The sequence below is a fragment of the Lutra lutra genome, chromosome 6, assembly GCF_902655055.1.
Source record: "Lutra lutra chromosome 6, mLutLut1.2, whole genome shotgun sequence".
Lineage (NCBI taxonomy): Eukaryota > Metazoa > Chordata > Mammalia > Carnivora > Mustelidae > Lutra > Lutra lutra.
Window position 1 is genome coordinate 137,200,948 of NC_062283.1, and position 60,948 is coordinate 137,261,895.

The 60,948-nt window shown below is 42.1% G+C and overlaps 2 protein-coding genes and 1 long non-coding RNA gene across 3 annotated transcripts; 1 reads left to right on the top strand and 2 right to left on the bottom strand.

Moving 5' to 3' along the window:
• Window positions 1–17,804: 17,804 nt before the first annotated feature.
• On the bottom strand, window positions 17,805–20,280 carry LOC125102892 (uncharacterized). The gene is made up of 3 exons (XR_007128223.1): window positions 18,632–20,280; window positions 18,405–18,551; window positions 17,805–18,217 (listed from the first exon to the last, which is right to left on the bottom strand). It is a non-coding gene; the product is annotated as an uncharacterized LOC125102892 (long non-coding RNA).
• Window positions 20,281–25,801: 5,521 nt separating this feature from the next.
• TRAPPC3L (trafficking protein particle complex subunit 3L) lies at window positions 25,802–60,577 on the bottom strand. Its single transcript, XM_047732024.1, is given in 6 exon segments — window positions 25,802–25,921; window positions 29,122–29,255; window positions 29,258–29,306; window positions 56,936–57,035; window positions 59,648–59,745; window positions 60,572–60,577. Coding segments are annotated over 6 exon segments (507 nt in total).
• CALHM5 (calcium homeostasis modulator family member 5) lies at window positions 30,196–38,037 on the top strand. The gene is made up of 2 exons (XM_047734496.1): window positions 30,196–30,827; window positions 34,333–38,037. The coding sequence occupies exons 1-2, from the start codon at window positions 30,288–30,290 to the stop codon at window positions 34,720–34,722; spliced, it is 930 nt and encodes a 309-aa protein (XP_047590452.1). The 5' UTR covers window positions 30,196–30,287; the 3' UTR covers window positions 34,723–38,037.
• Window positions 60,578–60,948: the final 371 nt, after the last annotated feature.

Here is a 60,948-nt window from a genome sequence, read left to right on the forward strand (position 1 = left end):
GGGTCTGATTCCACGACCCTGAGGTCATGACCTGAGCTGAAACCGAGAGTCGAATGCTTAACTGACTGAGCCACCAAGGCACTCCTCTCATTGTGTTTTTAATTGGCATCATCCTAACCATTAAAGCTTTTTGATATCTTTTCCTAGATTTCCCAGTCATTTGGATATCCTCTTACACAAAATGCCTATTTAGGGCTTTTGCCCATTTTTTCCCCTTTTTTGGATTGTCTGTCTTTTTCCCATTGATTTATGTGATTTCATTGTTACTTATACAGTTAGACTACCAAATATTTATTGAGTGCTTGCTTTGTTCTGGGCATGTTCTTGATACTTGGGATATATCAGTGGACCAAGAGCAAAGACTCTGACTTTGTGAAGCTTACATTCTAAGGGAAGAGAGAGATAATGCACAGTAAGGATAATAAATAAGCAAATAATTGAATGTACTGAAGAGAAAGAAGACTGTAGGGAAAAAAAAAACCCCACAGAAAAAGAATACTCTAAGAGCCATTAGAAATGCTGGCGTTCTGAGAGCTGCTGTCCTCACTGAGCAGTCACTTTTGAGCCGAGCCTTGAAGGGTGAGGAGTTAGTCGGCCTAAGTATTGAGCTAGGGGACAGAAGAAGACCACGAGGTCAGAGAGTTGAGGGGGTGGGGGCAGGTCACAAAAAGGTCACTTTGGGGTGTGAGGACTTTGGTTTTCATTCTGAATGAACTGAATAGCCACCTCACACGTTCCCTATAAAGCCTAAATCAACTGATAACTGAGTTAGACCAGTGGATACACGGGGTAATCAACCGAAGGCAAAAACATGCCAACTTAAAAAAGAGGAAGTGATACTCCCTTTTAGACTACAGATGGCCATAGTCCTGGCATTTGGGAAATGATGCCCAAGACCTAATGGAATATGTTACTGTGGAATTAAAGTCAGATGAAAAGTATACGTATATGTGTGCATGGGTGTGTGTGTGCATGTGTGTGTACATGAGTTCTTTTATGGTGACTTAAGCACATTTTTGAAAGTTTTTTCTCTTTCTTCTTTTCTTTTTGCTAGGAGAATATTAGCCTCAGAAAACTTGGTTTGGTAAGATTATTGATAATGGAGATAAATGAGCTTGTATATTCAAAAGAACTTGTATAATCACAAATTGCTTTTAAAACTCTGTGGGTCACCACTTTTTTATACCATACACAAAAGTAAATTCAAAATGGATGAAAGACCTAAATGCGAGGCAGGATACCATTAAAATTCCAGAGGAGAAAACAGACAGCAACCTCTTTGACTTCAACTGCAGCAACTTCTTACTAGACACACCTCAGGAGGCAAGGGAAACAAAAGCAAAAATGAACTATTGGGGGATCATCAAGAAATGCCCGTTTCTGACAGGCACTAAGGAGGGCACATGATGTGATGAGCGCTGAGTGTTATATGCCCCTGATGAATTACTGAACTCTACATCTGAAACTAATGATGCACTCTATGTTGGCTAATTTAAATTATAAAAAACAAGATAAAAGTCTTCTGCACAATGAAGAAAACAATCAACAGAACTAAAAGGCAACCTACAGAATGGGAGAAGATATTTGCAAACAACATACCTGAAAAAGGCCTAGTATCCAGAATCTATAAAGAACTCATCAAAATCAACACCCCAAAAATAAGTAATCCAGTGAAAAAATGGGCAGAAGACATGAGCAGACATTTCTCCAAAGAAGACATACAAATGGCCAACAGACACATGAAAAAAACCCCAACATCACTCATTTACCAGGGGAATATAAGTTAAAACCGTGATGAGATACCAGCTCACACCAGTCAGAATAGCAAAACTTGACTCAGGAAACAACAGGTGTTGGCGAGGATGCAGAGAATGGGGAACCCTCTTATACTGTTGGTGAGAATGCAAGCTTGTGTAGCCACTCTGGAAAACAGTGTGGAGGTTCCTCAGGAAGTTAAAAATAGAACCACCCTATGACCCAGCAATTGCACTAGTAGGTATTAATCCAAAGGAAACAAAAATGCTGATATGAAGGGGCAGCCGCACCTTGATGTTTATAGCAACACTATCAGCAAAAGTCAAATTATGGAAAGAGTCCAGATGTCCACCGACGGATGAATGCATATGGTATACCACATCTTCTTTACACACACACACACACATATAATGGATATGGTTACATCTTCTTTATATATATATAAAGAAGATATATGTACATACATATGTACATATATATATATAACTTAGCCATCAAAATGAATGAAATCTTGCCATTTGCAGTGATGTGGATGGAACTAGAGTATATTATGCTAAGCGAAATCAGTCAGAGAAAGACAAATACGATATGATTTCATTCATATGTGGAATTTAAGAAACAAAACAGATGAATAAAGAGGAAGGGAAGGAAAAATAAAATAAGATGAAAACAGAGAGGGAAACAAGCCATGAGAGACTTTTAAACATAGAGAACAAACTGAGAGTTATTGGAGGGGAGGTGGGTGGAGGGAGGGCTAAATGGGTGATGAACATTAAAGAGGCCAGTTGTTGGGATGAGCGTTGGGTGTTATATGTAAGTGATGTATCACTAAATTCTGCACCTGAAACCAATACTACACTGTATGTAAATTAACTTGAATTTATAGAGCCAGTAACACAATAGTGGTGATAATTTTTGGATTTCATTGATTTTCAATTTAGGTTAAATAAGTTTTGAATTTGTCATATTTTAAAGACTGTATTTATTTACTCCAGGAATGATTTTTTTGCAATAGATTTTATGGTATGACTTCTATTTACCCTTATATGTGTGTGTGTGTGTGTGTGTGTGTGTGTAGTTTTGTTTCTAATCCAAATGATTACATAGGTGTGATTTTGAAAGCCTTGGAAAAAAATTTAAAAAATAAAACTCTTGAGTTATTTTTATTATTTTATTTTATTTTTTTTAAAGATTTTATTTATTTATTTGACAGAGAGAGATCACAAGCAGGCAGAGAGGCAGGCAGAGAGAGAGGAAGGGAAGCAGGCTTCCTGCTGAGCAGCGAGCCCAATGCGGGACTCGATCCCAGGACTCTGGGATCACGACCTGAGCAGAAGGCAGTGGCTCAACCCACTGAGCCACCCAGGCGCCCCTGTGAGTTATTTTTAAATGATCCTCCTTGTCAAGTTTTGGGCTCCACTCAGCCAATGTCCTTATATTCACCCTCAACTTCTTAGTATATTCATTTTCAGTCATTCGAGAAACATCCAAACATATATTGAGAATACCTACCACACGTGGGAGTCTTTACAATACTGTGATTAACAGCTCAGTCACTGGAGACAAAGTAGTGTAGACTGGGTGGCTTATGGCCAACAGAAACATCTCTGACAGTTCTGGAGGCTGAGAAGTCCAAGATTAAGACACCATCAAGCTCAGTGTCTGGTGGGTGTTCCTTTCCTGGTTCAGAGATAGCTGTCTTCTCACCTGGTAGAAAGAGCAAGGGAGCTCTCTGGGTCTCTTTTATAAGAGCATTAACCCTTTTCATGAGGGCTCTGTCCTTATGACCTAATCGCCTCTAAATTCCATCACACCGAATGGATTGTATTATTTGAGAGAACACAGAACTTGCGACAGCAACATTTTTTAAAAAGATTTATTTACTTTAGAGAGAGAAAGAGAGCAGTGGGGAGGGGCTTAGGAAAAGGGAAAGAGAGAATCTCAAGCAGACCCTGCTCTGAGCGTGGAGCCTATCGGGAGGCTTGATCCCACGACCTGGAGATCACCACCTGAGCTGGAATCAAGAGTTGGACCCTTAACCAACTGAGCCACCTGAGCGCTGGGGCAACATCATTTTATCGCAAGTAGTGATCACACATGCTCCTTGTCTGAGAAGGACATTATTTCATCTCTCAATATTGCTTGCTGCAAACACACCCTGAGAAATGGCCCAGGTAAAAAAGAGTCAGAGCCTTGCATTCCTGGCATACTAGTGAGACATGTGAGAGCACGAACAGTACTTTCTGTCTTTCAAGCCCCCTTTCAAATCAACTTCCTACTCAAAGCATTCCCCAACGTCATCAGTCCACACTAACTTCTTTCTCTGAACTCTTATGACTGCACCTCTCAAACTCGCTGTAGCATTCATCCTGTATCTCTTTGCGTTACAGTAACTGTGTTTTCTCTTTTCAGCAGGATTTTATGCCTTCTGAACTTAAAAAAAATCTTACAAATCCCACAAACAGCAACAAAACTGATAAAAACAATTAAGATTAAATATTTTTAAAAATTTTATTAAGATGAAAAATTTTTAGGGGTGCCTGGGTGGCTCAGTGGGTTAAAGCCTCTGCCTTCGGCTCAGGTCATGATCCCAGGGTCCTGGGATCGAGCCCCTCATGGGGCTCTCTGGTCAGCAGGGAGTCTGCTTCCCTCTCTCTCTACTGCCTCTCTGCCTACTTGTGTTCTGTCAAATAAATAAATGAAATCTTAAAAAAATGAAAAAAAATTAAATATGACAAATGCTTCTTGAAATTTTAAGATATAAGATACATACCCATATATAGTAAATCTGCACTTTGATAAATACATTATCATTGCTGTACTGGAAAATATGTTCCCAGATGAGGTGATCTCATATTATTTGCTGATCTTTTGTGTAGGACACTGCATTTCTTAAAGGCAAATTATAGAATAAGAAAAGCAATTATATAAATATGTCTAATATTTTACTTAAACATAGTAAAGGAATAAAATTTAAAAGACAGAAGTTGGTTTTTTTTTTTTTTTTTTTTTTTTCATGGTGTACTCACCAGCAATTTCGGTTTCTGATGTTCCACAGAACACTGTTTGGGAAACATTACCTCAGATAATCAGAGGCAGATGGAAAATCAACCGTTGTTTGGCTTACTTCATAATATTCTTAAATTGCACAGTCTATCCAAAAATAGCAACCTGAATAAACTTAAGTCTGAGACACGGTCAAGCTGTGGGGCAACTTTTTTCGATGGCCAAGCAAGTAGATGGATTACATTCCAGATTCATTAAACCATACTTTATTTCACAGAGACCAGATCATCATGTGTCTAGGCATCTTTAAAGATCCCTAAAAGCTCTTGGAGAGAGGGCAGTACATAAAATAAAAAACAGATGTTTTTCCTCTCAAAAATCAAAACAATCCTAACCTCTTTCTCAGCTCCCAGCTCTGCTGAAGATTTCCTGATGAGATGATTGTTCCTATTCAATTCATATGTAATCTAAGACTAGCTTAAAATGAGTCCATATTCTTTAACGTTAAATTTGTTTGCCACTGTTCATACCAACAGAATTCCACAATTTTACAGGGTCATAAGCACATTTATCCCAGCTAACAACTGCCTACCTCTCTCTGCGGATGCATAATGAAGCTTTCTATAAAAGTCTTTTATTTTCTTAAAATCCAAAACTTCATTCCAGTTCCTCTATGTTCCCACTTCAACTGGAGATGGAATAATTCACACCTATTAAAATTCATGTTGGTAAGTATGGCTATTGGCAATGAAAGACAACTGAAAGAGGTACTCTGGTTAAAGCTGTTGGTTTGAAAGTACATGTTCAACCACAATGAAACAAAGCAAAGGACCTTTTTTGCCTTAGAAAGCAAGTAGAGAACGGAGAAGAGAAAGGGACACAATTTGTAGAAGTTGGAAAGCAGATGGTAAATGGTAATTTTCCTAATGGAACGGAGAAATCTAAATCCCAAGCCAGAAGTAGAGAGAGATAAGAAATGAAATGATTTGTACATGGGACTCTTTGAAAAAGCCCAGGAATTAGTAGCATCTGTCACCCCTGGAAATGGGGCTAGTGATGGGGCTAAAAACAGCTTTCAGCCAATCTCAGATCTCTGTCCCCATTCCAAGTGGCTGGGCAACCACTTCTCTTTACCCTAGGAAAAGATGGGAATTTTAAGCTCTAGATACGGTTTTTCAAAAAGATTTCTGAACTGAAGGACACTGGGCTAGTTGAAGGCAGGGACATTATATTGAACACATGGGAATTAAGTCAAAATGTAGATACCGAATTTTTATTTTCCCAGCCTTCTTACCCAAACTGGCTCCCGGAATGTTGGCATTCAGGTCTTTATTCTCCGTAGTAGATCAGAGGAGCCAGATCTAGCGAATCTGGCTGCCCAAGAAAAGAGATTTCCATAAAACAACACATTTTGAGATTCACATTTAAATTCCCCAGCTTATTATCCTATGTTGAAGTCCATAATCTACAAACTCTATCAAAGTTCATATTTTATCCAGTTTGAGTGGATAACCAAGGATCTCCAGAGATTTGAAAGAAATAACAAAGACAGAAGTCAAAATAAAGAGAAAAGTCTACTTGGAGAAAACAGAAATTACACACTTTAAAAAAATTATTTATTTTAGAGAGAAAGAGAGTGAGAGAGTATATGCGTAGGTGTGAGCCAGCCAGTGGGGGGGCGGGGGGCGGACAAGGAGACTCCGTGCTGAGCTCAGAATCTGATGTGGGGCTGATCCCATGACCCCAATATCATGACCTGAGCCAAAACCAAGAGTAGGACACGCAACCGACTGAGCCACCCAGGTGCCCCGAAATTATACACTTTTAAGAAAACTTTTTAAAAAACCACCATAATGGGGCGCCTGGGTGGCTCAGTGGGTTAAGCCTCTGCCTCCAGCTCTGGTCATGAACTTAGGGTCCTGAGATTGAGCCTCACATCAGGCTCTGCTCATCAGGGAGCCTGTTTCCCCCTGTCTCTCTGCCTGCTTCTCTGCCTCCTTGTGATCTCTCTCTCTCCCTGTCAAATAAATAAATAAAATCTCTAAAAAAAAGGAGGGGTGGCACCTGGGTGGCTTAGTGAGTTAAGGCTCTGCCTTCAGCTCAGGCAATGATCTCAGGGTCCTAGGATGGAGCCCCATATTGAGCTCTCTGCTCGGCGGGAAGCCTGCTTCCTTCTCTCTCTCTCTGCCTGCCTCTCTGCCTACTTGTGATCTCTGTCTGTCAAATAAATAAATAAAATCTTAAAAAAAAAGAGAAAAATCCACCATAATGATTTTAGAGATATGAGGAGATATTACATGTATGAAATGAGTATAGAATGGTATTAAAAAGCATTTGGAGAAAAAAAGAGTTCTTGGAGATTAACATGATACCAGAAATTAAAAATTCAGAAAGATTGGAAGATATATTTGTAGGAAATCTTCCAGGAAGTAAAGGATTACAATAAAGAGATGGGAATGAGAGAAAAGTAAATTAGTAGACTAGTCCAGAGGTCTATCATCCTACTAATAAGATTCCAGGAGAAAACAGAGGAAATAAGTAGAATAGAATAAGAAATCATCAAAGAAATAATTCAATGTTTCCCCAGATGGAAGAACATGGATTTCTTCCCCCCCCTAAAGATTTTATTTATTTAAGACTAAATCTGAGCATGCAAGAGAGAACACAAGCAGGGAAGGGCAGAAGGAGAAGCAGACTCCCCGCTGAGCAGGGAGCCCAGCATGGGTTCCATTCTGGAACTCCAGGACCTTGACCTGAGCTGAAGGCAGACACTTAGCTGACTGAGCCACCCAGATACCCAGAAAGAGATGGATTTCTACGTGAAGATTCTATCAAGAAACTAGAAGTGGAAAGATACAAACCCACAATGAGGTGCACTATGGTGCAATTTTGGAACATTGGGGATAAGAAGACCCCAAAGTTTCCCAGAGAGAAATTACAGACCAAGAACTGAAAATCAAGTGGTACTGAACTTCTGAAAACCAACTGGAAGCTGGATGATATTTTCACAACTTTATCTCCTATCCACTTTTTATTAGGAAGCTGCTAGAGCATACACTCTTCCAGAAGAGGGACCGCATCAAGAACCAACGGCCATAGGATCAGGGAAACGAGATCCCATAGAAGATAGACGAGAAGGGATTCCTAAAATGATGGCAAAAGGAAAAGATAAAAATGATGGCAATTTAGGGTGCCTGGCTGGCTCAGTTGATAGGGTAGCTGATTCTTGATCTCAATGTTGAGTTCAAGCCCCATGTTGGGTGTGGAGATTACTTTAAAAAAAAAATGGTGGTAGGGGCACCTGGGTGGCTCAGTGGGTTAAAGCCTCTGCCTTTGGCTCAGGTCATGATCCCAGGGTCCTGGGATCGAGCCCTGAATCGGGCTTTCTGCTCAGCAGGGAGTCTGCTTCCCTTCCTCTCTCTCTGCCTGCCTCTCTGCCTACTTGTGATCTCTGCCTGTCAAATAAAAGAATAAAATCTTTAAAAAATATATGTGTATATATATATGTATATGTGTATATATATGTACATATACATATATATGTATATATGTGTGTGTATGTATGTGGGTATGTGTATATATATGTGTGTATATGGCTTGAGACTTATTTAAGAAGGTAAATTGAGGGGCGCCTGGGTGGCTCAGTGGGTTAAAGCCTCTGCCTTTGGCTCAGGTCATGATCTCAGGGTCCTGGGATCGAGCCCCGCATAGGGCTCTCTGCTCTGTGGAGAGCCTGCTTCCTCATCTCTCTCTCTCTCTGCCTGCCTCTCTGCCTACTTGTAATCTCTGTCTGTCAAATACCTAAATAAAATCTTTAAAAAAAAAAGAAGGTAAATTGATAGAAAACGTAATGGATTTGAAAACATTGAGGGAACATGTATGTAAGTCACGAATTTGAGGATTAGTGATTAGCAGAGAGAAAGCTAAGAAAATATGAAAATGTTCTATTGTGAACTCCAGGGAAAACCAAAAGTTGTGGAGGAAAGGAAATCTCCTCTTAGGATGCTGCATGGTCCAGTGGTCTATAGTATTTACACAGTCATGGCAGTGGAACCACTGAATATCGTTCTCAGTCCAGTTCCCATATAATAGGAGGGATGAGGGTCAGGAAATTGGCCTATATGCATGGTTAGGATGAAGGCTGGTGTGTGAGAAAGCCTTATATTTCTATGTGGAAATAAAAAATGATGCCTCCAGCTGAGAAATCAGGAAGAGCTATGTAAGATTATGACATAAAAAAATAGAAGGTAGGTGCCAGAAGAATCGGTTGACAGGAGTAGAAAGGAGGTGCTGATGTGACTCAGGAAATAGTGGGAGGCAGGACTGGGGGGAGGTCAAGGAGAGGAGGTAGGAAATGGTTTATATTCTTATCGGACCTTGAAGTGTGTGAACACATTTTTAAAAAGTAAACTTACAAAGAAAAGAGAAACAAGAGAATTACTAAAATGATCAATTAGAATGTACGGCAAGAATCCGCAAATGTTACCAACGTTCCTAATTGGCGCTTTCCACCTTCAACAATCCCCAAGTCGCTTTCAGGGCTCCTCCAAATAAGGTTCTTAATCTACCGAGAGGAATATCTACATGACATTAGCTTCCACTTAAGATCTTCCTGTATTTTCTGAAGTGATTAAAAATAATTTTGTGACTGGAGCCATAATGATCTGCTGTAGAGAAGAATTTTGTTTGTTTCCTGAGATGACACAAAATCTTTAATGACCTCTTTAATTAGTTCTGGTGACTGTTTTGTTTTCTCTGTTGATTTAGAGTATGAAAAAAAACATTCTGGTTATTGAATAGGTTTTTTCATTTTAGCCTTTCCTTCTCTTTGCAATGTCACTCAGAAGTTTTTGAAGCAGGAGTCAGGTTGATTTAATAAATATTTATCATGCACCCATGGTATGATCATAACCTAGTGAGGGGGGCAGGCCCATAATCAAAAAATTATAATGTAGTGAAATTTGTGTGAAGATTAATGTCTGTGCACATCAGAGAAATGGGAGAGTGATAATTTGCCTGAGAGCTGCCTCAGATATTTAAGGAGTTGAGAGAGGTAAGAAGGGAAGGTTTTAGAGAACATGAGCCCTGATGAGATTTTTGGAAGATGAGTTGCTCCCCAGGTGTATGAGGAGGGGGAGAACATTGCAGGAACAAGGAAGACCACATGAAAAGGCAGAGGCACCAACAGCACTATGTACTTAGGGACCAAATTACTTTAGCATTGCCCTAAGGGCAAGGGCTGGGAAGCAGAGCAGAGGGGCAAGTCAGGAGGGCCTCAGGTGTCATCACAGGGAACTTACGCTTGGCCCTGCAGACAGTGGAGAGGTAGTAAGGAAAGTGGTGATACCATTGGGTAGAGATGATCATCCTGGTGAAGGATTTTTTTAAACTTGGTATTATGAAAATTTTATAAACACAGAGGAAAAGAGAATAGTATAATGAATCACTATAAACATAGATTTCAGAACTGTAAACATTTTTAAAAAGTGTCTATTACGCCAAAATTTCACAAAAATAAACATAAATAGAGAAAATAATGTGTGGAAGCCTCTTGTACCCCTAAGTCAGTTTCAACAATTATCAACTCATAACCATCTTATCTACACTCCAACACACTTCCCTGCCGCTTCCAGTCGGCGAACCGGAGAAGAATTAGGCACAACCAAGTCAGCTGCAAGAGATTGGGAGCAGGGGACAACAGTCGAAAAGACTGCGGCCCCGAGCAACTCCACAGTCTCGCTTTTATAGATAGAAACAGTAACCCACAGAAGAGTCGATGAAGGTCAAACATTAGTCATATGCCTTGTAGATAAGAAGGAGGGCAGAATATATCTGTGCAAGCAGTATAAAGTTTATAGTTGAACAAGCACATTCAAATGACTTATCTAAGTAGCCACAGGTGCTCTCCGGGGGGAAAGGGGAGATAACGGGAAAATGAAGCAGGCGGCGTTCCACCCTGAGCAAGCCGGGCATCCCCAGCTGCTCGGCTTCAAGGCCATATATCGTCCTCTCCCCCAGAGGCCTGTTGCAGTATCTGTTTTTCTTAAGGCTGTATCTTAATGTGCTTGGTAACTAGTAAAATTTCCCGGGGGTTATATTTTAAGTAATACATTGTTCTGAGGGGTAGTTGCATTTCCCTCCATTCTCAGATTGTTCTGAGGCACATCCCGAATGTCATACAATTCCACCGGTAAATATATGAGTATATGTCTTAGAAAAGAGTACTTAAAACACCCACAGGATGTATACCACTGGGTGTGAACGGTGTGAACTGCAGACTCTGGGAAATTGTGATGGGTCAGTAGAAGTTCATGAGTCTTACAAACGTACCACTCTGGTGGAGAAGTTAGTAACGGGGCGGGGGTGCTGTGCATGTGTGTGTGTTGGGGGGGGCTGGTAAATGGGAAAGCTCTGTACCTTCCCCTCAGTTTTGCTGTGAGCCTAAAACTGCTTTTAAAAAGTCTTTTAAAAAAATATTTTATTTATTTATTTGAGAAAGAGAGAGAGAAAGAGAGAGCATGCAGGGGGAGGAGCAGAGGGATAAGCAGACTCCATGCTGAGCGGGGAACCCAATGCAGGGCTCTATCCCAGGACCCTGGATCATGACCTGAGCCAAAGGTAGACGCTCAACTGACTGAGCCACCCAGACACCCCTAAAAAATAAATTCTTAATTAAAACAAAAACTAGAACAAAAACCACCCCATAAAGCAAACAAAGAAAATCCATAATACCATTATCATATCTAAAAAACAATAATTCCTTAATATCATTAAATATTCAGTCTGTATTTAAGTTCCCACAACCCTTATAAAGGTATTACTTCATTCTTTTTTTTTTTTTAAGTTTGTTTGTGCTCTAGTAATTTCTACACCCAACAGAGGGCTCACACTCATGACCCTGAGATCAAAAGTCACACACTCTTCTGGCTGAGCCAGCCAAGTGCTCCTAAGATATTATTTGTTTAAATTGGGATTCAAATAAGGTCCATATACCACATTGGCTTGTTCCTTAAATGTCTTTTTAAAATATCAGTTATTTTTTTAAGCTTTTATTCATTTACTTGACAGAGAGAGAGCACAAGCAGGAGGAGCGGCAGGCAGAGAGAGAGGGAGAAGCAGGCTCCCTGCTGAGCAAGGAGCCCAACTCGGGGCGGGGGGCTCCATCCTAGGTCCCTGAGATCATGGCTGAAGGTGCTTAACTGACTGAGCCACTCAGGCACCCCCCAAATATCAATTCTTTATTGTAGTCATTTGATTCAATATTTTAAAAATTGTTAATTGTCATGAAATACATATCATGTAAAATTTACCACCTTAATCATTTTTAAGTGTACACTTCAGTAGTACTAAGTATTTCACATTGTTGTGCAATCATCACCACTATCCATCTCCACCTGCCTCTTGCAAAACTGAAACTCCATACTCATTAAATGATGACTTCCCTACCCCCTTTCCCTGAGCCACTGGTAACCTCCGTTCTATTTTCTGTTTCTACGCGTTTGACTACTCTAGGAATCTCATGGGAGTGGAATCGCGTGCTATCCATCTTTTTGTGACTGGCTTCTTTCAGTTAGTGTAATGTATTCAAGGTTCATTCACGTTGTAGCTTCTGTCAGGACTTCATTCCTTTTCAAGGCTGAATAATATGCCATCATAAGTATATACCACATTTTGTGTATTCATTTAGCCTTTGATGGACACTTGGGCTGTTTCAACTTTTTGGTTATTGTGAATAATGCTGCTATAAACATGGGGGTACAGACATCTCTTGGAGACTCTGTTTTTGATTCTTTTGGGTATATACCCAGAATTGGAATTGCTGAATCATATTTTTAGTCCAATTTTTAACTTTTTGAGGAATGATCACACTGTTTTCCATGGAGGCTGCACCATTTCCCATTCCCACTAACACTACACAAGGATTCCAGTTTCTCCATATCCTCAACATACTGGTTAAAAAAAAAAAAATCGGGCGCCTGGGTGGCTCAGTGGGTTAAGCCGCTGCCTTCGGCTCAGGTCATGATCTCAGAGTCCTGGGATCGAGCCCCGAATTGGGCTCTCTGCTCAGCGGGGAGCCTGCTTCCTCCTCTCTCTCTGCCTGCCTCTCTGCCTGCTTGTGATCTCTCTGTCAAATAAATAAAAATAAAATCTTTAAAAAAAAATCTGTTTTGTTTGTTTCTTGGTAATAGCCATCCTAATAGGCATGAGATAGTTACCTCATTGTGGTTTTAATTTGCGTTACCCTGATGATCAAACCATTCAAGGTATTTGCCCATTTTTTTTTCACTGAGTTGTTTATTTTTTATTGTTGAATGGTAGGAATTTTTTTTTAAAGATTTTTTTTATTTGTTAGAGAGAGAGAGAGAGAGAGCGCGAGCACAGGCAGAGTGGCAGGCAGAGGCAGAGGGAGAAGCAGGCTCCCTGCCGAGCAAGAAACCCGATGTGGGACTCGATCCCGGGACACTGGGATCATGACCTGAGCTGAAGGCAACCACCCAGGCATCCCTGAACGGGAGGAATTCTTTACATATTCTGGATGTTAGCCCGTTATCAGATATATTATCTGAAAATATTTTCTACTACTTCACAGGGTACCTTTTCACCACTGTGTCCTTTGATGCACAGAATTTTTTAAAAAATATTTTATTTATTTATTTGAGAGAAAGAATGATAGAGAGAGAGCATGATAGGGGGAAGGGCAGAGGGAGAAAAGCAGACCCCCTGCTGAGCAGGGACTTCCCCCCCCAACCCCAATGCGGGTCTCCATCTGGGAACTCCAGGATCATGACCTGAGCTGAAGGCAGTTGCTCAACCAACTGAACCACCCAGGCGCCCTGATGCACAGAATTTTTAATACAATTTGCCTATTTTTTTCCTATTTTTGCCTGTGTTTTTGGTATCATAGCTGGATTTTTTAAGATTAAGATACATTATATTGATAGTTTCCAAATCAAATTCTGGACTAAAAGGTTTTTTTTTTTTTTTAAAGAATTTATTTATTTGTCAGAGAGAAAGAGTACAAGCAGGGGAAGTGGCATACAATAAATAAGATATTACTCATTTTTGATAGCAGTATAGTACTCCAATAAACTGTAGTTTATTTGATCAGCCCTCTCCAGGCAGACTTTTTTTTTTTTTTTTTAGTTAATACAAATGAATCACCTTGTGCAAACATCTATAATGTTGTGCCATGTTTGATTAATATTTTTTGTGACTTAAAGAAAAATACAAATATGCTGTCTTTTCCCAAAGTTGTTTAACATCTATCTGTAAAGAGATGACAATATCCTTAATGACTACCATACCACTCTCACACACAACATAAGGAAGAAAACAGTGGTGGCTTTTCAGGAGAGAGCAGGACGAGAGGATCACTGCTGTGGCGATAAGGATGACAACTAAGGCAGTGGTAGTGTGTAGGGAAAAGAGGAACCTGATTCCAGAGATGTTTAGAGAAGGCGGGGTATTATTTAGCAAGACTAGGTGATATAATGACCATTCTTACTTGGGTTTTTAAAGATTACTTCAATTTACCTATGAGGGTCAATAAAATCTCTTTGAGAATGTATGCACTTTCATTTTATTATAGCCCCTATGTTTCTTAATTTTAGAACATGTGCCTTGAGGAAAATGAACCCTTGAGGGAGCCAAAGGACAAGTAGAATAAGGAACATTCACCCTATTTGTCGTGGAGCCTCTGGTCATGCCAGAAAATTCAGGGACAGAGCAAATCTGCAGTGAAGTTGGTTCTGCCTAATCAGCTCCTTCTTGAGCAAAGCAGAGTCCCTAGCGATCGGTGTAGGCACCCTAGCGATCCTCATGGCCGGAGGAGTCTGTAACTTCACAGACACATTCCATGTGCTTTATACTGGTATTTCGGGAAGGCTTTCCCTAAAATCTTGACCTTAGCAATAGGATGCCACACAAAGAAGACAAAATGTATAACAATCTTCCAAAGTGGGCCAGTGAGACCTGGAAGTTAACATCTCATTCACTCACTCATTCACTCAGGACATCTTCCACTCAAAAAATCCCAGTAAGTGTTGGTTGTCAGGGACTGCGTCAGGTGCTGCAAGACCAAGATAGATAAGATGTGCTCTTTGCCAAAGGAGAACTCACAGACTAACTGGGGAAAAAAGCCACATGAGAAAATACTCAGCATATAGGGTAGAGATATGTAGAAGGTACTAAAGAGACCAGAAATTAGTGGGCAACTCACTCAGTTCGGGGATGGGGCAGGGAGATGGGCCACTTAGGATAGTCTTTACCGAGTAGTGGACATACGTAGGAGGGGGAACTGGACTTCAACTGACGGGTAAGGACTACAGTATGGTCTAGAAGCTGTATCCCATAGACAGGAAAACAGAGGTTTGCAGTGTGGCTGCAGCGGTATCAGATTTGTATATGATAGAAATCACTTGATTCTGGAGTGGAGAGAAATAGACATGAAAAATCACACCAGGAAGCAGCTTAAAGAGTACGGATGAGGTCCTGAACTAAGAAGAAAAGGAAGATCAGGGGGAGTTTAGGATGTAGGATTAACAGGGCTTGGTGACAAATTAGATGTAAGTGTAAGAGGGAAGGAGGAATCAGAAATTAACACGAGGCTTGTAGCTTTAACAATGGGATGCTTATCTAGGACATAGGGTGTTGGAGGGAAAAGAGGTTTTGCAGGGAGGGAGAGGACATGATACGCTGACTTTGGGATGCACCAAACATTTGCCTCTGGGACATGTAGGCAGAGTAGGGAATAGGAGCAGTTGGATGAAGAGGGTAGAGAGGAGAGGTTTTCTGGGCCAGGTGGTATTACCCAGGGACAACGTCTACTTTGAGCAAAGTGCCAAACACTGAGCCTGCATATAGCAAAATTTGGGCAAGGAAGAGGAACTGAAGAAGAATGAGAAAGACTTAGAATCAACAGTCAGCTGAAATACAAGAGAGGAGTCAGGATCGAGAAATTTAAGGTAAGCACCGGTAAGCATTTTAACACAGAATTAGACACTTTCGAAGCCGGCTCTCTTCGGCAATTGGGGCTGCTGTATCTGATCTCCACAGACTTGGTGGCTTACACAACAGCAGACATTTATTTATTTCTCACAGTTCTGGAGGCTGGGATGGTCAAGATCAAGATGCTAGCAGATTCAGTGTCTGGTGAGGACCCTCTCCTTGGTTTACCGGTGGCTGTCCTGTTGTATCATCACACGGAGTGGGGAGAGAGAGATCTTTTGTCTCTTTCTCTTTTTCGAAGCATTAGTCCCATGATGAGGGCCCCACCCTCATGTCCTAATCTAACCCCAATCACATCCCAAAGGTCCCACCTCCAAAAACCATCACATTGGGAATTAGGGCTTCGACATATGAAGTGTGGTAGGAGGCAAACATTCAGGCCATAGAACATTTTCTTACTACATCATAGTTTCTTAAGTTTTGCCAGTAGAAGAAGGGAAACAGTGTTAAGAGAATGTTTTTTTTTTTTTCCTAGGATGGTAGAGTCTTGAGTTTATTTTTAGGCTATGAGAAGGAGCCCAATGGAGGACGAAAGTGGATCAGTGACAGAGTAAAGTCCCCAGTGAGGTAGTGGGAACTCGAATATGCCTGGGTCTGTGTCAGAATAAGCAATTCCACAGGTTAGTATTTATTTATTCAATTTGCTGTTTTCTGGGGTCTTTCTCATGACACCATTATCACCTTTCAGATCTCAGTAACCTTGTTAATGTAAACAAGTAGTCCACTTTAGATCTCTCCAAGACCATGTTTGGTCCTAAACTTCTCTTTTTATAGCTTTTTTCTGTAAAGTGCACCATCCCAGAACTGAAAAGCTCTTTCTGAGTTATTGTACGTCTCTTTCCTTGCTTCTGGGCCAAATCTGCTGCAGATGTTTCTGCCTCTAGAAGGTAGCTACCAGACACAGCATCAAGACTTAGTTCAACTCTGTTCAACTCTATTTAACTTTAGATCATGGAATATAAATCTTTGCCAAGAGACAGTTGGCCCCGTCTATGCACAGAAACACCATCTTAATCAACTGCTGGACTGCTGGGCCTGAAGTAGTTGAATTCTTGGCAAAGAATTGCCTTTTGAGTTGTCAAAACCCAAGCGACTGGTTTGGAGGCTCCTTTCCTCTCATTCATTCTTTGCATCTGACATCCTTGTGAGGGACTCCACCCAGCAGGTGTTCAGAAAAACTTAAAAAGCCAGTTTTTCACATCACGAGGAGGTTGAAAAATATATTGTTTATACCCGGAGCTTTCCCTGGCCACCAGAAATGCCCTGGACGGCAGGAAGACAGTCACAGGTCACACTTGACAGGAACTACTGATGGTGGGGGAGGGGATTTGCTTCTTCCTGTCAGTTTTAAGCGTCTGCAGCAGTAAAAATTATGTCTATGGACACTTTTACTTATTAACTCCGGCTTTTGTGTGGCTTTCCCTGGAATGGTTTTATTCCCCCCCCAATAGTGGCATTTGCTAGCTTTTCACAAAATTCTCTATGAACCCTTGGAAAATCTTTCCCAAAGGGAAACAATGTCATTTATTTTACATCTTCGGGAAAATCGCCTGACAAGCCTTGGTAGTCCGGTTTTGGGGGTTTCTGTGGCTTTCCTTGCTGCTTCCTGACGGCTCATGGGAGAAGAATGAGGCACAAACAAGTCAGCTGCAAGAGAAAGGGAGTGGGGGACAACAGCAGAAAAGACTGTTGGCCTGAACAACGCCTCAGTCCCGTTTTTATTAGACATAGACAGTAATCAACAGAAGAGCCGAAGAAGGCTAAACGATCATAGGCCTTGCAGATAAACAAGAAGGAAGGCAAAATATGTCTGGTCAAGCAGTATGAAGTTTATAGTTGAGCAAGCACGTTCAAAGGACTTATCTAATTAGCCATAGGTGCGGGGGGGGGGGCGGGCGGGGAGATAACGGGAAAATGAAGCAGGCGGTGTTCAGCCCTGATGGGGTCGGGCATCCCCAGCTGCTGGGCTTCAAGGCCGTATATATACCATCCTCTCCTCCAGAGGCCCGTTGCCAGTATGCGTTTTTCTTGAGGCTGTATCTAAACATGCTTGGTAACTAGTAAAATTTCCCAGGGGTTATATTTTAAGTAATACATTGTTCTGAGGGACAGTCACATTCCCGAAGGATCGTTTCTCCGTGCACCAGCAGCGGTTTCAGAGCGCAGGAGAAGCTGGGGCAACTTGGAAGCCGCAAATCCGTTTGCTGCGTGGGAGAGCTCTCCAAGAGGGCCTACGACCAAATGCGTCTCTTTCCTTGGAGACAGAGGAGACCCTGCTTGTGATCCAGGTGGAGTCTCAGGTAAGCACCTCCCGTCAGGATGTCGTTCCCTTTGCGTTGGGGTGCGGGTGGAGAGTGGCTCATTGGAGCACAGAAGTGTAGGTGACCGAGGTTTTCTCCCCCGGCATGTGCATGAGCACTCCACCTGATGCCTGGGCTCTTTTCTACTTCTGGGTGTGTGTGGGAGAGTGTGAGCCACGGCCTGCTGCAGAAGGTAACCTCCTCTGGCTTCCCTCCACAGCCATCTCCACATCTCCATCTCTGCTTCACAGGGAAGATCAAGGCCACAGACTATGAGCTCTGTCGAGGTCTTCCTCTAACATCTCCCATCCCATTCCCAGCCATGCCCCCTCTCACCTTCTTCGCTCTTCTCTCAGGGGATGGCATCGCCTTTGTGTTATTCAGAATCGAACTGTTCTGATCTGGATCCTGACCCCTTCCACCTCCCCGGAGCCTTGCTTCCTTGGTCATTCCCTCTCTCCCGGATCTTCAAATGCCTGCATTCTTTAAAAAAAAATAAAATAAATAAAAGAGCAAACAGGCACCCAGCTTTACCCAGGTATTCTCCATCTCTTTCTACTCACAATCAAGTTCCAAGAACCATCTAGAATAATCACGTGGTACCTCTCTTCCTGCTGACTCCTCAATCCACTACAGCGGGTCTGCTGCCTCCATCTTGCCCTGAGATTGCTCTGAGGCAGAGGCCCTCTCCTTATCAAACCCAATGTCCTTTCTCTGGCCTTTCTTGGCTTTTCTGAGGCATCTGCTGCCTCTGGCCACTCTGCTCTCCTTGAGACTCTCCCAGCTTTCATGTCACCAGGTTCTCCCATGTCCTTCTGTGATGGAAAGGTCAGCCTCACCTGTGTTCTTCTTTCTCGGCTGCCTCTTGATTGGTGGTATTTGTTGAGATTCTTTCTTCCTTGCATTTCTTGAAGTCCATGCTCTCCCCAGTTGTTGCCATCCACATCTGCTGCTTTTATTATTATCCACGCACCGATGACTCCAAAGCCCATCTCCAGTGCAGTCCTCTCTTCTGAGCTTCTGAGGTTGTCTGAATGTTTCAAAGTTACCTCAGACTCAGAATAGTCACAGCTTATTAGCTTCTTTCCTAAGCTGTCTCCTCTTCTTGTGGTCCCTCATTCACCCTCTCAAGGGAGACAGAGACTCGCAGGACCCTCCCTCCACTCACCAGCCTGGTCTTAATGTGCTTCAAGCACCAGCAAATTTAGCTCCTTTGTCATTTCGTATCCAACTCCTTGTCTTTGTTACCCACCTCTTGTCTCATAGGTTGTTAGGAAAATTAAGTGATACACCACATAATGGATGTGCCTGGCACCAGATAAAAATCTTAATTGAATCCAAAACCAAGAAAGCAGCATTTCCAGGTGCTTCTCTTGTTTGGTATATACAGACCACAGGGAATTAGCACTTCCTCTTTTAAGCCATTAAAATCCATATGATTCACACACTGCTTGGAAACACCAAGTCACTAAGTAGTCTGTTGGCTTGAAAGATTTAGGCCACTGGGAGGTTCCAGAAATCAGGATTGTTCTGGCTTTGGAATCCTTAGGTGACTCCTGATGGGATATAAGTTTCCAGGAAAAATAGTCAAAGTACCAGAAACATATGAATTTTGTTTGTTTCTAAAGAGCTACCACTGATTCAAAATGTCTTCTCCCTATGGTGTCTACCTTTCCTGTGACTTGTGTGCTGGACAGATGTACATTATCTTGCATGGTTTCTAGGTCTCTCTTGTGACCCTTTCCTTTCTGTGAGGAGGAGCGCGATTGTAAAGCCAAATTTATTTAAATGAGCATTCAACTTGTGAAAAATGTAATAAGGTTTATTTGCTTTCGTATTCTCCAGTATGTTGCAAATTATCTAGACCTTTCACCTGTTTATCACACAGTGAACTTCGTGGCATACAGTGAACTTCGTGGCATTACTGTAACAGAAACACAAACACAACACTACTTGCTCAAAGAATGCAGTAAATTTAGTAGCTCATTGTAACAGGCAGAATTTTCTTCTTTCAGTCTATTCATCCTTGCCCTCTGCCCTATGTCAGCAGCAATGATTGTGGTCTGGGGAACACCATGTCCTGACTGCCTTAGCTCTGATTGGCTAAGCGTTAACTTTCAACTGGGAAAGAGCCACTGTGCCCAGGGGATGGCAGTGGAGCAGGGGATAACAGTGACTTTTCCTGAAGGATGGGTTGCCTAATAAAATGGTGGGCAGCCGAAAAGGAAAGACATCATTCTATTAGTGGAGATATAGGCAGCCAACAAATATCCATTACATGAAGCAGAATGAAAGCAAAGGAAGTAGAAGGGGAATAAAGGATGAAGTAAAGGAGTTGCAAGAAGAATCTTTGGGGAAAAAAGGAAAAGAAGCAGAGATAGTGGCAACAGAGATCCTAGAAGGAAAAAAATAGAAGACAAAAGAAAAGAAAAACAAAGAAAGGTTTAATTGGGAAAGACAGAGTTTGAGCTTGAGGGGGGACAAGAAATTATCCTAGGGCATTTATTTCTTATCTGTTTTTAGTGAAGGATTTCCAACTTTTGATGTGTTTTGTTTAGCTCCTCCTTTCATAGTGAAACACTTGAAAAAGAAAGTTTTGCTAATGATTGCTGTGGCTTTGCCTTATTCTCAGTTGTAGGGTGACTATTGCTGGTTGAATGAGAACTGGGTGTCTCCTCAGATTATAGACTGTGTATTATTCTGCCACATTCCCTTTCCTTCTGTCTGCTTATTTGCCCTAGCCACTGCTGGTCAACCACTGTGAACGTCCAGCTTAAGTTCTGGAAGGTTCACCAGAATGAAGAACTACAGCAACTGGGCAGATTTTTTTCTTTCTTTTAATAGTCAACTAAGCAGCATAAACAAACTTTGCTCTCCTTTTTTTTTTTTTTTTAAGATTTTATTTATTTGAGAGAGTGAGTGAGAGAGAACGAGTGGTGCGAGAGGCAGAAGGAGAGGGAGAGGCAGGTTTCTTGCTGAGCAGGGAGCCCAACACAGGACACAATCCCAGGACCCTGAGATCATGATCTGAGCCCAAGGCAGATGCCCAACTGACAGCCACCCAGTGCCCCACTTGGCTCTCTTTTTAAAGAAGCAAGTGTTTGACCTACCAAGTTTCTAGGGTTGGGTCAGTACCTGTCATGGACTTCAGTGTTACCAAGGAAGGAGGAATTAGCCTCCATAGCTGAAGGAGGAGGCTGTGAAACGTAACAACCACTCAGAGTCTAGCGTCCCAACTGACTCACCCTTAACAATGACTAATACTATCTCTTTGAACATTTATTGTTTTCGTTAACATTTAGCACAACTTGATTAAAATGGTCTCTTGGGTTCTAAGAGTTTTAATGTCATTCTCTCACTTCATGCATCTGGTTTTCCATATTTCTACATTGGTCCTTCATAAACAGAGAGAAAAGGGAACTTTCCACTTACTCATAATAGTCTATTCCAACTGCTAAAGAGATCCAGGCTTCTAATAACTAACGGATGAACTGAAGAGATTTGAGGAGACAATAAACGAGTGTGCGGGCTGCTGAGGGAAGGAGTTCTGATTCCTGGCAGTGCTGAGTAGTGAACAGGCCACCACAGCAGGTCTCGCCAGGGAACAGTGCAGGCAGCCACCTGGTGATGTCGTTTGAAAAGCAATAAACTCTCTCTCTGCCCCAAATTTTCTTCCCTTTTGGCTTTGCTGAGATGATAAAAATCTTTTTTTTTTTTTAAAGATTTATTTATTTATTTATTTGACAGAGAGAGATCACAAGTAGGCAGAGAGGCAAGCAGAGAGAGAGGAAGGGAAGCAGGCTTCCTGCTGAGCAGCGAGCCCGATGCGGGACTCGATCCCAGGACTCTGGGATCATGACCTGAGCCGAAGGCAGCGGCTTAACCCACTGAGCCACCCAGGCGCCCCCTGAGATGATAAAAATCTTGCATTGATCAAGATTTGGGGTTCAGAGTGAAGACTTATGTAATACAAATATCATATAACTCTGTAGTTATGTTGCACAACTTCCACAACGCCTTTATCGGAAAGGTTCCGCTTCACACGAAGCGGGTGAAAATACACTTGGAATCCAGAGGATGGTGTGCAGCCTTTCTTTAGTATGAAACCTTTACACAGAAATGTTTCTATTTTCAGGGGTCACCTCTCAGCTTTTCATTGATCTCTGATGGTCTTTCTTACCTTTTCCTTTCTGTCTCTTTTCTCCCTTTTAACCCAGATACTCCCCATTAATTCTTTGTGTCCAAGGTCAAGGAGACCCAATAGATCTTTGGCTGGGAATTACAGACCTGTGCTGTACATTAGAGTAGCTGCTAGCCACACAGGACTATTGAACACTTGAAGTGTGACTAGTGTGACCAAGGAAATGAATTTTTAATTTAATTTTAGTGCATTTAAATTTTAAAATTGAAACTATTAAACAATGCTAAGCACAGTTTTATTGTTTTGGTAGCACTACATTGTAATGGAGGCTTTGAAAATTTAGCATCAGATTGAGATGTGCTAAAAGTATAAAATACTACATAGTTTATTTATTTATTTTTTTTTAAAGATTTTATTTATTTATTTGACAGAGAGAGATCACAAGTAGACGGAGAGGCAGGCAGAGAGAGAGAGGGAAGCAGGCTTCTTGCTGAGCAGAGAGCCCGATGCGGGACTCGATCCCAGGACCCTGAGATCATGACCTGAGCCGAAGGCAGCGGCTTAACCCACTGAGCCACCCAGGCGCCCAATACTACATAGTTTAAAGACATTTAGAAAGAGGATGTGATGTAAATGGTCTCAATAATTTTTATATTGACCAAATGTTGAAATAGTAATATTTTGGATAGTCTATTTTTAAAAATTTTGGATAATTAATCTAAATTAAGTATATTATTAAAATTAATGCTCCCTGCTCCTTTTTACTTTTTAAAGTTTTTATTTATTTATTTGAGGTGTGGGGGGAGAGGCAGAGGGAGAGAAAGAGAATCTTCAGAAGGCTCTGCACTGAGCACAGAGCCTGATGCAGGGTTCGATCCTGCGACCCCAGGTTCATGACCTGAGCTGAAATCAAGAGTCGGACACTCAACTGACTGAGCCACCAGGTGCCCCTCCTTTTGACTTTTTGAATGGGCCTACTAGAAAATTCATATATGTGGTTCTACTTCTAATAAACAACACTTTTAAGATTCTCTCTTTCTTCAGGATAGAGCACTTACTGAATACAGTAGTCTCTGTTTACCTGCAGTTTTGCTTTCCATAGTCAACCACAATCCGAAAGCTGATTATCCTCCCTCTGACTTCTGGTCAGAAGATCCACAGTAACCGAACTCTCCATCACGATGCCTACATCAGTGACTTCACTTCATCTCATCACATAGGCATTTTTTCATCTCCCATCATCACAGAAAGGTGAACATAGTACAGTAAGATAGTTTGATAAAGAAATGCCCACATTTCTATAACTTTTATTATGTTATATTGTTGTAATAGTTTTGTTTTATTGTTATTGTTATAAATCTCTTACTGTGCCTAATTTAAAAATTAAACTTTATCACATATAGGAAAAACATAGTACATATAGGGTTTAGTACTATCTGTGGCTTTAGGCGTCCACTGGGGGTCTCACAGCATACCCCTTGTGGATAATGGGGGACTACCACTCAGTTTTCTCTCTTGGTTAAGTAGGTCACTTGCCCATACCACAAGTTCAATCCAAAGATTGGTCTCCCTCTCTAAGGTGAGGGGGGAAAAAAAGGATGGAGAATGAGACTTATCCTGAAGCCATCACTGTTCTAACATTCCACATCATTGAGAATATCAGATTTAGTCATCTTTAGGTGGGCAGGCAGTGAAGACAGAGGGCCAAGGCAGTTGGATGGCTGGGTTGGAACAGAAAGGAGAGCAAGGTGTGGCCAGGTAACTGAATACTCCAGAGCATTTTCAAGAGGGCTAGATGGGTACTGATTTAAGAGGGAGGCCCTTAGACATGAGTATTTGGGGTTCCTGGAGGGGTGAATGTAGGGAAAGAGGAAACAGAACAGAAGATGGAAACATCCCAAAAAGAAGCTTTGGGATGGATGGTGGCAAACATTCTTCTGGAGGCATCAGTTTAAAATACATGGCATTGTGATATCCCTTCTGATGTCAGGTAATATTCATCTTCTTGATTTGACTCCTGGTCTTCTGTGGAACTGGCTTGAAGTTCCTTCCATGGTTGCCACAGCTGCCTCAGTGACCCTAGTCAGTCCTTAGAACTGACCTTGGTGTCCCTTGAACAGACAGCCACATGGGTAGAAAACAAACCATTTCCTCAGAGTCTTCAAAATCCAAAAATGCAGAATTTCAGTCGTTTTTGGTGCAATTTAAACTCATTTATATAATTTAAGATACTTGTCATATTCAATTATGCCATTTTTTATACATGAGAGAGGCCATTAGTTAGGATCAGCTAAATCCACTAGAAACAGACCTGGGACTGTGTCTTCAGGGTCCTGAGTCCTAGCTGAGGTCTACCACAATCACATCACTTACACCAGTTCTAACTGAAGGGTCCACACCACTTGTAACTTGGAATTTCAGTTCTCTGCAGAGCACAGTAGATTCTGGACCGCATAGAGGTCACCTGTGTGTGCTGATGATTTGGTAAAGATTATCGTTTATTTAATCCAGTACATTTTGAAATTTAAGTATGTTCTGGTCACAGACAAAGCTTGCTTTGTAAGGTTTTTTTTTGGAGAATAAAAATGACAGCAAAAATTCTAACTGAATAAGCTTTGGGGTAAGAAAGTATTTTCAAAAAACATTATTTACCTCTCATTTTGGAGGTTTCCTTAGCCTGACCATTGGCAATGTTTCATGAGAATAGGAAGACATTTGGTTGATACTATCTAAAAATTACATGAATTAAAACTAAATGCTATTTATGGGGCTCCTGGGTGGCTCAGTGGGTTGAGCCTCTGCCTTCAGCTCAGGTCATGATCTCAGGATCCTGGGATCGAGTCCCGCATTGGGCTCTCTGCTCAGCAGGAGCCTGTTTCCCCCGCTCTCTCTGCCTGCCTCTCTGCCTACTTGTGATGTCTGTCTGTCAAATAAATAAGATCTTTAAAAAAACAAAAACAAAAAACTAAATACTATTTAAAAATATTTCAGAATTAGCATGCAAATAAACAGCCTTGCCTTGGTAAATTACAAATTATCAAGAGAGAGTAGTTTCAGGAGGCTGAAGTGATAAACCAAGCCAATATATGAGAGAAATCATATCCATAGTTATTAAAAAATATGGGAAAGTGTTATAAATGGCACTTTTTCTATAGAGAATGCAATATTCAGTATCTAGAAATCATCTATAGTGATCTCTATGTTGTATCATTTCATCTATTTTTTCCAATGAGAATAGATAAATACACCAACTGTGTAGTTGGTATGCTTTTTTTCCTATTACCATAAGTAAAAGAAATCAGGGGACTCTGTGAGGATGGACTATATGATGTGTGAATTCATGTATCTATCTTATAAGGAGTTATTTGTATATGAAATTTTATGGACATAAGATTGAAAATGTATACTTTATCAGCAAAGAAAAAAAAAACAGCTTTAAACCCTAGTGCCCTGTACTTCAAATTTCTGGCTGATATATAAGCCTTTTACAACCCATGCTATTATTAAATGACTGGGAATTTCTATGGCTCTGTATGTTTAGATAATATTAACTCCTTAGCTGGTCATCCTGAGGCATTTTCCACACAATGCTTCATTTTTTCCGTCTGTATTTTTTCTCCTCTAGCTTTTTCAGAAATGTTACTCCTATTTCTGTCACATGGTCGCCTTTCAGTCTGTCTTGCAAGAATGTAACATCAGCAGCCAAATGAACCTAAGAAAGGGGAAAAAAACCAGGCCTGTGTCATTTAGGTTTAAGGAAAAAACTCTCTAAATTTTTCTCTATTTTCAGCTTTATTCACCCAGTAAGGGGCTGACTTTCCTTATGCAATGACAGAAAAGAGCTGGCTGTGTGGATGAAGGGCCCTTTCCTGCGTGTCCTCCAGGGATGATCGGGCCGTGTGTCATCTCTGTGGAGTGAGTCTGCAAAGAGAAGAGTGGGCCAGGCCAGGCCCAACCCAGATGATTCTGGGGCCAGCCCAGAGATACGGGCCCACTCCAGCACAGCTGAATTATGGGTCCATCTTCTCAAGAAGAACACAAATTCCTAACTCAAAGATAGGCTTGACCCAATGTGCCTTGTCAAGCAGAACTTCAAGGATAAATGGATTCTTAAACAATTTCTTTGCAACTGACTTGCATTCAGTCATTCTGTCATCAGCTAAATAACAGAGTCACGTGTCCTAACAACACCGAGCAATCACTTAGGGCTTTGAGAGCTTTGAAAAAACCTCAACTAAATAATTACAAACATAAAATTAAAGATTGAAATTACAGAGATGAATATTTGATGGCCAGCCCTTCTTTTCAATTGTAAAGCATTTCCCACTTCCCATACATGGAAGTAATCCCACAGGGCTTACTTCTCTATTTATTAAAATGTATTCACATAAGAGCAGCATATGGCTGACCTACTACCCTCAGCAGAGTGTCCATTCAGCTATTTTAAGTCATTGGGATAAATAAGATAACCGAGCAAAAGTATCTGGTTGGTAAAAGAAGATAATAAGTGATAAAACCTGAGTCTAGTAGGCATTTGAAATATAGAAGCTATATTCATCCTCATTCCCCCCACCCCATGAGATCTTTTTTGTCTTTGTCAAAATTTAACAGAAGGCCCAGTAAGATAAACCAGGAGGCTGCGCTGAAGCTATTTCGATGTGTGTTTGAGGCCACATGAGGTCTCATACCTGTTTGTCATATGGCGTTAGAATCAAGTGCTATCCATGAAACCTGGAGAATTTTTTATCCTATTTTTGCCTTTGTTTTATGGTTCATCCCTTTGCTTATAAACTCTCAGAATATTTCCCTTCCCTTTTCTTAATTACTGGATTATAGGGCAAACCTAAACATTTGGTAAGAGAGAAGCATGGAAGATCCGTGTGAATAAAACATTATTTCAATTGTTTTATTCTTTTGGATTCCCCGTTATTATATCCTTCCTCTAATCACCAATAATTGAAAATTACATGAATGCCTCCTTATTGGGTAGGTCAACACGTGTCTAGTCTTTGGCTACTCTCTGGTCCCACCACTTTCAATAGCTAAACTTGTAGAAAAATGAGATTGTGGACTACTACCTCTTTCTGAACTGCCCTTGGCTCAACAGTCTTGACAGATTGCCTTCTTCTTCCTTCACTTTCCCAAACCAGCTTTTACTGAGGTCCTTCCTGACTTTTCCATCCCTACGTGTTTTGACTATTTGTCAGGTCTTGTTTTACTTCGCATCTCCGCTGTCCTCGCTCTTGTGGATCACTCCCTCTTGAGATCCTCTCCTCCTTTGTTTCCGACTCCGTCCCGTCCTAGTGTTTTCCCACCTCTGATTCTTCCTTCTTGGTATCCTTTGCAGCCTTTGTATTCTCTCTCCAACTTACTTAGTCCATGTTATTGCTTCCTAGGTCTCCACCTGTGACTCCTTTCCCTTCTTCCTCTACACACTGTGACGCATCTTTTGACAGTTCCAATGCCTCTTTGCTCCACATCTCTCTGTGGCTTTCAGAGATGTGTAACAACTGCTTATTGGATATCGTCACTTGCCTGTGTGTGAGACACCTCAACTCCAGAACTCCCAAGCTGAACTCCTCATGTCATCTCTCCTAACCCCCACTGCACCTCTCCTTGGTTTGCTCAGAACCTGGAATAATTCCTGACTTTTTTCTCCCAATCTCGTCTCTTTCAGTTAACTGATAACCTAGTCTTCAGTCTGATTACTAATCTCCTTCTTAATGTTGTTCAAATTGGTCTTTTTCCCTCCACTCCTATTGTCAGGACTTTAATCTGGTTTTTCTTGAGGTTACCATCACAGCTTCCCAACTGCCCTCTTCTTCTCTCCAGCATCGTATCCTCCTGCATGCTTTCAATTTGACGACAAAGGAATGAAATTCCTAAACCACAAATTTCAAAATATCATTCCCTGTTTATCAACCTATAATGGGTCTCTGCTGTGTTCATCACAGAAGTCTAAATTTCCAAGCTTGGGTCATATGAATGCCCCCTACCACTTTTCAAAAATCAGGCCTCTGTAAAGAAGTGAAACTTCCTTTTTCATGACAATATCTCCCTCAATCTACCCATACTGACTGGAGATTCTCTGCTATGTCACCCATACTGAGTCATTCAAGTGCCTTCTTCCTTGAATGAAACTTTCTTCTTGCGCTTTTGGACACGCTCCTCCTTTTACTGGGAATATTATTTTCCCCTCACCCAAAGGCCTTGCTTTCCCTAACTCCTCTTTATCCTTCATGAGCCAGCCCAGAGTTTCTCTAGGAAGTTGTCCCTGCCCCACCACCCAGCCCAACCCAGCTCCTCACATAGCCATTATCCACACTTCTTTACACATCTGACTTCTCTACTGGACAGAAACTCTTGAAGGGCAGTGACTACGTCTAACTCATCCTGTATGCCCAGTGCCTTTGAACAGATGCTGATCACTGCCTTTGTTAAGCCAATGAATAATCCAGGTGTGGAAGCCAGCCTCCCAAAAGACTCCAACAATCTCGCCTCCTGTAACTCACACCCACAGGTAGCGCCCTCCCACACTGCACCAGGGAAGACGCACCTGTTGTGACTGGATCTACCTAGGGGCATATATGGCAAGGAATTTCATGAGGCCTCTAGCCAACAGCCAGCCGGGCACTGAGGCCATGTAAGCATGGAGGTGGGTTCTCTTAGCCTGGATCAAGTCTTCACCACGGCGGCCCTGACCAAGGGCTGGTCTATATGGGGATTAAGCTCTGAAAGGCTCCTAGAGCTATAGGCTCTTAGCAAAACCCTTCCCAGATTTCAGCTTCTTAGACACTGTGTGAGATAATAAGTGTTTGTTGTTTTCAGCAGTTGTATTTTTTTGAGGGGGGGGTCATTTGTTACACAGCACTGGCTAACAAATAAACTTGGCCAATGAAATACGTGCTTTACCATTTCCACGGCACCTCTGATAATCCCACAGAGTAAATTGCAGTAGCACAGAAAGGATCGCCTGGTGGGGAGCTCCTCCACAGACTCCACCAGCGGATTCTTGTCTAGGATCAGGGAAAATTCAGTCCTGCTTAAGTGTTACATGTCACACTTAGTGTAATCCCCAAGTACATCTTAAAGGCAACCTAATAAAGAGGAAAAAAAATTCTACAAAACTTGGTCTAGAACAAATATCTATTAGCCGAGCACCCAAATATTCTGTTCCAGGCAGGACAGCACGATGGTTAAGCATGTGGAGTTTGTAGTTGGGAAGTCTGGGCTCATACTCAGCTTTGAAACACGTCTTAAACCCTTCATTTTTATGGAATATCCTAAGGGACCCGTTTTCTGTTGAAACAATATGCTTTATGAAGCAGAGTTAAGCATTATTTCTCAAAAAATCATTTTCAAAAATAAATATCGTTCAGGAGGGTAAGAAATTAAAATATTAGTCATCGTTAGGGTTGAGGGTAGGGGTGGACGTGAGGTCAAGGGCAGAGATACTAATCCAGAGGTTGCTACGATCTCCTGGGAAAGAAACGATGAGGACCCTTCTCATTTTGTCTTTCATTCAAACTCAAATGTTCCCTAAACTTTTCCATCTAAATTTCACATAGCCCAAATCCTAAAATTTGACTCAAATCTCTGCCACTAGTCAGTTTAAGAGGATGCAAAATGAATCTTCCAGATCTTAAGGCAAAGCAGCAGTGAGGGAAAAGGCATTATGAAACTCCCCTCCTAGAGACGTGCTTTGGCTCCCAGTGAAACCTCGTTCTGCTCATGTTGGTTCCTCTGACTGGAAAATTCCTGGACTATTATTGCTGTGATTGAGAATCCAAGCCACGTGAAAATAATAGAAAATGGAAGCAGTGCCCTTTGAATCTACTCTGAGTCTCTGTGTTTCGGCCCAGGTTCCACAGCGTTAAATCCACCAGTAGGAGGCATTATCTGGACACAGTTGGGAAACAGTCATTCCTGGGGAATGACATTGTTTCCTTATCTGGCTGAATTCAGTCTGAGAAGGAGGAATGTTTGTTTCTAAGGAAGAAAGAGCTCCACCCCTGGCCACTGCCACAGCTGCTCCCCAGATAAATAAGCAAAGCCATTTCCCTTGGTGTGCCTTCAGCATGGATGCTTTTCAAGGGATTTTAAAATTCTTCTTCAACCAGAAAACTGTTATTGGCTACAGCTTCATGGCTCTGCTGACCCTGGGGAGTGAGCGTCTCTTTTCGCTAGTGGCTTTTAAGTGTCCCTGCAGCACTGAGAACGTGGTCTATGGGCTGGTTTTCCTGTTTGCTCCTGCTTGGGTGTTGCTGATTCTGGGATTCTTTCTGAACAGCAAGTTTTGGAGGCTCTTCACAGGCTGCTGTGTGAATCCCAGGAAAATCTTCGCCAAAGGTCACAGTTGCCGCTTTGTCTATGTCCTCGGCCAGATCGCTCTGAGTTCATTGGTGGCTCCGACAATGTGGCTTTCTGTGGCTCTGCTCAACGGGACGTTTTATGAATGTGCCATGAGCGGGACCAAAAGTTCCAGACTCCTGGGACTGATTTGCAAGGGCAAACCCCAAGAGTGCTGGGATGAACTTCACAAAGTCTCTTGTGGCAAAACCAGCATGACACCCGCGGACAACGAAGAAGTGAAGCTATCCCTTCAAGCCCAGTCGCAGGTAAGGAAGGACAGACTCTCCTTTCTCTCCCAGCAGGAGCTTGAAGGATTCTCTCTTCTCTCGGGGCCTCCTTTCAGGCAGAGCTGAGTCTGAATCCTGCTAGAACATTTTGAAATGAAAGGAAAATTGGAACACAGTGCAGCATGAAGACAATCTCAGGAAAAGCTTTTTAGGCGTTGGTGGTTTGGTAAAATTGCTGATGGGATGGTCTTTCCTATTTCCAAAAAGAAAGTATCTTCTGGGTTATGCATATGTCAATCCTTAAGTGCTTTTAGAACAATCTCTCTGGGTTGACTTGGTAAATAATGCATGGCACTAACTCATAATTGAGTGTTAATGACAGAGCTGTAATTAGAAATCACTGCCTCCTATCAATTATTTATTTTCAAACTGGTTTCTCAGAAAAACACGTGCAGATAGCATTCATCTATTAAAATAGAGCTGAACCAAATGTTTTTCAAAGAGGCACGTAATATAATTACGTGTAGAGATCCCCTCAAATGATTTCTGGCACCTGTTATCTCTGTGTATAAATATTGTCAAGATTGAGAAAAATTTCCTGTGTTACATGGGCGTTGGCAGTCTTTAAATAGCCGTTAGTGAAAAGGGACCGTATTCTCTAGGGAGGTTCCGTCCTCTGCTCTTTTTACCTGCTACAGCTGAAAATGTTCTTATATTACTTGAGCAGCTCAAGTAATGCTTTATTTGGGACACTGTTTTATTGAACAGAGGGAAACCGTAGCTTTACCTAACTGACACCAGGAAGTAGCTTGTCATCCTTCCAGGTACCTGTGCACAAATCCAGATGGGACGCCTTCCCTGGCCTCCGGAAAAGGAGTTCCTCCTCGTGAGTCGTGAGTCGTGGGGTTACAGTCCCCAAACCACAACAGCTAATCAGAGTAGATAAACAGACCCACAATTTGTCAGGAATGCCATTTGTTTCAGGAAAAAAAAGTGCACTGAAAGGAGTATAATTTTTTACTTTTTCAACAAGGACTCGCCTTTTCAACAAGCCATCTGGGCAGTCTGGTTTTAAAATCATACTTTCCGAAGCTGGTCAGCAGAAGAGTCACACCGTACTTTTTACACGAACAGATAAGCTTAAAAATGCCCCCAGACAAAAGCTTTTGTTTAATGCATAAAGCACATCTGAGATAAAAACATGCCAGGATCCCAAACGTCTTCCTTCTTTTGTTGAAGGAAGGTATTAATTCCGAATGTTATGATACAATGAGTGATTTATGATTTATGTCCGCAGGCACCAGACTCTATTCAGTCAGTGCCAGGTCCAAACATTTATCACCGTGTGAGCTTTTCTTCTCTAAACACAGGCATAAGGAAATCATGCACATCCTGTCATCGCTTAGCCCGGGCACACCACCTGTTTACTTTTCAGCAGAATGAGAAGGACCTGGGGCTGATTTCTAGGGGAGGATGCGTGTGGGATGTGGACAAGGGGAGCGGTGCCAACGGCAGGTGCTGACCGCAGTGGTTCAGCCAGGAAGGAGTGACAAACAGTCCAGATCAATAGTTGGGTGTGTGGGTGGGGTGGAAAAAGTGCCCCATCCGTGGCTGGGCCAAGGAAACAAGAAATCCAGCTGGGCAGCTCTCTATTTTAAGCAAGTCGAGAGGACTAGTGGCCAGAGGTTGGTCTTCGAGTTGGCCAGCTTGGGGTTTGAATCCTGAGTTCACCACTTACCACTCTGCGACCCCAAGCTCATGGTTTGACCCCTCTGAGCCCCTGTTTCCTCACAGTTGGGACGATTAACACCTACCTTGGGAGTTTGCTGGAAGGTGTAGAGATGACGGACATACATGGGCGTAAAGCTGCTGGCACACAGTCCGAGTTCTAAATGAATGAGCAAACTGCCGGGTTTGAGAGAGGGGAGTCATGCGGAATGGAACATGCGGAGGGCTGGGGCTGGAGCGTCTACCACGTCTAGCCAGGGTCTCCGTACTGTGAACTGGCGACGAACAAGAGGGCTCAGGGCTCAGCCCTCAGGTGAGAGCATGGTGACGCTGAGATCAGACCAAGATCTGTGGTCGATCAAATAGTATAACTCGAGCAGAACTGGCTCGGATACTGTGGTGAGATGGCCTGCTGGCCCATAGGAGGCCCGGCTGTGTGGAAAGAGGAAGGTAGAAGAGAAGAGAAGGGGAAGATCACAAGTGATTCAAGGTAACTATGGGACTTTCACATGATAGGACCGGTGCCTCATTCATAAATCATGCCACAAAGAACCATGAGTTCAGAAACGCTTTTACATAAATGTCAGTATGTTTGAAAAATAGCAGCACATGATACCAGCTAACGCTTCCTGAATGCATATGTGTGTCTTCATTGTCTTATTTTAATCCCCCAAACTCCCCTCTGAGGTGGGGAACTGCCATTTTACAATTGAGGAAATGAGGCACCCATAGGAAATGAGAACACCTGTAGGGAGGGGAAGGCTGAGATTTAAACCCACCTAGTGCCCGTTCCAGAGTTGGCGTTCGTGGGAGTCTGGGGCCTTCACGATGGCCCCACAGCGTGAGCCCGCATGTGGGAACTCCGGATTTAAAGCATCAGGGCTTGTTGGTAGTTCTGTTATGGTCGTAATGGGCTCATTTGCAGATTATTGCTTCTATTTTCAAATAGGCCCATTTGCTGAGAAATACCAAGAGTCACTTAATGAAAATGTCAAGAGAGACTGTGAAAGGGCTCTGTTAGTTGTCCAAATAGGAGATTAATTCCAATTTTGACAAATATAATTAAGAACAACAAGGAAGTTTAGAAGGTCAGTTGAGCTATTTAGAGTTCTGCTCTTAAAATTCAGGAAAAAAAAAAAGCGGGTTGAACCAGTTTGTACTCAGAAAGGAATTTTTTTCCCCAATTACCAAAATTCAGAACCAACTATCCTGAAGGTTTAGAATGACTCTAATTTTTTTTTCCCTTGGCTTTTTTGAGGCCTTTCAATTCTTCTAGCTTCAGTTTCCCCTTTGTATTATGTCTCTCTCACTTTATCATGGATGGTCACTCATGGGATTTCTCTCAGAGAGGATCTGTTTTTCTCCGCAAACAAAGTAATATGGAAAAATCGGTCACTAGCCATGAACATGTACTTACCAATGCTGACAGCTCCGGGCTGAGGAAATGCTCATTTCCTCCAATGATCATATTCACTCATGCATGGAATTATTTCCTTTAACAATTAATACTCTTTCAGGGGGTGGTTTAGCTGATTCTTGGATAATTTATATTTTTGCTCTTTTCCATTTGTCTGCCTTCTGGTTATTTCTTTGCATACCAGCAGTGGTGGGTGGGATGAATGATAGGGATTAGGTAAACCTGCACTTTCCTTTGATCATTAAACAAGAATGATTAAAAAATGAATATGAAGGACTTCCACTGAGATAGCGGCAATGACTGTGGTATTAACTGGGTCATATGCTGACCAGTAACACCATCTGTGCTCCCTGAGAAGTGGCTGTGCTTTTGCACATCCTCAAGATCTTTCTTTCTTAGATTCTAGGTTGGTTCATCATTTGTTCGGCATCTTTCTTCTCTCTGCTCACCACTTGTTGTGCTCGCTGCCGATCTAAAGTTAGCTACCTTCAGCTGAGTTTTTGGAAGACGTATACACAAAAGGAGAAGGAGCAGTTGGAAAATACATTCCTGGAATACGCCAACAAGCTGAGTGAGAGAAACGTGAAATGCTTTTTTGAAAAAAAGAGGCCAGATGTCTTACCCATGCCAACCTTTGCAGCCTGGGAGGCGGCTTCCAAGCTCCATTCTTTCCACCAAAGCCAGCAGCATTACAGCACCCTGCATAGGGTGGTGGAGGATGGCCTGGACCTTGGCCCTGAGGACGATGAGACCACAATGGTGCTTGTGGGTACTGCCCACAGCGTGTAGCGCATCCACGGCCGCGGACTCATGGTGTTCAGCGGTACATTCATTCTGACATTTTTGCTGCATCACTAGCGACCACTGTGTCTCTGTGTTTTCTCATGGTATTTCCTTGAGGACAAGAACCCGAAGGGAAGAGATTTGCAGCTCCCAAGGGCAGGCAGTGTCTGGATGTGCTGAAACGGATGCAGAGTGTGTGGTCAAGGATGGTGAAGAAGGTGCTCTTCCACTGATGTGGCTTGGGGTTCAGTGGCTTCAGGTTCTTGTTTTTTTTTTTTTTTATAAATTTTGTTTATTCATTTGATAAAGAAAGAGAGAGCATGCGTGCAGTGGGGGAGTGAGGGGCAGAAGGGGAGAGGGAGAAGTAGACTCTCCATTGAGCGGGCCCAATGATGACTCAGGGCTTGATCCCAGGATGCCAGGATCATGACCTGAGCCAAAGGCAGATGCTTCATGGACTGAGCCACCCAGGCATCCCCAGTGGCTTCAAGTTCTAAGATTTTATGGTTTGACAGTGGGACTCATGCCAGAAGTTCAGCCACTTTATGTAAATATTGGTTGTGGCATCTGGGGGCAAAAGTGGTAACTTGGGAGTAAGTACAAGACTCTTCACAGACGGCCGTAGACAGTGGGATCTGCGGTGTAGTCAGAGGAAATCCTTGTCCTGCAAATCTATTCTACTGCCTTTCAAGGACATATGAAATTCTACCATTTGGAATTCATTTCCTTGGAATCTGAAGTCAGCAGTTCTCAAGAATAACACATTGAAAGTATATGATGCCTAAAATTCAGAGCTTTTCACATGATTCCACTGTGCACTGAAAGTATGTCCCTACAGGCAGGGCCATATTATGGCTTTTGGGGGCCCTAGGAACTTCTGCCTTCATGGACCCCTTTCTACATTAAAACACGCACACACATTTATGAATGTGTTAATAGAAAGACAAGTACATTAATAGTATATACTAAAACATTTTTCAACCCAAAAGTTCACTTATTTTCTTCTGATTTTAAAAGAAATTAAAAACACTTTCATGAGCCCCTAAAAGTATCACGGGCCCTAGGCATAGTACCTACTATGACGAATGGGTAAGTTGGCCCTGACTAGATGTTTGGGGAAACTGTCAAGGCAATGCTAGTGTAGAACTGTTCTGCAGTTTTATGTTTATCAGAAATAATGCAATTTTTGCGTATTCTATTATGTAATATACCCATGTTAGTTTAAATATAGATATATACACATATGTATGGACATATACATATATGTATGGGGGGGTCCAAGGTTATATATATATACACATATATGTATAGCTTAAATCTACACATATTTACTAACATATACATTAGTTTAAATCTATACATATATATGTATTTAATATATGTATATATTATATATATGTATATGTTTATGTTTAAGTTCCCCCCGTATCTCTTAGCAGAACTAATGTGTAAGGAAGAGACACTATATCTTACGCTATGGCTCACACCTTATATCACAAAGAGTCCTGGCCCCCTAGCTGGTGAATCTGGGGAATGAACCTTTATGACCATGGACCTTATCCCCAGTTGAAGAAAGGACCGTAAACGTATTAAGACCCAGAATACATCCTTGGGAACTTAAAGCAGGCTCAGGTGTGTGTGTGTGTGTGTTTAGGTGGGACAGTGGAAGGTAGAGGATGGAAAGTGGCAATCTATTTGCAATCTATTTGGTATATTACTTGGATTTTAAACATGGTGTGTGATTAATATTTAACAACTGGCTGTTTAAAAAATCCCGGTTCGAACTGTTTGCCAATTTCTATGGCACAGATTCAAGTTACCCCGGTGAGGTCACTGAAGGCAGAGGGAGGAAGAGATGCCAACCACAGGCTCCCTTGAGCCTTTCAAAGAAGCTCATAAAACTAGCTTTTTTTTTTTTTTCTCATTTACATTGATTCTAACCAACCAACTTCACTGCATCTTTGGTGCATCTGGGTTTCACTTTAATAAAACCTAACCATGGTAACGCAGCTCATCAGATCCAATGGAAAGATGGAGTCTTATCCTTTGCCCCTTGAATCTGGCCTTCCTCAACCAACAGCCTCTGGCAGAGTGAAGCCAGACTGTGCAAGTGTTGCAGCTTGTGCCTTATTTCTGGCAATGCTCGGTCTGGCAGAAGCCAGCCGCCATCCAAGAAGTCTTATTACCCTGAAAGCTCCAAGTTCTGAAGAAGGCCAAGCTAACCAGGAAAGAGAGACAGAGAGAGGGAGAAGCCTGGTCAGCCCAGCTGTCCCAGTCGTTCTAGCTTAGATGCCAGATGCATCAGTGAAGAAGTCATCCCAGCCGGTCTCAGTAGACATGACATAGAGAAGAACCAGAGAACGGAACCAACAGACAGAAAAAAGATCACAGGTCTTTGGTCCTAGTGGATCCCTTCCAACCATCCAGACTTTTGAGCTGCCCCTTCAGAGGCCGCAGACATTGCAGGGCACTGCCTTTGTGTCTTGCCTAAATCCCAGGCCCAGGAAATCGTGAGCTCAAATAAATGTTGATTGTTTTAAACCACCAAATTTGGGGACACCAGGAATCAATAGATAGCCTAAACCTAATTCCGGAAAATCAGAATTTATTAAGGGAGAGAAAGTGGAGGCGAATCAAATTTAGACATAGATTTATACAAAGATTCTCTTCATGCATAAGCTTTTCCCTAATTTGTTAATCTAGATTCCATTTAACAGTATATCCTCAATGGCACAATTTAACAGATGCCAGATAGGTGTCTCTCCAAAACTGTTCCACCAAAGCCCGAGATTAATTTCCAATTACTTCTGGCTGAATTCGTTGTGAGAGGAACACACTTCTGTGGGTTAAATTCTGTTTAAAATAAACATACCACTGAGAGAAGTAACATATGATTTGTCATTAATACCTAGAACAAAACGGGAGCGGAGGGGACAGGATGAGTTGGCCTTGAGTGAACTAGAAACAGATTGTTCCTCTAGTCTCGCTCCTCCAAGTGTTGTCTCAGACCATCAGCACCATGAGGGAGGTGGCCAGCCAGGCAGAATCAGACCCCATCCCAGACCTGTTGAATCAAGTCTTCACTCTGACAGGATCTTAGGTGATTCCTACACAACTTAAATTTTAGAAACGCTAGAGCCGTAGTTCTCAAACTTGTAGCTCATGTCAGAATCCTCCAGAGGATTTGTTAACATGGAGACTGCTGAGACCAGAGTGTCTGATTTGGTAGGTCTGGGGTGAGGCAAGAGAATTTGCATTTGTAACCGAGTTCTCAGTGGATGCTCATGCTCTTGGCCCAGAGACCACACCTTGAGGCTGCTCGAAAGCATAAAGAGGCCATGCTTGGGAAGGCAGGCTAGATGAGATTCAGAACCTTGGGTCCCACTCAGAGCTCCTGAATTAGACACCTCGGTTATGATGTTATCAACCTGTCTGGGAACACGGGATGCCCTTCCATTTCTTTTCCATTTATTCAAAGCTACCCTTTGTCCTTCAGAAATAGTTTAAAGTTTTCCTCACACAAGTTTTGTAACTTTTCTGTATTTCTAGGCATTCTTCTTTTCTGTTCTACTCCATGGTTTCTTTTTCCCATGGTATCTTCTAAGTCGTGCTTAGTCGAGTACATGAAAAAGCTATTTCTTTATGCATATCATGATTTGATTCTTTGTAGTGCTCTTCAGAATTAGAAAATAACCATTGTGCTACCCCTACGGACATAATGGACCTACGCAAGAAATAACAAATTCTCAGCTCCTAGGGGAAAGCACAGTGGGAAGCAGCCCACACCACTTGAAGCCACTCATGTTCTTTAGCGTCGCTAAAAATGGGACGGCCAGAGGTTCCGTGCCTCCCTATGCTGCACAGTGCAAGAGCAAGTCCCCAGGATCACCTGTCAAATGTGTCCTGAAAAATTTGGTCTGAATCAAATCGAGTATTGAGACCCAATTACTGCTTTGTAGGAGATACAGGCCAAAGGGAACAAGTTAATGAGGAAGCGACCAAGTAAATCGATGATACAGGACATTCTGTGTGACACACGACACAGTCTTCTATAGACCGATGGCATGAAAAATGGGGAAAAAAAGAGACGGGAGAGACATAAGAACAAAAGCAACACATGAGCCGTGTGTGTGGACTGTTTCATACAGCCGGCTCTAACAGGATGGCTTTGTGATATTTAGGGGAAGATGAATGAGTATTAAATGGGTGTTAGATGATTTCGGGGAATTATTTATAATAATATTACAAATTAAACACATGTATAGAAAATATATACCATGTTATGTATAATAGTGGCATGGCAGTTTATATTTTTTAAAAAGTCCCTTCCAGTTACAGATGCATATTGTTTCTGTGTAAATTAACATATTGTTTAGAATCTTCTTTAAGGACACCTGGGTGGCTCAGTCCGTTAAACATCTGCCTTCAGCTCAGGTCATGATCTCTGGGTCCTGGGATCAGAGTCCCACATCAGGATCCTCGCTAAAGTGGGAGTCTGCTTCTCCCTCTGCCCCTCCCCCTACTTGTGCTCACTCTCTCTCTCTTTCAAATAAATAGATAAAATCTTAAAGAAAAAGAATGTTCTTTATAATATTTCAGCACAGAGGTGCCCGGGTGGCTCAGGCCATTAAGCATCTGCCTTCCCCTCAGGTCCTGGGATCAAGCCCCAAGTTGGGCTCCCTGCTCAGTGAGGAGTCTGCTTCTCCCTGGGCCCCTCCCCCTCACTTGCACGCGCACTCTCTCTCTCTCTCTGATATAAAGAAATAAAATCTTAAAAAAATAAAATATTTCAGCACAAAAAAGGGGGGTAGCTGAAAGATGATACGAGAAATGGCAAAGATGGATACTTATTGAACCTGGGTAGGTAGTACGTGGGATTTATAAAACGTGCTCTTTACATTTGTGTATGCTTGCAAATTTTCATGAGAGTTATGCGATGAAATAAATGCTATGCTCACCTCAGTTCTTCTGCTGAGGAGTTGTCAGTCAGCTCCTGCTTGCCTGGTTGGATCCTCTAGTATCATTCTCAGCAAAGGTTCTCAGGAATACTATTCCCTGAATTCTTAGTCACATGTTGGCGTGTTCTCTACTTGAAGGACAGCTTAGCTGGTTTACACTTTCTCTACTTGAGTGTATTTTACGTGTTAGTCCGTTTTCTGTTGTTACTGGATGTTGCTGAGGAAAAATCCAGTGCCATCCTGATTTATTTCTAGCATAATGTTTTTGCTTGTATTTTCACTTTCTTTTTTTTTTTAATATTTATTATTTATTTGAGAGAAAGAGAATGCAAGAGAGCATGAGCGGGGGTAGGAGAGTTGGGGGGAGGGGCAAAGGGAGAAGGAGAAGCAGACTGACCCCTAGTGCTAGGCTCTATCCCAGGACCTTGAGATCAAGTGTGTCAAGGCAGGCACACTTAACCAACTGAGCCACCCAGGAAAACCTGTAGTTTCACATCTTTAAAGTATTTAAAGTCCAATACTGTTACTAGATTGGCCTTCAGGTAGGTCTCTTGGATCACCTTTCCCTGCTCCAAGTTACATTCTTTCATTGTGGAGAAACATTTTCTCTTGTTTTAAGAAACTGGGATTTGTAAATTTCCTCTTCTTCTCCTTGTTGCATCATATGATTTTCAAGAAACTTCACGGTTTGGGATTCAGAGCTAAGCCACTGCTGTGCTCTTACTGGAATTTCATTAATTTAAAAATTTTTAACAACTAAATTAATCTTGTGGTCTTGATTCTTATTTCATCTATTCCTACCTTCTCCCTTCCCTCTGCCTACCTCTAGAACAGAAGAGTCACTACTTTTTGACATTTGTAGCCCCTGACCTATGAGGTAAATAGCAAAGAGCAGGGGACCCACATATGGACCTTGTCTATGGTAGCTGCAAGGGTGAAGACTTCCCTTTGTGTGTGGTTGTGGTCTTGATTGTTACCGTATATTTAACCCAATCCCATCATTGCCCAAAGTTCCCAAGGGAGCCTAGACTGCCTTGAGGTGCTGACGAAAGAAATGATCTGGCTCTGGTTCTAATCATTATAACCGTGGTTTCTGACTAAACCTTAATGAAGCCCAAAATGTGTCCTGGGACACAGCGAGATTTTCAGAGAGACAAAGAACAAGCTGAGCTACGGAAGCTGGAGCCTGAGCATGGAGGGAAGCTCCAGAAAGAAACGTTCAAGCAAGAGATGTAGTGGGGCTTTGCAATGACACCTATTTGAGCAGGATTTTGATCAAGAGCATTGACTTAGTTTAATCCCTTTCAGAATTGGAACATATTTATTACAAATATAAAATGTCCTATTTGAGTCTGGAAGGAAATCTATTTTTAGGCAGCTTCAATAATATTTTCTTTTTCTTTTCTTTTTTTTTAAAAGATTTTATTTATTATTTATTTGACAGAGAGAGAGAGAGCACAGAGACAGAAGCCACCCCCCCACCCCCAATGTGGGACTTGATCCCAGGACCCTGAGGTCATGACCTGAGCAGAAGGCAGACACTTAACAGAATGAGGCCCCCCTCAAATAATATTTTCACTGTTCAGTTGGTTAAGGTTGAGTTATGCAGAAAGAACACTTAGCAGCCGTAAGAGAGATCATATTCTAAATTTTGCTCTTCCACTAAAGAGGGAAGGCAGAATTAATGTTTATTGACGACCTATTATGCGACAGATACTTTACATCTGGTTTATATTTAAAATTTCTCAAACATACTGGGGAGGAGGGATTATTGTTTCTATTTTTATGAAGAACACTGAAGTTCAAACAGGTCAAGGTTAAGCTGCAGGTAAGAGAATAGAGTCTAAATTTGGACCTGGGTTCGTCTGATCTCTTAGCTTCCACCCCAGAAATGTTGTCTTATGTTGGTGTCTTCTCAAGTAATTATTTAACTTTTAACAACATGTTTCCTCGTTGTTAAAATCGGAGCGTTGGATGAGGACATCTCCAAGTTTCAACTCTGTTGCCCTAAATCTTATATCAGTAGCACATGAATTCCATCATGAGCTTCTTGGGGCACTCCTGGGAATTAATGGATAGCTTGAACGTTCCTGGCCTCTTTCCCATTCGGCACAGATTTTCCACCTTGGGTTTCTAAATTACTTGCAATAGTTGTGCTCAAACTATGCTTCTAGTTCCCTGTATCAATAAGGCCAACTTCCCAATATTTTCTTTAATAAAAACTATACTTGATAAAGAAGGGATTTCAGCACTGGGAAGTTCACAAAAGATCTGGAGTAGTCTCTAGACTTTAATTTTTATATCGTTCGAGCCCATCTTTCTGTCTGTGCATATGACAAACCACCTTTTTACGGTTTCAGATTTCCGGACCCTACAGCCATACCCATGCTAGAGAAAAATCTTTAACAGTTTTACATTGTAATGAAAACTGAGATGAAAATGGGAGGAAATGAATTAATTATTTTGTGTAATCACATTCTCTAGATCATCTACAGGAATAGGATTAAGTAAGGAAACTATGAACTCTGGTGATATGAGTAATTCTGCTTAAGAATGATACTTCAAAATAAATACATCTCTGGGCAGAGTACATAACCCATGAAATAGTTACTAGTTGCACTATAACAACACTTTATTCCTATATATATTTTTAAAGATTTTATTTATTTGAGAGAGAGAGAGAGAAAGAGAGAACACGAGACAGGGAGAGGGTCAGAGGGAGACGCAGACTCCATGCTGAGCAGGGAGCCCAATGTGGGACTGGATTCTGGGACTCCAGGATCATGACCTGAGCCAAAGGCAGTCGCTTAACCAACTGAGCCCTATTCCTAGATTTTAACACGAATGGATGTGCGTCAGCATTAATAATGATTGCTGTTGTATCAACAGAACAAGCTTCTTTCTCCCAGGGTTTTTGTTTTGTTTTGTTTTCTGGCATCTGAATTGTGGGAGGAAACATGAGGGAAAGTAATTAGGGTTTAAAAAAACTTGTTTCCCTAAACACCTGGCTAACTAGGAATGGGTCTCACTGACCCTAGGAAATAAGCAGTTAAAATATGGAAACATATTTTAACTGCATATATATATAGTCACAAACCTGTGTTTGATCATTTTCCTCCTACTTTGGAGTGATGTCCTAGAACACCCAGCTTCTCTTCCTACCTCCATCCCAAGAGGTAAGCTAGTCATCCCAACCACTGGTGGGGTGGGCTTTGTTTCAATCAACACTGTCCATTTTTTTTTTCCAATGATATTTTATTTTATTTGAAACACTTAAAGAGACAAAAGGAGAGGCAGCTCTGGAAGGATTGGGACTGAGAGTCTGGAGAGGAGCAGCCTTCACGTAGTGCCCCTGCCTTTCCAGCAATCACCCTGAAGCACCAACCCAGGAACAGAGTTTGCAAACTCTTGCTCTAAAGCAGAGGGGCCCACGAAGATCGCTTGGGAGCATTTTATTTATTTAATTTTATTTTTTTTTAAGATTTTATTTATTTATTTAACAGACAGAGATCACAAGTAGGCAGAGAAGCAGGCAGAGAGAGAGGAAGGGAAGCAGGTTCCCCGCTGAGCAGAGAGCCCGATGTGGGGCTCGATTCCAGGACCCTGGGATCATGACCTGAGCCGAAGGCAGAGGCTTTAACCCACTGAGCCACCCAGGCGCCCACGCTTGGGAGCATTTTAAAAGTTGTGATGCCTGGGTCTTATTTCCAGAGACCATCACTCAGCAGGGCAAACGTAGGGCCTGGGCATCTGGATTTTATTTTATTTATTTATTTATTTTAAAGCTCTAAGTGATTCTATGGAACAGTAAGAATTGAGAACCATTACCCTGGAGCATCACAGAGAGGTCAGGGGAAGTTTGAACAAAATCTTCCGACATGCATTAAGAATACTGAGCAGGGAGGCCCCAGAGTGTCTGTCTTCCTGATGTGTCTCTGAACCCTTAGGCCCAGATGTACCTCTTCAGCCTTTGGGCTCTGATTCTCCCAGAGTATTCCCTCGGCCGTATTCATCTCCTGGGAAGGAATTCCCTTGTAAATAGTTACAGCGACGAGATGCTCCCAACCTTATTGCTGTTTTCAATGTACACACTTCTGTTTGTTTTTAACTCAGGCTCTCATGAATTTCAACCAAATGAGTTAAGAGATAGAAAGACAGCTGAGGCTCTCCAACGGAAAGTTAGCACAGCCCAGATTGTCATGGGCTGGCATATCTGCAGCATTGAGGCATCCTTGGTAACGGCGCCATGGAGATAAGACGCCTAGAAAAAGCCAGATGTGCTAGGACACCTGATGATACGCAGAAAACTGGAAGATGGACCTGTGTAGGAAAGGGGTGGGACGAGTTGCAGAATGTACTGACAGCTGAACCTTGAGAGACACTTTTCTGAGACTAAAGGGAAAATAATATGACACAAGTGTCGTCCTAATAAAAGCTTACAGGGTAATTTCCCCCCAGGTGCCTCGCTTCGATTTGGGAGCTCTGCTGTGAGTAACTGGTGTGCGCTGCTGGGTTAGGCCTAAGCAGTCAGCAGAGTCCCCAGACCTTGTGGCTGGCCGTGTGCACACGCTTTCCCACAGAAGAAATCTTCCTACGTTCTCTTCTCTCACCCCTCCCAGAGGTACAAAGGGGAATAGATCAAGTGTGTGTGGGTGTTTATAGCGATTGCCCACTCAGTGGGGGGGTTGAAGCCTAAAAGGTTATATTCCTTTAAACAAGTTTCTTACTTTTAATAATCCATCTGCTATATTTCTGGCCCCAAGGGGAAGATTTCTGAATATACTCGATGAGTTCCTTTTGCTGTTAATATTCATCATTTTTTAAATATGGAGAATTTTAGAACTATAAAGGTTTTTCTTTCCATTTAATTTTTTCCACTCCCTTCTTCCCTGCTCAGAAATGTTACTAAATAGGAAAATGGCCTGACATTCAGTGAGCTGTGTGGCTGGGCTTCTCTGGAATGCTGTGTGGTGCTGGGCCGTGACTTGCATGGAATTCAACCCCTGTTTATCAAGGGCTCCCATTTATTTTAATATCATCTGTTGGGAAAGTGGAAAAAGTAAAGCAATTCAATAGGCCCTCAACGCTGCATTGTGTGTTAGCCTTTGAAAAACAGTAATTAGGGGCTCCTGAATGACTCAGTCGTTAAGTGTCTGCCTTTGGCTCAGATCATGGTCCCAGGGTCCTGGGATCCAGCCCTGCCTCAGGCTCCCCGCTCAGCGGGGAGTCTCCTTCTCCCTCTCCCACTCCCCCTGCTTGTGTTCCCTCTCTGGCTGTCTCTCTGTCAAATAAATAAATTAAAAAAGAAAAGAAAAGAAAAGAAAAATAGTAACTAATAGCAAAAGAAGATATTCTGCCTGGGCTTAATGTGATTAGGGAAGAAAGGAAGAGTAATTCTAGGATGGCTGAGGGTGAGGCCCCTAGAGTGCCCTCCCCTGGGATCCAGCCCTACCTGCTCTGTGGGGCAGGGTGGAGGAGGAGGGGTAGGAGCTCTCTGGGACCTGGTCTCTCCAGTTGTACCCTGTCACCTATGAACATGCACGTGCCACTTCCGTCTGGACCCTTCGGATCGATGGCTCAGGCTTTCACTGGCTTTCTCCCTACCCACCCCTTCAGCTCCCCTTGCAGGTCACATGAGGGGGAATGTCCGGGGCCCAAATCCATCCCAGGCTCTGAGGACCCTGGTGTTCTAATACCTCTGTTTCCCACTCCAGTCTTCTGGGTGCGGGTGGGAGGCACATACAATTAAGGCCACATTCTCAAACATCTATTTACACACTATTCTGGCATAAGACAGTGGCAGGACACCTAAACATTTTGGGATGGCGGTGTGTAGGGTGGGTCTTTGAACCGAGAGTCCCAACTGCTGGCCGACGTAGTTGAGGTGAGTGGTTAGCCACCCCGTACCCATCCCTGCTTCTCACCCGAATTACCTGCATTGCCTGAGTGGAAGTTTCCCTCCATTAGCATCTGCGTGGGGAGCACCCAGCCTCCTCTCTGCGTCCTGGAAGGCAGAAGGCTGAGCCAGGGCATATCATCTGATGATGCTGATGGCGGGGCAGGGGCAGTGAGGGGCTCCCTGCCCTGAAGGGATCCTCACCATCGGACAGGATCATCAGCAAAGACCAGACCTCCGCCATCAGTGGGAGATTTTAATAAAAGGCAGCCGTTGCCTGGTAATAAAAAGCTTCCAGGTTTCCCTCTATTCTGTGCCACTCAGGTCACATTTCTTAGTTCATCCCTTCAAATAAATTGTGTGCAAGGAGGAGGAGGGTGTGTGCATGGATGGGTGGGGAGGGGGAAGATGGGGGTGGTGGGTTGGAATGGAGACAACTTTAGAATGGAGATTTAAATTTTTGTCCTGATTAAAGCAAGAATATTCAAAGGACAGAAAAGAGTCTCTCAATTTTGTGCAAAGAATTAGGATGTGGACACAATTCAAGGGTTGTGAGTTGTGCTGGGTGTATTACACTTAAGTTTACACCCAGAATTGTGAGATATGATGTCTCTTAGGAAAAGCCTTCCTTTTAAACATGTACAGCATTTAGAAAATGAAGGAAGACAAATATAATCAGAAAAAAAGAAAGGAGGGGCACTTGAGTGGCTCAGTGGGTTAAGTGTCTGACTCTTGATTTTCGCCTCAGGTCATGATCTCAGGGTTGGGAGATGGGGTTCTGCGCTCAGTGAGGAGTCTGCTTGGAATTCTCTCTTACCCTCTGCAGCTCCCTCCCTCCATGCACACACACTCTCTCTCTTTCTAAAATAAATCTTTCAAAAATTTTAAAAAAAGAAAGGAGGGAAAGTAAAATAGAGAAACATAAGGAACAAAACCTGTTTTGTTTTTTTTTAAGGGAAAGAAAGAAACCTAAGATAGGCTGATGTCTCTGTGTTGAATGGTCTGGTTCAAGTTCATGTCACCTGGGCAGTTCTCCTATTCACATAAAAAATCAGGTCATCTCTGGTAACATTCTTTGAAAAATAAACCAGAAACAGAGAATGCCAAGAAAAGGGACTGAAAAAGATTTAGAAAAAGAAACAAATGCAAAAGCCTCATGGGATTAGAGGACCAGAATAAACTGTTATGATTGGTTCCTTTATAAGAAATTCAAAAGAAAACCTAATACTATGTGTTATAGCACGGCATCGTTTTTCTCGGGACAATCTGGCTACCTCCCTTCCATCGAAGCACCCCTTTGAATTTACCGTTCTGAGGAATGTCTGCCCCACCCTTAGCTAGTGGTCTAAAACACTTATTTCCAACAAATAATGTGGTTTGGCTTGGATTGCCTCTGGTGGGGGGGGCATTTTTTTTTTTTTTTAAGTTTTCTTAGTTGATTACTACCTGCAAAACACATGGCAAGGATATTTCTCCTGATTTCCATATCCTACAGTTAACATGCTACCTGAAGCCTGCTACACTCTTCTACACAGGAATTCTACCCTCTGGAACAAAGGAAAACCCGCACCAGCCTCAGTAAGACAAAGAACATGAGCAGAGGTTTCATAAGGTAAGGAAGATCATAAATAGTTTCCTAGACAGGAAGGACGAGGTCTTTTCCAATTGCTTTGCCCCATTCTGGGGGATCTCAGAATGCTTGTCATGCCTGAGTCCCCTTCTTGGGGGGGTCCCTGTGATGACCAGTCTCTGCGTCTCACTCCACTGCCATTCTGGTCACAGGTCATGGGTGAGGATGGGCATGTGAGAGCCTGGGCAGCCAGTCCACAGCTTGGCCACAGGCCGGAAGACGTGTGGCATGGGAGCGTTACCCACAGAGGGCAAGTGATTGACTGGACAGATTAGAGGCTCTTTTTGGGACGTTGACTATGAGACGCAGAGAGTCACAGAAGACAAGACACCAGAGAGAGGAGAGCAAAGGAGAGTAAGCAGAAGTCCTGAGGCAGCAGAGTCACAGGGGCGGAGAGAAGATACAGAATAGGAGACGTCAGCAGGTGGTTGCAAGAGCAAAATAAACAGAGAATAGTTGAGTCACCAAAACGACCAGGACTGAAGCAAGGAACCACAGATGCCCACTCCTGACATGACCAGGATGACTGAGGGACTCCCTGATTCTGCTCTGCCATGAGGCTTAGCTGTTGTGTCCCAGAACATCCTTACATCAACTAGACGACCTCACGTCACCCACCAGCCAGTGGTGTAAAGGAGTCTAACCCAACCCAATTTGGCTCTATGATGAATTTTAGAAAACATTCCAAATATTTTCTATAATACATGGAAATGATTTATTTAAATGATCAATTTTATCTTTAATTAGCTTCTCTTCATCATGAAATCTTACTGTACGTGGTTTTGGAAAGTGCAAAATATGTTTTTGTGCAGCTAAGGAGATGATTTTTAGCTCTTGGACTAGAGAAAGGTATAATTGCATTTTCTATCTGCCCTTATATAAACTGGAAGTGATCCATGCCTGTTGAGAAGTGAAATGTGGTAGCTAATGATTCGATTACCTATTTAACGCTTGCATTTTGTAGTCACGATTGACTTCAGGGTAGCAAGGCTGAATCTTCCTCCTCTCCTAGAACTCTCTACACTCATATAAATAGTGGTGAAAAAAACCCGAGTGTTTCAATAAAATTACCAAGATGAGTTCAGTGTCCATTATTTAATAAGAATCAGCTCTTTTCCTGTCCGGGATCCTATTTCGGTTCAACCGTGTTATTGGAGATCGGCTGTTGCTAGCCGACAGACACGTTTGTAGCGCTGGATTTTCAACGTAATAAGCACTGCTTTGAAATAGGAGAGTTTCAGGGCGCCTGGGTGGCTCAGTGGGTTAAGCCTCTGTCTTCGACTCAGGTCATGATCTCAGGGTTCTGGGATCGAGCCCTGCATCGGGCTCTCTGCTTGGCAGGGAGCCTGCTTCCCTCTCTCTCTGTGCCTGCCTCTCTGTCTACTTGTGATCTCTCTGTCAAATAAACAAATAAAATTTAAAAAAAAAAAAAAAAGAAAAAGAAATAGGAGAGTTTCTGCAGGTGGTGGGAGCCAGGACGGGAGGGGTAGGCAGGCTTTCATTTGAAGATGAATGCGGACCACTGCCCTCTGCTGGACAGAAGAGGAGGAGCAACAGCCCGTCCTTGAGGGAAAGACCTACAAACATTTTCCAAATTTTTTGTTCTGGCTTGCCATGGCCCTGTGGGCCAAACCCCAAGAACGTTGGACATTATCCCTCCTTTTGAAAAGCTTACAGATGGGACAGGGCAATGAAATTTCCCAGAAATGAAAGATAACTTCACTCCGGGGTCAAACCAAAGAAACTCAAGAAAATTCTGTACTATTTCCCTTCTTTGTATAATACTTTGGTTGTAGTTAGTTAGATGGAGGGTAGAAATATATTCAAGAAAAAGAAAGAAAGAAAGCAAGCAAAGAAAAAAATCTGGTCAACTGCACATTCTTGAAAGATCAGCAGGCTCCAAACCCAGTAAAATTCTACTCACAGACTAACACATTAAGCTAAAAAGCAGACTCACGTTACTCTTTTTTTTCACAATAAAAATGTTCTCAGTAAGGGTAATAATCCTGGGTTCCCTCATGTTTCTGAAGTTGTTCGGTCATGTTTGCTCACTCACCGACAGTCAACTCCTGCCTCCTACAAAGATCACTAAGTGTCACCCTTCGGCACATTTCAGAAAACAGACCTGGTCCATTTCAAGCGTAGGAGCCCCTACCCCAGATGGTGAGTCTAGGCCCCGCTCTACCTTTCACTGGGCGGCCGCTGAGGAGCTAATGTACCTCGGTGCCTTCCTCTCGCTCCCTTGGACTCCAGGGAAGAGAGCACAGGTGGTGAGCCCGTCCTGTTCTGAGGTTCGCGGCCCATGACGTCACTTAATGGCACTTTGGGCAGTAATAAAAGAGAGGAGAGATTTGATAGTCATGGGAGACGGAAGAGATTTGGTTAGAGAGAAATCTGGGAAGAGGCAGTGGCTGGATTTAACAAATGTCAGCGTGTAACGGACGCTTTTTACGTCAGAAGTTTGCAGATTGTTGGTAAGGACTTGACAGCACCCTGCTAAGAGAAGAATGCAGCCTTCTTCCTCTCATCTCGCATCCTCCAGGCAGCGTGAGCAGACCACGCTGAGAGGTGAGAGTAGTTCCTGGACCCAGCAGTATGGACAGGGTCAAACACGAGACCACCGAAGTCAAAAAAATGGCCACGGAAAGGTTCGTGACAATCACACCGACACAGGCCTTCTAAGCTGGGTGTCCGATGTTCGCCCCTCGGCTCCAAACCTACTCTTCCTTGCCTTGCTAGTGAGGCCAGTCGTAGACCTTGCACACATTTCTCCTTGGGCAGTAGAGGGTTCTGTGGGGATACGGCAGGAGGACAGACTCCTCTTCCCGGCCCTGGAGTGCCTTTTCCTGGCTGACTTCCTGCTGGAAATGGTGACTGGCTGGGCCTGGGACACCCAGTGGCACTCCTCCCTTCCGAGTTCGGGCTCCCTTCCCATGGTTCCCTCATGGCCAGCCTCAGCCCACTTACACCCCTGTGGGGGGTTGCTGTTTACCATTTTGATCCATAATTCCCTATCCCCCATCTCAGCCTGACAACCCAGAGTCCCTCTCCAGCACCAGTGAGCTGCAATCCCGTGTCTCTGAACCCCAACCGTGGAAAGAGGGTCCCTCTTCAAACTGTGGTATTTCCTTGGGTACTTTCTCTCAGCACGAGGAAATTCTTTAGCATTTTCCCCTCTTTCTTTCTTTCTTTTTTTTTTTTTTAAAGATTTTATTTATTTATCTGACAGAGAGAAATCACAAGTAGGCAGAGAGGCAGGCAGAGAGAGAGGAAGGGAAGCAGGCTCCCCGCTGAGCAAAGAGCCTGATGTGGGGCTTGATCCCAGGACCCTGGGATCATGACCGGAGCCGAAGGCAGAGGCTTTAACCCACTGAGCCACCCAGGCGCCCCTCCCCTCTTTCTTAGTAGCTAGTCCCATATAAATAATTAATAATGCTTTCTATTAAACTTCTCGATTGAAATGATCGTGTGGTTTCTTTCTCTTGATGGGACCCTCCCTGGTCTACCTTCCAAGCCATGGCACACTCCTCTGAAAATGTCTAATAAAGTCAGATTTGGATGTTCTTGTAGAAGCATAAAATCAGAGCTTTGGGTACAAATCTGTATTGGAGATTGTAATTCTGTGGCTCTGCAGCTGCCACAATTCTGAAATGACTTGGGAGTTTTATGTTTCAAAATATTCAAATTATCTACATCAATCCAGCCATGGTAGTTTGTGTGTTCAGATAGAAACAAGACAAAGGAAGAAATAAGGCCGGTATGATTTGCTGGAATCTTGCTGTGTAGCCTCAACTCTAATTTTAAATGGACCAATTTATTGAAATGAATATGGTCATCCCATTAAAAAATAACCCTTCTCCCATTCAAGTTCCTCTTTGGGTAATACTCCTAAATCTTTTACCCTCGAGTTTATGCTTCTGACATTTACCATTTAGATTTCCTCCCTCCTTTAGGCATCCTTGCTTATGTGGCCCCCTACGAATACTTCCTTTCGGTTATTTCATTGATTTTATATCACTCACAAAAAAAAAAAATCATTGCTCCCATTATATAATTAAGGCAAAATTTCAGTTTATGCTATTTAAAGGAAAATATTGCATTTTTGCTTTTCAGAATTTCCAGGGACAATATATTGGGGTCTAATTTTTTTTAACCTGAAGATTGGAATTTCAAGTTTTACAAGTCTTTTTCTATTTCTCACGTGTCATATATTTTTCCTCTAAAAATTCCATCTTACTGGGACAACAACCTGATGTGATGTTTATACTGAAAAATCATACATTCCTTCTAACCCTTATAGTGACATCACGATGACATTGACCTAATAGTAAAAAGCTTTCCCAGCTTTGATGAGCAGAATTTGTGTTAAGCCCAGCAGTTGTAAGTGGCACCAGTACCTGGACGGTATGGATGCTCTGCGGGAGGCTTGGGAAACTTGACGCATCACACTCAGTTCTGTGTGATTATAGTCACGTCCACATTCTACCTAGGGAAAGCAAAGCCTGAAACTCACCAGAACTACCGCTGAAGGAGGTGCCACCTGACAGACAGGGAAACTGAGGTTCAGACAGGCTTAAGGACTTGCTCGGGGGCACACGATGGGAATGAGGCTGAGTAGGAAGTGGACTCCTCTCTTCATCTCCACCGCACTGGACTTGGCTAGGTGATCACTTATTTGATGAGGGTCAGAGTTTCTTGCATTTTAATTACTTTTAAAAGACAGAGGTATAATATCTCTTGTCAAGCCTACCCTTTGTGGTCATTTTGATTTTAAAGGATGATCTTGATCTAATTAGCTTCTCTTCATAGTAAAACATTTATCATGGATGTGTTTGGAAACCGTGAAATATATTTTTGTGTAAATAAGGAGGTGTGCATGTAGACCTCAGATCAGAGTGAGGCACAATTGTATTTTCAACTTGTTTTTATAACAAACTGAAAGATTTATGTTTTAGATTACATTTAAACTCTCCAGTGTTTCATTACTACAGTGACTCTACTGCAAATTCCACATTTTCAATTTTCTCAGAACAGTGATCATAACAGGAGAAAATCTTTAAAAGTACATTTTAATATCCTTTAAAAAAAAAAGACTTTATTTACTTATTTGACAGAGAGAGAGAGCACACACAAGTAGGGGGAGTGCAGGCAGACAGAGAGGGAGAAGCAGGCTCCCCACTCAGCAGAGAGCCTGAGACATGGGGCTCGATCCCAGGACCCCGGGATCATGACCTGAGCAGAAGGCAGACGCTTAACCGACTGAGTCACGCAAAGTGTAAAGTCACGCGAGGTGTAAAGTCACGCAAGTGTAAGGTGTAAAGTGTAAAGTGTAATGTAGCCCACAGGTACCTTTTAAAAAAAGAATTAATTTGGGAAAAGCATGGGAATAAGATCAGAAAAATTAAATTCTCAGAGGACTTTTTGGACTATGTAGCTATGGTGACATATCCTAAGACTCAATTATGTCATCAGTAAAATGAGGCTAATGATGGCTATCGTTTTTACTTCACAAGAATCTTGAAAGGGAAAAAAAATAATAGGTGGCAATTACTTTGAGCTTTTCTAAGAAAAGGTGCTGTATTACTAATAGTTTTTTAACATCATTATAATGCTGTTGACAACCTTTATAAATTATACATCTTATTTAAAGTTTGAAGTACTTCGAGGCAATCAATACAAAAATAGACTTGTATGTTATTAAACCGTATTTTTTAAATGGATACATTTTAACGTTGCCAGAATAGGGCTTTAGAATTAACCTGTCGTCTTTTTTATACGAAATGTAAGGCCTGATGACGAACTTTTTTGGAACAGGTTTGGCCTCTGTCATGGGATTTCTCTTCCCACCACGAGATGGCGCCATCTGAAGTCTAAAGCTCGTCGAAATGCTGATACGCAAGGATGAGGGCGGTGCTCTGTTTGAGAGCATGGTCTGAGGGGTCAGCCATACAAAAGTCCCAAGGTTTAGGTACTATTCCTGACCTTGCTATGCTCCACCGGCAGCAGGTGACTATGGTAAATTTCCTCTGACCTTGCTCCACTCCCCTCTAAAACTGACTCTAACATTTGACACCTGCCTCCGCTCAGGAGAGTTCACAAGGATGAATGAGATGTTGCTACTGACGGCCAGACCTTCTAATGAAACTTGCCAGTTATAAAAACCAATTATCAGTAAGCGAGTATATACCTGAGGTCTGCCCCTTCCTCTGTGTTAAAGCGCTTCTGACTTGGGTGACATCATTCCCACATGTAAAAGAACATTCTGCTGGAGAAATGAAAATGACAAAGAGGGAGGAAATCGGACCTCTGAAGGAGAGTGCAAAGGCCAGAGACAACCCCTCTGCACAAGAGAAGGGTGAGGGTGACAAAATTGCCTCTTCATTGCAAGAAGGAGTAGAACTTTCCTGGTTTGTTGAGGACAGGAGGAAGAGATAAGAATTTCCATGACATGAGAAAAATAAAAAAGATGTAAAAAGTTCAGAGGAGAGATATTTGGAAAGTGAATGTTCTTAGTTTTACATCAAACAGACCTGTTTCTTTCAAGCTTTTTAAAAATTGGGATCAGAACCCTTACCATGAGATCCACTCTCTTAACACATTTATAAGTGTACAATATGTTATTGTTGATGACTGGTACAATGTTGTACCACAGACCTCTAAAGCTCTTTCATCTTGCTTGACCGAAACTTTATGCCCATTGGTTAATAACTCCCCATTTCCTCCTCCCTGAAGCCATCATTCCCCACTTCGGTTCTATAAATTTGAATATTTTAGATACCTCATCTAGGAAGAATCCTGCAGTATTTCTCTTTCTGTGTCTGGGTTCAACCATGTTGTTTCACATTGCAGAATGTGTCCCTTTTTTAAAAGTATGCCATTGTATGTATATACCACATTTAAAAAAATCTATTAATTGGTCAATTGCCTTTTATGTTGTTTCCACATCTTGGCTATTCTGCAAAGTGCTGCAATGAATATAGGGTGTTAACATCTCTTCAAGATCCTGATTTCAGGGGAGCTTGGGTGCCTCAGTGGGTTAAAGCCTCTGCCTTCGGCTCAGGTCGTGATCTCAAGGTCCTCGGATCGAGCCCCGCATCGGGCTCTCTGCTCAGCTGGGAGCCTGCTTCCTCCTCTCTCTCTGCCTGCTTCTCTGCCTACTTGTGATCTCTGTCTGTCAAATAAATAAATAAAATCTTTTTAAAAAAAATCCTGATTTCAATTTTTTTGGATAAATACCCAGAAGTGGGAGTGGTAGGTCTTATGGTAATTCTCTTTTTACTTTTTAAAATTGTTTTATTTATTTATTTATTTAACAGAGAGAGAGAGAGAGAGAGATCACAAGTAGGCAGAGAGGCAGACAGAGAGAGGGGGAAGCAGGCTCCCTGCCGAGCAGAGAGCCCGATGTGGGGCTCGATCCCAGGATCCTGAGATCATGATCTGAGCTGAAGGCAGAGGTTTAACCCACTGAGCCACCCAGGTGCCCCTATTTTTAATTTTTTTAATGAACTTTCAAACCGTTTTCCATAGTGGCTGTACCATTTTGAATTCCTGCTAATAGTATGCAAGGGTTCCAATGCCTCGACATCTTCACCAAAACTTGCGTGTGTGCACGCATGCACACGTGTGTGCGTGTCCCTAAGATTATGACCTAAGCTGAAACCAGGAGTCAGATGCTTAACTAACTGAGCCACCCACACCCCTGTTCTGGGAGTTTTACAGTTTGGTGTCTTATGTTTACATTTTAATCCATTTGAGTTCATTTTTGTATATGGTGTAAGGGTCTAATTCTATTCCTTTGTATGTGGACAGCCAGTTTTCCCAGAACCATTTACTGAAAAGACAGTCCTTTCCTCATTGCCATACTCAATGGTAACAAAATGGAAAACTTTTTCTCTAAGATCAAGAACAAGAAGGATGCTTCCTCTCACTGTTTCTACTCAACATAGTACTAGAAGTCCTAGCTAGAGTAGTTAGTCAAGAAAAAGAAATAGAAGGCATGTACACTGGAAAGAAAAAAGCAAAATTATCTCTTTTTACAAATGAAACAATTTTCTATGTGAGAGACCCCTAAATACTCCACAAAAATCTTACTGGAACTAAGAAGTGATTTCAGTAAAGTTTCAGGATACAAAATCCATTGTGTGTCTATATGCTAACAACAAATGATCCATAAAAGAAATTAAGAAAACAATCCCATTCACAATAACAGTGAAAAAGGTTAAAATGCCAAGGAATAAACTGAAGCAAGAAGGTCAAAGACTTGTATACTAAAAACTGCAAAACACTGATGAAAGAAATTAAACAAAACACAAACGAATAGAATGACATCCTATGTTCATAGATTGATAGATTTAATATTGTTAAAATGTCCATACTACCCAAAGTGATCTATTAACTCAATGGAATTAGTATCCATCAAACCCCAATGGCATTTTTACAGAAACAGAATACAACCATCTACATTTATATATTTCAAATATTTCCCATTAAAACATCTAGTATTTTTCCAGCATTGCCCATAAACTTGGCTTAGTGAAAAATTATTTTACTTTTCAAATTACTGCTTCATTATTTCAGTTATATTCAGCAAATAGGGGAAGAGAATTTTTTTAATCAGTTTAGTTTTGTGGTAAACTCACTACACTGAGACTAGATGACCTGGATTTCAATTTCAACCACATTATTCAGGAAATAATGAGAGATGAAATGAAATACTGAGAGTAATCATAACAAGAATTGGGAAAATCTTTCATTTGGATTGTGTTTTTGAATGTATACTTTTTTGATATGTTAGTATTCAATTTTTATATTTTTTCTGGGACTCAATTTACTTTCTGGAAAATGGGAACAACTCCTACTCTGCTTACTTCACAGGGATACTGGAAGGGTAAAAGATAGAAGAATATGTAAAACTGCATTTGGAGTCACAAAACACTATGTAGAATGGTTATTGCCACTCATGTGAAGAGTCAGTATGGAAATAATAATATTAAGGGTCAGTAGAGAAAAGTAGAGAAAAGAAGAATGAGACCAACTTAATACGTCTATTGTGAGAATCTGGAGATAATATACTTGAGCTTTATACATATCTGATACCCATGTATATTTTCCAAGTCTCCCCCAAATGAACGACACAAGGCTAATCATAGACCAGCAGATTAAAGGGATTCTGGCTAAGGATGCATTTCCTGCCTCATCTTCTACCTAGAATGTTTGAGCTGGTCTCAGATGATTCCAAGTTGTCTCTTGTATATCAGGGCTGTGAAAGTTCTTAGAGGATGTACTTTTACAGGAAACTTTGTTTTTCCTTGGGGAGACATTGCTCTGGGAATAAAAAGGCCACAACAATATTCTCTGAGACAGCCAAAGACCACCTCCTCCATGAGCTAAAGTGATTATACAACGAAACCGGTTTGAGCATCAGGTTATGACGTTGCCCTTATTACCCTCCCTTTCAGTTTACTGTCTCAAAACATTTTTCCCAGTGTGGGACATACACTCCACACATACACTGTGTGGTCAGAAAAATCTATAGATGCTTAAGTGCCTAAAAGCACTTATCTCTGTTCACAATAGCTTTATTCCTGGGCTGAAATAAAATGCTTTTCAATCAGAATCTCTTAGCACCTGCTAACGGATACAGATAGAACCTACCCAATCAGAGCAGAAAGCCACAGAACTGAGAACAAATCAAAGATTTTCAAAACATTTTGAAAGAGCTAAAAATGCACTTACCTGGGCAATTATGTCTGTAATTTCTGAATAACTATGGCATTTTCTTACACAAGATAGAGCCAAAAAGTTTTCCACCAGCCGTGTCCCAATGAGGTATCCCCTGTGATGAAGGAAAGAGTATGGTCTAAAAATAATATTTGAGTAGGGAACTCTATCAGTGTTTAAGAATGGAGTCCTCTGTTTAGCACTGGCATGGATTACAAAGTAAAGCAAATTTGACAAGTTCAATCAATGGCTATTTGGCAGTGAGCTCTTTATTTGTCTTACAGACACAGAAGCAGAGAGCAATTATCCAGGAAATAGTAACTAGTTTCCTATGAGCAGAGAAGCCTGAGGAGGTAAGGCTGGCCCCAATCTGGTAGTGTGTGTTAAAGCTAAGGGAGGTTGGTATTTGTAGCCTAATGTATCTTATTGGCAACTAACTTTGTTATCAGCAGCTGTTGATGGAAACTGAATGGGGCTCTAGCTACCTTGTCTGCTATAGGTGTGGCCCTTGGGTACTCATTCTTCCCTTAGCGTAGTTATCACAGTAAGAGGAGAGACATGTCCAGGATGGGCTCCAGGAGGAGAGGAAGAAGGGAAAAGAAAAACCCGTTTTTGTTGCCAGTGTAGGTTTCTGTGGTTAGAACTCTGAAGTTCAGTGAAAAGAAAAAAAAAAGTGACATTCAGAAAATTCATTTTTCATTCTAGGGGAACTGAATCTAGGGGACTTGGGAGAAAGCACTTGCATTTTCTGTTGGCCCCACCCTCCCGCAAATGGGCTGAGTGGTACCTAAGTACAAAGCTGAAGGCATCGGAGATGTCACAACAGAGTATGAGGCAGAGTAGAGTATGAGGAGTATGAGGCTGAGATGGCTGAGCAGACACTTCCGACAACATGGAGCTAAGAACTTTCCATCTAGTGGAGCAAATACGACCTCTGTGGCGGGAATAAAAAGGAAGAAGACTCCTTTTGCTGAACAACTGGCACGACATTGGTCTTTTGATTTCACAACCACATGTACATAGACAAAGGAAATGCTGTGAACGGAGCAACAGAAGGCCCACAGAGATAAAGACACCACCGTGTGTAAAAGGAATGTCTGTCCCGTGGGGGCTAAAAAGGGGGAGATACTCGGTGGCTGGGTGGGGTATTTACCCCAAAGATACAGATGTAGTGAAAAGAAGGGCCTTCTTTCATAGTAGTAATGGCCATGGTCGTGAAACTGTGGAAAGAACGAAGATGCCCTTCAACAGACGAATGGATAAAGAAGATATGGTCCATATATACAATGGAGTATTATGCCTCCATCAGAAAGGATGAATACCCAACTTTTGTATCAACATGGATGGGACTGGAGGAGATTATGCTGAGTGAAGTAAGTCAAGCAGAGAGAGTCAATTATCATATGGTTTCACTTACTTGTGGAGCATAAGGAATAACACAGAGGACATGGGGAGTTGGAAAGGAGAAAGGAGTTGGAGGAAATGGATGGGGAGATGAACCATGAGAGACTGGGGACTTGGAGGAACTAACTGAGGGTTTTGGAGGGGTGGGGGTGAGAGGTTGGGTGAGCCTGTTGGAGGGTATTAAGGAGGGCATGTATTGCATGGAGCACTGGGTGTGGTGCATAAACAATGAACCCTGGAACACTGAAAAGAAGTTTAAAAAATAAATAAAATTTAAAAAAAAAAACCTTTCAAGCTTTCCTTTATGTTGTCTTTTTTCTGTTTTCCAACTAAAAACACAATGAACCTTTTTTAAAAGCTCTAAAATGCTCCTGTAGGCTAAATTTCCCCTTCAACCTTTCTAACTAAATTTTCTAATTAGTATAGGCTTTCTAGTCATTGCCCTGCTAGATTCCTTTTCAGGATCCATAATTAAGAGGCTCCATAAAATGTTGACAGATATTTTATTATTGTGCAATAATCTGATGATCGTATAATTATTCTGAGAAAATTTAAGGTTGAATTTGTGCAGGAGGAATCTCCATTAATAAAGACAAGGAGAATGAACTTTATTTTAAAAGGAAGGGGTGGGTTTCTTCCTTATATTATATATATATATTTTTTAATTTCTTTTCAGCATAACAGAATTCATTGTTTTTGCACCACACCCAGTACTCCATGCAATACGTGCCCTCCTTAATACCCACCACCTGGCTCCCCCAACCTCCCACCCCCGCCCCCGTTTAAATAAAGCATAGCAATGGTAAAAGCATTCAAACAATAAAAACACTACATAAGAAAAAGTAAATCTGTCTTCTACATGTCATCCCCTGTATCCAAGTTCTCTCAGGCAGCTGGATTAGTAATTCTTTGTATATCCTTCCCAGATGGTCTGTACTTAGGTAAGCATATGTTTATTTTAGAAGGAATTTTATTAGAAAAAAAGACTTCTGAAAAGAATAAAATTTGATGATCCATCACATTTGTTAAAGGAAAAATCTCTTTTTGGCATACTTTTGCTTATAAGTGACCAGCAAAGAGATGAGTTCTACCTAAAAAAAAATATGCTCCATGCTTGATTTTCATAGAAAAAACTTTCCTTCCTCTTACTTTATACTTATGACAACCCAAATGACAGTTGTCAGAAATGATGTTCGTTCAAAAATGTGATTTACTGAAGTAATAGAAAAGCACATGAAATGAAACGAAGTCATTAGAGGTGAACAAAATTCAGGGATGTTAACAAACAATATACATTTCATGAGAATAAAAAATTCTACTTACATTTTATCTAAGTATTTGTTCACATCTTCATCTTTTTCATAACCTTTACACAGTTGGGCAGCCAGAGCTCCATAGGTGGGGACAAAGAGATCTTTGTTCTAGAGAAAAGAAGGTTAAAAAGTTGGTTTTACTTTATAGGCAAAGCTATGGACAACGTGCTACACTATTTTTTTAAACAAAATTTCCCAATTGTAATTCTAATTCCAATTGCCTTTGAGATCATCTGCTCATTTTTTCCCCACCCTTTTACTAATTATTGCAACAATTTTGACTTTTAAGGACATGCTGTAGCCATATTTGGATCCATCGCTGATGAGCAAAGAGCTGTGCAATGAAATTAGGAGTTAGGGTGTGGGTGTGAGGTGGGCTCCCTGGGTGGCTGAGTAGAGGGCGGGTGTGGCCGGCATTGGGAGGCGACCAACGGGGCTGCACATGCAACCCGCCCTTTAGAGCGCTTTCCTGTAGGCTTCGGGGGGACAGCACACGGGACCCCGGGCCAGGCCTAGGCAGCTCCCTCAAGGCCCCCTCCGTCCGAAGCGAGTTCGTCCGGGCTTTCTGGCCAATTCTCATGAGCTTTCTGCCCGAATTGACATGATTTGGGCAGAAAGCTCATGAGAATTGGTCAGCCTTGCACAGCGATTCAGGCCACACTCGCGCCTGCTGTTGAGAGCGCTTTCTGGCCAGATGTGTTGCAAACATCTGGGAACTCTGGCTGGGGACACCCAGTTTCATGGGTGGTGAAGTCAGAAGGAGAATGTTTGGGAATTCTGGATAGAGGCATGCTGGTGGCTTCAAGGGCCTTGGTGTCAGGAACCCTGGGGTGAATTTCGTGCCTGACTGCGTGACTCAGGTTGTCCCACAGGTTTCCCATTTCCTCCTTAGGAAATTGCTGGCAAGGAATGTTCTGCTTAAAGCAGAACCTACCTGCATTGTCAGTGGGCATGCAGGCTGTTGTAGTCACTCTGGGAAAGAGTATGGTGCTTCCTCCAAAAGCTAAAAACTGAACAATCCTAGCATCCAGCAATTGCACTCCTGGGTATTTGCTGAAAGGACACAAAAATGCACATTCAATGGGGGTACAAGCACCGTGATGTTTATAGCAGCATTATCAACAATAGCGAAATGATGGAGGGAGTCCCAATGTCCATTCACTGAAGAATGGAGAAAGAAGATGTGGGAGATTTATATCTATATCTATATCGATATCTACACCTGTATCTACACACAATGGAATAGGACCCAGCTTCAAAAAGAATGAAATCTTACCATCTGTCAGAATGTGGATAGATCTAGAGTGGATT

Coding starts and splice junctions, on each gene's coding strand:
- CALHM5 (XM_047734496.1), top strand. CDS start 30,288: ATGGATGCTTTTCAAGGGATTTTAAAATTCTTCTTCAACCAGAAAACT. Junction 30,828..34,332: donor CCCTTCAAGCCCAGTCGCAG/GTAAGGAAGGAC, acceptor TTTCTTTCTTAG/ATTCTAGGTTGGTTCATCAT.